The 72,089-nt window shown below is 50.7% G+C and overlaps 1 protein-coding gene across 1 annotated transcript; it reads left to right on the top strand.

Moving 5' to 3' along the window:
* The first annotated feature begins 37,929 nt into the window (after positions 1–37,929).
* LOC126087530 (mucin-12-like) lies at positions 37,930–47,490 on the top strand. The gene is made up of 13 exons (XM_049905057.1): positions 37,930–37,960; positions 38,363–38,503; positions 38,980–39,107; positions 39,891–39,949; positions 41,339–41,490; positions 41,799–41,870; positions 41,985–42,147; positions 43,109–43,270; positions 44,243–44,358; positions 45,308–45,424; positions 45,663–45,786; positions 46,060–46,238; positions 47,168–47,490. The coding sequence occupies exons 1-13, from the start codon at positions 37,930–37,932 to the stop codon at positions 47,488–47,490; spliced, it is 1,767 nt and encodes a 588-aa protein (XP_049761014.1).
* Positions 47,491–72,089: the final 24,599 nt, after the last annotated feature.

A 72,089-nucleotide genomic window follows, 5' to 3' on the forward strand; every position in this document is an offset into this window, starting at 1 on the left:
GACGTTTCCACACCAACACTTGCTACTGACTCTTCTTATAGCACAAAAAGGGCGAGGCCTGCTTCCCCATCCGGCCCCACTAAAGTCTCTCCTACCTCGGCGCTTTCCGAGCTGACAGCCACGACTCTCACACAGCAGCCCACTCATTATACAGCCATTTCTGACACTTCTGAATCAACAGCTGCTTCTGACACCTCCCATACAACGGACACAGGGACTTTTTCAGCTACTTCGAGTCCTGGACAGGCATCTAGCAGCCCTTCTGTCTCAGGTCCCGGTGAGACCTTGACTGCTTCCAGTGATTATGGAAAAGGAAACACATCCTCCCCAGAAGAATCCACTCCCTACATAACCACAGCAGACGGTTCGTCACCAACACTCTCTCCTGAGTCTACCCACAGCACACAAAATGCAAGTTCTTCATCCCCATCCAGTCCCAAAGGATTCTCTCCCAGCGCCTGGGAATCTGAAAGAACAACCACAACTCTCACAGAGGCTCCAACTGTCTACACCTCCATTTCTGATCTGTATGAATCAACGGTTTCTTTTGTCGTTTCCCAAACCACAGGCAGTGAGGGTCCAGCATCCCCTGCAAGGCCTGGAGTGTCATTTACCAGCTCAGCTGTCTCAGGACAGATAGCCAGTACATTCGCCGAGACGTCCACACATCACAGCCCCGTTTTCCTTTCTTCTCAACCCGTAGATTCATCTAGGACCTCGTCTACCGTAGATGATGGAAGGTCTGCAAGCACTTCAAGTCCCGGTGAATCTCTTCCCTCCTCTGGTCCCTCTGGACAAATCACTACTTCTCTTTCTCAAGGATCCACTTCTTCCACAACCACCAAAGACTTTTCCACACCGACACTTGCTACTGACTCTTCTTATAGCGCAGAAACTGCAAGGCCTGCTTCCCCATCCGGCCCCAGTGAAGTCTCTCCAACCTCCGAGTTTTCAGAGTCAACAGCTACGGCTCTCACACAGCAGTCAACTCGGTATACAGCCATTTATGACACTTCCGCATCAACGGCTCCTTCTGAGACCTCCCAAACAAGGGACAATGAGACTTTTGGAGCCTCTTCAAGTCCTGGAGAGGCATCTACCAATGCTGCTGTCTCAGGTCCCAGTGAGACCTTGAGTCCTTCCAGTGATTATGAAAACGGAAACACATCTTTCCCAGAAGAATCCACTTCCCACACAGCCACAGCAGACGGTTCATCACCAACATTCTCTCCTGACTCTAAGCACGCCACGGAAAATGCAAGTTCTTCTTCCCCATCGACACCCAAAGGACTCTCTCCCAGAACCTCGGAATCTGAGACAACAACCACAACTCTCACAGAGGCTCCAGCTGTCTACGCTACCATTGCCGATCTGTACGAATCGACGGTTTCTTCTGTTGTTTCCCAAACCACAGCCAGTCAGAGTTCAGCATCCCCTGCAAGCCCTGAAGAGTCATTTACCAGCTCAGCTGTCGCAGGACAGACAGCCATCACATTCGCCGAGACGTCCACACTTAACAGCCCCGTTCTCCTTTCTTCCCAACCCACAGATTCATCTAGCACCTCCTCTACCGGAGACGAAGGAAGGCCTGCAAGCACACCAAGTCCCGGGGAATCTCTTCCCTTCCCTAGTCCTTCTGGAGAAATCACTACTTCTCTTTCTCAAGGATCCCCTTTTTCCACAACCACCAAAGACTTTTCCCCACCGACACTTGCTACTGACTCTTCTTATAGCGCAGAAACTGGAAGCCCTGCTTCCCCATCCGGCCCCACTGAAGTCTCTCCCACATCGGCACTTTCAGAGCTGACAGCCACGGCTCCCGCACAGCAGTCAACTCGGTATACAGCTATTTCTGAAACTTCTCAATCGACAGCTCCTTCGGACACCTCCCCTGCAACGGATACTGCAACTTTTTCAGCTTCTTCAAGTCCTGGAGAGGCATCTACCAGCCCTGCTGTCTCAGGTCCCAGTGAGACCTTGACTACTTCCAGTGGTTATGGAAAAGGAAACACATCTTTCCCAGAAGAATCCACTTCAAACATAACCACAGCAGATGGGTCGTCACCAACATTGTCTCCTGAGTCTACCCACAGCACACAAAATGCACGTTCGTTTTCCCCATCGACTTCCAAAGGACTCTCTCCCAGCGCCTCAGAATCTGAAAGAACAACCACGATTCTCACAGAGGCCCCAACTCTCTACACCACCGTTCCCGATCTGTACATATCAACGGTTTCTTCTGTTGTTTCCCAAACCACTGGAGGTGAGAGTTCAGCAGCCCCTGTAAGCTCCGGAGAGTCATTTACCAGCTCAGCCGTCTCAGGACGGACAGCCACTACATTCGCCGAGACGGCCACACATCACAGCCCGGTTTTCCTTTCTTCTCAACCCACAGGCTCGTCTAGCACCTCGTCTACCAAAGACGATGGAAGGCCTGAAAGCACACCAAGTCCCGGTGAATCTCTTCCCTCTTCTGGTCCTTCTGGAGAAATCACTACTTCTGTTTCTCAAGGATCCCCTTTTTCCACAAGCACCAAAGACTCTTCCACACTGACACTTGCTGCTGACTCTCCTTATAGTGCAGAAACTGAAAGGCCTGCTTCCGCATTCGGCCCCAGTAAAGTCTCTCCCACCTCAACGCTTTCAGAGCCCATAGCCACGACTCTCACACAGCATTCAACTAGGTATACACCCATTTCCGACACTTCGGAATCAACAGGTGCTTCTGACACCCCCCATACAACCGACACTGGGACTCTTTCAGCTACTTCAAGTCACGGAGAGGCGTTTACCAACCCTGCTGTCTCAGGTCCCAGGGAGACCTCGACTACTTCCAGTGATTCCGGAAAAGGAAACACCTCTTTCCCAGAAGAATCCACTTCCTACGTAACCACAGCAGACGGTTCACCACCGACATTGTCTCCTGAGTCTACCCACAGCACACAAAATGCAAGTTCTTTTTCCCCATCGACTCCCAAAGGACTCTCTCCCAGCGCCTCGGATTCTGAAAGAAAAACCACAACTCTCATAGAGGCTCCAACTGTCTATACCACCATTTCAGATCTGTACCGGGCAACGCTTTCTTCTATTCTTTCCCAAACCACAGGCAGTGAGAGTTCACCATCCCCTGCAAGCCCTGGAGAATCATCTACCAGCTCAGCTGTCTCAAGACAGACGGCCACTACATTCGCCGAGACATCTACACATCACGGCCCCGTTTTCCTTTCTTCTCAACCCGTAGATTCATCTAGCACCTCGTCTACCGTAGATGATGGAAGGCCTGCAAGCACGTCAAGTCCCAGTGAATCTCTTCCCTCTTCTGGTCCTTCTGGACAAATCACTACTTCTCTTTCTCAAGGATCCACGTCTTCCACAAGCACCAAAGACGTTTCCACACCAACACTTGCTACTGACTCTTCTTATAGCACAAAAAGGGCGAGGCCTGCTTCCCCATCCGGCCCCACTAAAGTCTCTCCTACCTCGGCGCTTTCCGAGCTGACAGCCACGACTCTCACACAGCAGCCCACTCATTATACAGCCATTTCTGACACTTCTGAATCAACAGCTGCTTCTGACACCTCCCATACAACGGACACAGGGACTTTTTCAGCTACTTCGAGTCCTGGACAGGCATCTAGCAGCCCTTCTGTCTCAGGTCCCGGTGAGACCTTGACTGCTTCCAGTGATTATGGAAAAGGAAACACATCCTCCCCAGAAGAATCCACTCCCTACATAACCACAGCAGACGGTTCGTCACCAACACTCTCTCCTGAGTCTACCCACAGCACACAAAATGCAAGTTCTTCATCCCCATCCAGTCCCAAAGGATTCTCTCCCAGCGCCTGGGAATCTGAAAGAACAACCACAACTCTCACAGAGGCTCCAACTGTCTACACCTCCATTTCTGATCTGTATGAATCAACGGTTTCTTTTGTCGTTTCCCAAACCACAGGCAGTGAGGGTCCAGCATCCCCTGCAAGGCCTGGAGTGTCATTTACCAGCTCAGCTGTCTCAGGACAGATAGCCAGTACATTCGCCGAGACGTCCACACATCACAGCCCCGTTTTCCTTTCTTCTCAACCCGTAGATTCATCTAGGACCTCGTCTACCGTAGATGATGGAAGGTCTGCAAGCACTTCAAGTCCCGGTGAATCTCTTCCCTCCTCTGGTCCCTCTGGACAAATCACTACTTCTCTTTCTCAAGGATCCACTTCTTCCACAACCACCAAAGACTTTTCCACACCGACACTTGCTACTGACTCTTCTTATAGCGCAGAAACTGCAAGGCCTGCTTCCCCATCCGGCCCCAGTGAAGTCTCTCCAACCTCCGAGTTTTCAGAGTCAACAGCTACGGCTCTCACACAGCAGTCAACTCGGTATACAGCCATTTATGACACTTCCGCATCAACGGCTCCTTCTGAGACCTCCCAAACAAGGGACAATGAGACTTTTGGAGCCTCTTCAAGTCCTGGAGAGGCATCTACCAATGCTGCTGTCTCAGGTCCCAGTGAGACCTTGAGTCCTTCCAGTGATTATGAAAACGGAAACACATCTTTCCCAGAAGAATCCACTTCCCACACAGCCACAGCAGACGGTTCATCACCAACATTCTCTCCTGACTCTAAGCACGCCACGGAAAATGCAAGTTCTTCTTCCCCATCGACACCCAAAGGACTCTCTCCCAGAACCTCGGAATCTGAGACAACAACCACAACTCTCACAGAGGCTCCAGCTGTCTACGCTACCATTGCCGATCTGTACGAATCGACGGTTTCTTCTGTTGTTTCCCAAACCACAGCCAGTCAGAGTTCAGCATCCCCTGCAAGCCCTGAAGAGTCATTTACCAGCTCAGCTGTCGCAGGACAGACAGCCATCACATTCGCCGAGACGTCCACACTTAACAGCCCCGTTCTCCTTTCTTCCCAACCCGCAGATTCATCTAGCACCTCCTCTACCGGAGACGAAGGAAGGCCTGCAAGCACACCAAGTCCCGGGGAATCTCTTCCCTTCCCTAGTCCTTCTGGAGAAATCACTACTTCTCTTTCTCAAGGATCCCCTTTTTCCACAACCACCAAAGACTTTTCCCCACCGACACTTGCTACTGACTCTTCTTATAGCGCAGAAACTGGAAGCCCTGCTTCCCCATCCGGCCCCACTGAAGTCTCTCCCACATCGGCACTTTCAGAGCTGACAGCCACGGCTCCCGCACAGCAGTCAACTCGGTATACAGCTATTTCTGAAACTTCTCAATCGACAGCTCCTTCGGACACCTCCCCTGCAACGGATACTGCAACTTTTTCAGCTTCTTCAAGTCCTGGAGAGGCATCTACCAGCCCTGCTGTCTCAGGTCCCAGTGAGACCTTGACTACTTCCAGTGGTTATGGAAAAGGAAACACATCTTTCCCAGAAGAATCCACTTCAAACATAACCACAGCAGATGGGTCGTCACCAACATTGTCTCCTGAGTCTACCCACAGCACACAAAATGCACGTTCGTTTTCCCCATCGACTTCCAAAGGACTCTCTCCCAGCGCCTCAGAATCTGAAAGAACAACCACGATTCTCACAGAGGCCCCAACTCTCTACACCACCGTTCCCGATCTGTACATATCAACGGTTTCTTCTGTTGTTTCCCAAACCACTGGAGGTGAGAGTTCAGCAGCCCCTGTAAGCTCCGGAGAGTCATTTACCAGCTCAGCCGTCTCAGGACGGACAGCCACTACATTCGCCGAGACGGCCACACATCACAGCCCCGTTTTCCTTTCTTCTCAACCCACAGGCTCGTCTAGCACCTCGTCTACCAAAGACGATGGAAGGCCTGAAAGCACACCAAGTCCCGGTGAATCTCTTCCCTCTTCTGGTCCTTCTGGAGAAATCACTACTTCTGTTTCTCAAGGATCCCCTTTTTCCACAAGCACCAAAGACTCTTCCACACTGACACTTGCTGCTGACTCTCCTTATAGTGCAGAAACTGAAAGGCCTGCTTCCGCATTCGGCCCCAGTAAAGTCTCTCCCACCTCAACGCTTTCAGAGCCCATAGCCACGACTCTCACACAGCATTCAACTAGGTATACACCCATTTCCGACACTTCGGAATCAACAGGTGCTTCTGACACCCCCCATACAACCGACACTGGGACTCTTTCAGCTACTTCAAGTCACGGAGAGGCGTTTACCAACCCTGCTGTCTCAGGTCCCAGGGAGACCTCGACTACTTCCAGTGATTCCGGAAAAGGAAACACCTCTTTCCCAGAAGAATCCACTTCCTACGTAACCACAGCAGACGGTTCACCACCGACATTGTCTCCTGAGTCTACCCACAGCACACAAAACGCAAGTTCTTTTTCCCCATCGACTCCCAAAGGACTCTCTCCCAGCGCCTCGGATTCTGAAAGAAAAACCACAACTCTCATAGAGGCTCCAACTGTCTATACCACCATTTCAGATCTGTACCGGGCAACGCTTTCTTCTATTCTTTCCCAAACCACAGGCAGTGAGAGTTCACCATCCCCTGCAAGCCCTGGAGAATCATCTACCAGCTCAGCTGTCTCAAGACAGACGGCCACTACATTCGCCGAGACATCTACACATCACGGCCCCGTTTTCCTTTCTTCTCAACCCGTAGATTCATCTAGCACCTCGTCTACCGTAGATGATGGAAGGCCTGCAAGCACGTCAAGTCCCAGTGAATCTCTTCCCTCTTCTGGTCCTTCTGGACAAATCACTACTTCTCTTTCTCAAGGATCCACGTCTTCCACAAGCACCAAAGACGTTTCCACACCAACACTTGCTACTGACTCTTCTTATAGCACAAAAAGGGCGAGGCCTGCTTCCCCATCCGGCCCCACTAAAGTCTCTCCTACCTCGGCGCTTTCCGAGCTGACAGCCACGACTCTCACACAGCAGCCCACTCATTATACAGCCATTTCTGACACTTCTGAATCAACAGCTGCTTCTGACACCTCCCATACAACGGACACAGGGACTTTTTCAGCTACTTCGAGTCCTGGACAGGCATCTAGCAGCCCTTCTGTCTCAGGTCCCGGTGAGACCTTGACTGCTTCCAGTGATTATGGAAAAGGAAACACATCCTCCCCAGAAGAATCCACTCCCTACATAACCACAGCAGACGGTTCGTCACCAACACTCTCTCCTGAGTCTACCCACAGCACACAAAATGCAAGTTCTTCATCCCCATCCAGTCCCAAAGGATTCTCTCCCAGCGCCTGGGAATCTGAAAGAACAACCACAACTCTCACAGAGGCTCCAACTGTCTACACCTCCATTTCTGATCTGTATGAATCAACGGTTTCTTTTGTCGTTTCCCAAACCACAGGCAGTGAGGGTCCAGCATCCCCTGCAAGGCCTGGAGTGTCATTTACCAGCTCAGCTGTCTCAGGACAGATAGCCAGTACATTCGCCGAGACGTCCACACATCACAGCCCCGTTTTCCTTTCTTCTCAACCCGTAGATTCATCTAGGACCTCGTCTACCGTAGATGATGGAAGGTCTGCAAGCACTTCAAGTCCCGGTGAATCTCTTCCCTCCTCTGGTCCCTCTGGACAAATCACTACTTCTCTTTCTCAAGGATCCACTTCTTCCACAACCACCAAAGACTTTTCCACACCGACACTTGCTACTGACTCTTCTTATAGCGCAGAAACTGCAAGGCCTGCTTCCCCATCCGGCCCCAGTGAAGTCTCTCCAACCTCCGAGTTTTCAGAGTCAACAGCTACGGCTCTCACACAGCAGTCAACTCGGTATACAGCCATTTATGACACTTCCGCATCAACGGCTCCTTCTGAGACCTCCCAAACAAGGGACAATGAGACTTTTGGAGCCTCTTCAAGTCCTGGAGAGGCATCTACCAATGCTGCTGTCTCAGGTCCCAGTGAGACCTTGAGTCCTTCCAGTGATTATGAAAACGGAAACACATCTTTCCCAGAAGAATCCACTTCCCACACAGCCACAGCAGACGGTTCATCACCAACATTCTCTCCTGACTCTAAGCACGCCACGGAAAATGCAAGTTCTTCTTCCCCATCGACACCCAAAGGACTCTCTCCCAGAACCTCGGAATCTGAGACAACAACCACAACTCTCACAGAGGCTCCAGCTGTCTACGCTACCATTGCCGATCTGTACGAATCGACGGTTTCTTCTGTTGTTTCCCAAACCACAGCCAGTCAGAGTTCAGCATCCCCTGCAAGCCCTGAAGAGTCATTTACCAGCTCAGCTGTCGCAGGACAGACAGCCATCACATTCGCCGAGACGTCCACACTTAACAGCCCCGTTCTCCTTTCTTCCCAACCCGCAGATTCATCTAGCACCTCCTCTACCGGAGACGAAGGAAGGCCTGCAAGCACACCAAGTCCCGGGGAATCTCTTCCCTTCCCTAGTCCTTCTGGAGAAATCACTACTTCTCTTTCTCAAGGATCCCCTTTTTCCACAACCACCAAAGACTTTTCCCCACCGACACTTGCTACTGACTCTTCTTATAGCGCAGAAACTGGAAGCCCTGCTTCCCCATCCGGCCCCACTGAAGTCTCTCCCACATCGGCACTTTCAGAGCTGACAGCCACGGCTCCCGCACAGCAGTCAACTCGGTATACAGCTATTTCTGAAACTTCTCAATCGACAGCTCCTTCGGACACCTCCCCTGCAACGGATACTGCAACTTTTTCAGCTTCTTCAAGTCCTGGAGAGGCATCTACCAGCCCTGCTGTCTCAGGTCCCAGTGAGACCTTGACTACTTCCAGTGGTTATGGAAAAGGAAACACATCTTTCCCAGAAGAATCCACTTCAAACATAACCACAGCAGATGGGTCGTCACCAACATTGTCTCCTGAGTCTACCCACAGCACACAAAATGCACGTTCGTTTTCCCCATCGACTTCCAAAGGACTCTCTCCCAGCGCCTCAGAATCTGAAAGAACAACCACGATTCTCACAGAGGCCCCAACTCTCTACACCACCGTTCCCGATCTGTACATATCAACGGTTTCTTCTGTTGTTTCCCAAACCACTGGAGGTGAGAGTTCAGCAGCCCCTGTAAGCTCCGGAGAGTCATTTACCAGCTCAGCCGTCTCAGGACGGACAGCCACTACATTCGCCGAGACGGCCACACATCACAGCCCGGTTTTCCTTTCTTCTCAACCCACAGGCTCGTCTAGCACCTCGTCTACCAAAGACGATGGAAGGCCTGAAAGCACACCAAGTCCCGGTGAATCTCTTCCCTCTTCTGGTCCTTCTGGAGAAATCACTACTTCTGTTTCTCAAGGATCCCCTTTTTCCACAAGCACCAAAGACTCTTCCACACTGACACTTGCTGCTGACTCTCCTTATAGTGCAGAAACTGAAAGGCCTGCTTCCGCATTCGGCCCCAGTAAAGTCTCTCCCACCTCAACGCTTTCAGAGCCCATAGCCACGACTCTCACACAGCATTCAACTAGGTATACACCCATTTCCGACACTTCGGAATCAACAGGTGCTTCTGACACCCCCCATACAACCGACACTGGGACTCTTTCAGCTACTTCAAGTCACGGAGAGGCGTTTACCAACCCTGCTGTCTCAGGTCCCAGGGAGACCTCGACTACTTCCAGTGATTCCGGAAAAGGAAACACCTCTTTCCCAGAAGAATCCACTTCCTACGTAACCACAGCAGACGGTTCACCACCGACATTGTCTCCTGAGTCTACCCACAGCACACAAAATGCAAGTTCTTTTTCCCCATCGACTCCCAAAGGACTCTCTCCCAGCGCCTCGGATTCTGAAAGAAAAACCACAACTCTCATAGAGGCTCCAACTGTCTATACCACCATTTCAGATCTGTACCGGGCAACGCTTTCTTCTATTCTTTCCCAAACCACAGGCAGTGAGAGTTCACCATCCCCTGCAAGCCCTGGAGAATCATCTACCAGCTCAGCTGTCTCAAGACAGACGGCCACTACATTCGCCGAGACATCTACACATCACGGCCCCGTTTTCCTTTCTTCTCAACCCGTAGATTCATCTAGCACCTCGTCTACCGTAGATGATGGAAGGCCTGCAAGCACGTCAAGTCCCAGTGAATCTCTTCCCTCTTCTGGTCCTTCTGGACAAATCACTACTTCTCTTTCTCAAGGATCCACGTCTTCCACAAGCACCAAAGACGTTTCCACACCAACACTTGCTACTGACTCTTCTTATAGCACAAAAAGGGCGAGGCCTGCTTCCCCATCCGGCCCCACTAAAGTCTCTCCTACCTCGGCGCTTTCCGAGCTGACAGCCACGACTCTCACACAGCAGCCCACTCATTATACAGCCATTTCTGACACTTCTGAATCAACAGCTGCTTCTGACACCTCCCATACAACGGACACAGGGACTTTTTCAGCTACTTCGAGTCCTGGACAGGCATCTAGCAGCCCTTCTGTCTCAGGTCCCGGTGAGACCTTGACTGCTTCCAGTGATTATGGAAAAGGAAACACATCCTCCCCAGAAGAATCCACTCCCTACATAACCACAGCAGACGGTTCGTCACCAACACTCTCTCCTGAGTCTACCCACAGCACACAAAATGCAAGTTCTTCATCCCCATCCAGTCCCAAAGGATTCTCTCCCAGCGCCTGGGAATCTGAAAGAACAACCACAACTCTCACAGAGGCTCCAACTGTCTACACCTCCATTTCTGATCTGTATGAATCAACGGTTTCTTTTGTCGTTTCCCAAACCACAGGCAGTGAGGGTCCAGCATCCCCTGCAAGGCCTGGAGTGTCATTTACCAGCTCAGCTGTCTCAGGACAGATAGCCAGTACATTCGCCGAGACGTCCACACATCACAGCCCCGTTTTCCTTTCTTCTCAACCCGTAGATTCATCTAGGACCTCGTCTACCGTAGATGATGGAAGGTCTGCAAGCACTTCAAGTCCCGGTGAATCTCTTCCCTCCTCTGGTCCCTCTGGACAAATCACTACTTCTCTTTCTCAAGGATCCACTTCTTCCACAACCACCAAAGACTTTTCCACACCGACACTTGCTACTGACTCTTCTTATAGCGCAGAAACTGCAAGGCCTGCTTCCCCATCCGGCCCCAGTGAAGTCTCTCCAACCTCCGAGTTTTCAGAGTCAACAGCTACGGCTCTCACACAGCAGTCAACTCGGTATACAGCCATTTATGACACTTCCGCATCAACGGCTCCTTCTGAGACCTCCCAAACAAGGGACAATGAGACTTTTGGAGCCTCTTCAAGTCCTGGAGAGGCATCTACCAATGCTGCTGTCTCAGGTCCCAGTGAGACCTTGAGTCCTTCCAGTGATTATGAAAACGGAAACACATCTTTCCCAGAAGAATCCACTTCCCACACAGCCACAGCAGACGGTTCATCACCAACATTCTCTCCTGACTCTAAGCACGCCACGGAAAATGCAAGTTCTTCTTCCCCATCGACACCCAAAGGACTCTCTCCCAGAACCTCGGAATCTGAGACAACAACCACAACTCTCACAGAGGCTCCAGCTGTCTACGCTACCATTGCCGATCTGTACGAATCGACGGTTTCTTCTGTTGTTTCCCAAACCACAGCCAGTCAGAGTTCAGCATCCCCTGCAAGCCCTGAAGAGTCATTTACCAGCTCAGCTGTCGCAGGACAGACAGCCATCACATTCGCCGAGACGTCCACACTTAACAGCCCCGTTCTCCTTTCTTCCCAACCCGCAGATTCATCTAGCACCTCCTCTACCGGAGACGAAGGAAGGCCTGCAAGCACACCAAGTCCCGGGGAATCTCTTCCCTTCCCTAGTCCTTCTGGAGAAATCACTACTTCTCTTTCTCAAGGATCCCCTTTTTCCACAACCACCAAAGACTTTTCCCCACCGACACTTGCTACTGACTCTTCTTATAGTGCAGAAACTGGAAGCCCTGCTTCCCCATCCGGCCCCACTGAAGTCTCTCCCACATCGGCACTTTCAGAGCTGACAGCCACGGCTCCCGCACAGCAGTCAACTCGGTATACAGCTATTTCTGAAACTTCTCAATCGACAGCTCCTTCGGACACCTCCCCTGCAACGGATACTGCAACTTTTTCAGCTTCTTCAAGTCCTGGAGAGGCATCTACCAGCCCTGCTGTCTCAGGTCCCAGTGAGACCTTGACTACTTCCAGTGGTTATGGAAAAGGAAACACATCTTTCCCAGAAGAATCCACTTCAAACATAACCACAGCAGATGGGTCGTCACCAACATTGTCTCCTGAGTCTACCCACAGCACACAAAATGCACGTTCGTTTTCCCCATCGACTTCCAAAGGACTCTCTCCCAGTGCCTCAGAATCTGAAAGAACAACCACGATTCTCACAGAGGCCCCAACTCTCTACACCACCGTTCCCGATCTGTACATATCAACGGTTTCTTCTGTTGTTTCCCAAACCACTGGAGGTGAGAGTTCAGCAGCCCCTGTAAGCTCCGGAGAGTCATTTACCAGCTCAGCCGTCTCAGGACGGACAGCCACTACATTCGCCGAGACGGCCACACATCACAGCCCGGTTTTCCTTTCTTCTCAACCCACAGGCTCGTCTAGCACCTCGTCTACCAAAGACGATGGAAGGCCTGAAAGCACACCAAGTCCCGGTGAATCTCTTCCCTCTTCTGGTCCTTCTGGAGAAATCACTACTTCTGTTTCTCAAGGATCCCCTTTTTCCACAAGCACCAAAGACTCTTCCACACTGACACTTGCTGCTGACTCTCCTTATAGTGCAGAAACTGAAAGGCCTGCTTCCGCATTCGGCCCCAGTAAAGTCTCTCCCACCTCAACGCTTTCAGAGCCCATAGCCACGACTCTCACACAGCATTCAACTAGGTATACACCCATTTCCGACACTTCGGAATCAACAGGTGCTTCTGACACCCCCCATACAACCGACACTGGGACTCTTTCAGCTACTTCAAGTCACGGAGAGGCGTTTACCAACCCTGCTGTCTCAGGTCCCAGGGAGACCTCGACTACTTCCAGTGATTCCGGAAAAGGAAACACCTCTTTCCCAGAAGAATCCACTTCCTACGTAACCACAGCAGACGGTTCACCACCGACATTGTCTCCTGAGTCTACCCACAGCACACAAAATGCAAGTTCTTTTTCCCCATCGACTCCCAAAGGACTCTCTCCCAGCGCCTCGGATTCTGAAAGAAAAACCACAACTCTCATAGAGGCTCCAACTGTCTATACCACCATTTCAGATCTGTACCGGGCAACGCTTTCTTCTATTCTTTCCCAAACCACAGGCAGTGAGAGTTCACCATCCCCTGCAAGCCCTGGAGAATCATCTACCAGCTCAGCTGTCTCAAGACAGACGGCCACTACATTCGCCGAGACATCTACACATCACGGCCCCGTTTTCCTTTCTTCTCAACCCGTAGATTCATCTAGCACCTCGTCTACCGTAGATGATGGAAGGCCTGCAAGCACGTCAAGTCCCAGTGAATCTCTTCCCTCTTCTGGTCCTTCTGGACAAATCACTACTTCTCTTTCTCAAGGATCCACGTCTTCCACAAGCACCAAAGACGTTTCCACACCAACACTTGCTACTGACTCTTCTTATAGCACAAAAAGGGCGAGGCCTGCTTCCCCATCCGGCCCCACTAAAGTCTCTCCTACCTCGGCGCTTTCCGAGCTGACAGCCACGACTCTCACACAGCAGCCCACTCATTATACAGCCATTTCTGACACTTCTGAATCAACAGCTGCTTCTGACACCTCCCATACAACGGACACAGGGACTTTTTCAGCTACTTCGAGTCCTGGACAGGCATCTAGCAGCCCTTCTGTCTCAGGTCCCGGTGAGACCTTGACTGCTTCCAGTGATTATGGAAAAGGAAACACATCCTCCCCAGAAGAATCCACTCCCTACATAACCACAGCAGACGGTTCGTCACCAACACTCTCTCCTGAGTCTACCCACAGCACACAAAATGCAAGTTCTTCATCCCCATCCAGTCCCAAAGGATTCTCTCCCAGCGCCTGGGAATCTGAAAGAACAACCACAACTCTCACAGAGGCTCCAACTGTCTACACCTCCATTTCTGATCTGTATGAATCAACGGTTTCTTTTGTCGTTTCCCAAACCACAGGCAGTGAGGGTCCAGCATCCCCTGCAAGGCCTGGAGTGTCATTTACCAGCTCAGCTGTCTCAGGACAGATAGCCAGTACATTCGCCGAGACGTCCACACATCACAGCCCCGTTTTCCTTTCTTCTCAACCCGTAGATTCATCTAGGACCTCGTCTACCGTAGATGATGGAAGGTCTGCAAGCACTTCAAGTCCCGGTGAATCTCTTCCCTCCTCTGGTCCCTCTGGACAAATCACTACTTCTCTTTCTCAAGGATCCACTTCTTCCACAACCACCAAAGACTTTTCCACACCGACACTTGCTACTGACTCTTCTTATAGCGCAGAAACTGCAAGGCCTGCTTCCCCATCCGGCCCCAGTGAAGTCTCTCCAACCTCCGAGTTTTCAGAGTCAACAGCTACGGCTCTCACACAGCAGTCAACTCGGTATACAGCCATTTATGACACTTCCGCATCAACGGCTCCTTCTGAGACCTCCCAAACAAGGGACAATGAGACTTTTGGAGCCTCTTCAAGTCCTGGAGAGGCATCTACCAATGCTGCTGTCTCAGGTCCCAGTGAGACCTTGAGTCCTTCCAGTGATTATGAAAACGGAAACACATCTTTCCCAGAAGAATCCACTTCCCACACAGCCACAGCAGACGGTTCATCACCAACATTCTCTCCTGACTCTAAGCACGCCACGGAAAATGCAAGTTCTTCTTCCCCATCGACACCCAAAGGACTCTCTCCCAGAACCTCGGAATCTGAGACAACAACCACAACTCTCACAGAGGCTCCAGCTGTCTACGCTACCATTGCCGATCTGTACGAATCGACGGTTTCTTCTGTTGTTTCCCAAACCACAGCCAGTCAGAGTTCAGCATCCCCTGCAAGCCCTGAAGAGTCATTTACCAGCTCAGCTGTCGCAGGACAGACAGCCATCACATTCGCCGAGACGTCCACACTTAACAGCCCCGTTCTCCTTTCTTCCCAACCCGCAGATTCATCTAGCACCTCCTCTACCGGAGACGAAGGAAGGCCTGCAAGCACACCAAGTCCCGGGGAATCTCTTCCCTTCCCTAGTCCTTCTGGAGAAATCACTACTTCTCTTTCTCAAGGATCCCCTTTTTCCACAACCACCAAAGACTTTTCCCCACCGACACTTGCTACTGACTCTTCTTATAGTGCAGAAACTGGAAGCCCTGCTTCCCCATCCGGCCCCACTGAAGTCTCTCCCACATCGGCACTTTCAGAGCTGACAGCCACGGCTCCCGCACAGCAGTCAACTCGGTATACAGCTATTTCTGAAACTTCTCAATCGACAGCTCCTTCGGACACCTCCCCTGCAACGGATACTGCAACTTTTTCAGCTTCTTCAAGTCCTGGAGAGGCATCTACCAGCCCTGCTGTCTCAGGTCCCAGTGAGACCTTGACTACTTCCAGTGGTTATGGAAAAGGAAACACATCTTTCCCAGAAGAATCCACTTCAAACATAACCACAGCAGATGGGTCGTCACCAACATTGTCTCCTGAGTCTACCCACAGCACACAAAATGCACGTTCGTTTTCCCCATCGACTTCCAAAGGACTCTCTCCCAGTGCCTCAGAATCTGAAAGAACAACCACGATTCTCACAGAGGCCCCAACTCTCTACACCACCGTTCCCGATCTGTACATATCAACGGTTTCTTCTGTTGTTTCCCAAACCACTGGAGGTGAGAGTTCAGCAGCCCCTGTAAGCTCCGGAGAGTCATTTACCAGCTCAGCCGTCTCAGGACGGACAGCCACTACATTCGCCGAGACGGCCACACATCACAGCCCCGTTTTCCTTTCTTCTCAACCCACAGGCTGGTCTAGCACCTCGTCTACCAAAGACGATGGAAGGCCTGAAAGCACACCAAGTCCCGGTGAATCTCTTCCCTCTTCTGGTCCTTCTGGAGAAATCACTACTTCTGTTTCTCAAGGATCCCCTTTTTCCACAAGCACCAAAGACTCTTCCACACTGACACTTGCTGCTGACTCTCCTTATAGTGCAGAAACTGAAAGGCCTGCTTCCGCATTCGGCCCCAGTAAAGTCTCTCCCACCTCAACGCTTTCAGAGCCCATAGCCACGACTCTCACACAGCATTCAACTAGGTATACACCCATTTCCGACACTTCGGAATCAACAGGTGCTTCTGACACCCCCCATACAACCGACACTGGGACTCTTTCAGCTACTTCAAGTCACGGAGAGGCATTTACCAACCCTGCTGTCTCAGGTCCCAGGGAGACCTCGACTACTTCCAGTGATTCCGGAAAAGGAAACACCTCTTTCCCAGAAGAATCCACTTCCTACGTAACCACAGCAGACGGTTCACCACCGACATTGTCTCCTGAGTCTACCCACAGCACACAAAATGCAAGTTCTTTTTCCCCATCGACTCCCAAAGGACTCTCTCCCAGCGCCTCGGATTCTGAAAGAAAAACCACAACTCTCATAGAGGCTCCAACTGTCTATACCACCATTTCAGATCTGTACCGGGCAACGCTTTCTTCTATTCTTTCCCAAACCACAGGCAGTGAGAGTTCACCATCCCCTGCAAGCCCTGGAGAATCATTTACCAGCTCAGCTGTCTCAAGACAGACGGCCACTACATTCGCCGAGACATCTACACATCACGGCCCCGTTTTCCTTTCTTCTCAACCCGTAGATTCATCTAGCACCTCGTCTACCGTAGACGATGGAAGGTCTGCAAGCACATCAAGTCCCGGTGAATCTCTTCCCTCTTCTGGTCCCTCTGGACAAATCACTACTTCTCTTTCTCAAGGATCCACTTCTTCCACAACCACCAAAGACTTTTCCACACCGACACTTGCTACTGACTCTTCTTATAGCGCAGAAACTGCAAGGCCTGCTTCCCCATCCGGCCCCAGTGAAGTCTCTCCAACCTCCGAGTTTTCAGAGTCAACAGCTACGGCTCTCACACAGCAGTCAACTCGGTATACAGCCATTTATGACACTTCGGCATCAACGGCTCCTTCTGAGACCTCCCAAACAAGGGACAATGAGACTTTTGGAGCCTCTCCAAGTCCTGGAGAGGCATCTACCAATGCTGCTGTCTCAGGTCCCAGTGAGACCTTGAGTCCTTCCAGTGATTATGAAAACGGAAACACATCTTTCCCAGAAGAATCCACTTCCCACACAGCCACAGCAGACGGTTCATCACCAGCATTCTCTCCTGACTCTAAGCACGCCACGGAAAATGCAAGTTCTTCTTCCCCATCGACACCCAAAGGACTCTCTCCCAGAACCTCAGAATCTGAGACAACAACCACAACTCTCACAGAGGCTCCAGCTGTCTACGCGACCATTGCCGATCTGTACGAATCGACGGTTTCTTCTGTTGTTTCCCAAACCACAGCCAGTCAGAGTTCAGCATCCCCTGCAAGCCCTGAAGAGTCATTTACCAGCTCAGCTGTCGCAGGACAGACAGCCATCACATTCGCCGAGACGTCCACACTTAACAGCCCCGTTCTCCTTTCTTCCCAACCCACAGATTCATCTAGCACCTCCTCTACCAGAGACGAAGGAAGGCCTGCAAGCACACCAAGTCCCGGTGAATCTCTTCCCTCTTCTGGTCCTTCTGGAGAAATCACTACTTCTGTTTCTCAAGGATCCACGTCTTCCACAAGCACCAAAGACGTTTCCACACCAACACTTGCTACTGACTCTTCTTATAGCACAAAAAGGGCGAGGCCTGCTTCCCCATCCGGCCCCACTAAAGTCTCTCATACCTCGGCGCTTTCCGAGCTGACAGCCACGACTCTCACACAGCAGCCCACTCATTATACAGCCATTTCTGACACTTCTGAATCAACAGCTGCTTCTGACACCTCCCATACAACGGACACAGGGACTTTTTCAGCTACTTCGAGTCCTGGACAGGCATCTAGCAGCCCTTCTGTCTCAGGTCCCGGTGAGACCCTGACTGCTTCCAGTGATTATGGAAAAGGAAACACATCCTTCCCAGAAGAATCCACTCCCTACATAACCACAGCAGACGGTTCGTCACCAACACTCTCTCCTGAGTCTACCCACAGCACACAAAATGCAAGTTCTTCATCCCCATCCAGTCCCAAAGGATTCTCTCCCAGCGCCTGGGAATCTGAAAGAAGAACCACAACTCTCACAGAGGCTCCAACTGTCTACACCTCCATTTCTGATCTGTATGAATCAACGGTTTCTTCTGTCGTTTCCCAAACCACAGGCAGTGAGGGTCCAGCATCCCCTGCAAGGCCTGGAGTGTCATTTACCAGCTCAGCCATCTCAGGACAGACAGCCAGTACATTCACCGAGACGTCCACACATCACAGCCCCATTTTCCTTTCTTCTCAACCCATAGATTCATCTAGCACCTCGTCTACCGTAGATGATGGAAGGTCTGCAAGCACTTCAAGTCCCGGTGAATCTCTTCCCTCCTCTGGTCCCTCTGGACAAATCACTACTTCTCTTTCTCAAGGATCCACTTCTTCCACAACCACCAAAGACTTTTCCACACCGACACTTGCTACTGACTCTTCTTATAGCGCAGAAACTGCAAGGCCTGCTTCCCCATCCGGCCCCAGTGAAGTCTCTCCAACCTCCGAGTTTTCAGAGTCAACAGCTACGGCTCTCACACAGCAGTCAACTCGGTATACAGCCATTTATGACACTTCGGCATCAACGGCTCCTTCTGAGACCTCCCAAACAAGGGACAATGAGACTTTTGGAGCCTCTTCAAGTCCTGGAGAGGCATCTACCAATGCTGCTGTCTCAGGTCCCAGGGAGACCTTGAGTCCTTCCAGTGATTATGAAAACGGAAACACATCTTTCCCAGAAGAATCCACTTCCCACACAGCCACAGCAGACGGTTCATCACCAGCATTCTCTCCTGACTCTAAGCACGCCACGGAAAATGCAAGTTCTTCTTCCCCATCGACACCCAAAGGACTCTCTCCCAGAACCTCAGAATCTGAGACAACAACCACAACTCTCACAGAGGCTCCAGCTGTCTACGCTACCACTGCCGATCTGTACGAATCGACGGTTTCTTCTGTTGTTTCCCAAACCACAGCCAGTCAGAGTTCAGCATCCCCTGCAAGCCCTGAAGAGTCATTTACCAGCTCAGCTGTCGCAGGACAGACAGCCATCACATTCGCCGAGACGTCCACACTTAACAGCCCCGTTCTCCTTTCTTCCCAACCCGCAGATTCATCTAGCACCTCCTCTACCGGAGACGAAGGAAGGCCTGCAAGCACACCAAGTCCCGGGGAATCTCTTCCCTTCCCTAGTCCTTCTGGAGAAATCACTACTTCTCTTTCTCAAGGATCCCCTTTTTCCACAACCACCAAAGACTTTTCCCCACCGACACTTGCTACTGACTCTTCTTATAGCGCAGAAACTGGAAGCCCTGCTTCCCCATCCGGCCCCACTGAAGTCTCTCCCACATCGGCACTTTCAGAGCTGACAGCCACGGCTCCCGCACAGCAGTCAACTCGGTATACAGCTATTTCTGAAACTTCTCAATCGACAGCTCCTTCGGACACCTCCCCTGCAACGGATACTGCAACTTTTTCAGCTTCCTCAAGTCCTGGAGAGGCATCTACCAGCCCTGCTGTCTCAGGTCCCAGTGAGACCTTGACTACTTCCAGTGGTTATGGAAAAGGAAACACATCTTTCCCAGAAGAATCCACTTCAAACATAACCACAGCAGATGGGTCGTCACCAACATTGTCTCCTGAGTCTACCCACAGCACACAAAATGCACGTTCGTTTTCCCCATCGACTTCCAAAGGACTCTCTCCCAGCGCCTCAGAATCTGAAAGAACAACCACGATTCTCACAGAGGCCCCAACTCTCTACACCACCGTTCCCGATCTGTACATATCAACGGTTTCTTCTGTTGTTTCCCAAACCACTGGAGGTGAGAGTTCAGCAGCCCCTGTAAGCTCCGGAGAGTCATTTACCAGCTCAGCCGTCTCAGGACGGACAGCCACTACATTCGCCGAGACGGCCACACATCACAGCCCCGTTTTCCTTTCTTCTCAACCCACAGGCTCGTCTAGCACCTCGTCTACCAAAGACGATGGAAGGCCTGAAAGCACACCAAGTCCCGGTGAATCTCTTCCCTCTTCTGGTCCTTCTGGAGAAATCACTACTTCTGTTTCTCAAGGATCCACTTTTTCCACAAGCACCAAAGACTTTTCCACACTGACACTTGCTGCTGACTCTCCTTATAGTGCAGAAACTGAAAGGCCTGCTTCCGCATTCGGCCCCAGTAAAGTCTCTCCCACCTCAACGCTTTCAGAGCCCATAGCCACGACTCTCACACAGCATTCAACTAGGTATACACCCATTTCCGACGCTTCGGAATCAACAGGTGCTTCTGACACCCCCCATACAACCGACACTGGGACTCTTTCAGCTACTTCAAGTCACGGAGAGGCGTTTACCAACCCTGCTGTCTCAGGTCCCAGGGAGACCTCGACTACTTCCAGTGATTCCGGAAAAGGAAACACCTCTTTCCCAGAAGAATCCACTTCCTACTTAACCACAGCAGACGGTTCACCACCGACATTGTCTCCTGAGTCTACCCACAGCACACAAAATGCAAGTTCTTTTTCCCCATCGACTCCCAAAGGACTCTCTCCCAGCGCCTCGGATTCTGAAAGAAAAACCACAACTCTCATAGAGGCTCCAACTGTCTATACCACCATTTCAGATCTGTACCGGGCAACGCTTTCTTCTATTCTTTCCCAAACCACAGGCAGTGAGAGTTCACCATCCCCTGCAAGCCCTGGAGAATCATTTACCAGCTCAGCTGTCTCAAGACAGACGGCCACTACATTCGCCGAGACATCTACACATCACGGCCCCGTTTTCCTTTCTTCTCAACCCGTAGATTCATCTAGCACCTCGTCTACCGTAGATGATGGAAGGTCTGCAAGCACATCAAGTCCCGGTGAATCTCTTCCCTCTTCTGGTCCCTCTGGACAAATCACTACTTCTCTTTCTCAAGGATCCACTTCTTCCACAACCACCAAAGACTTTTCCACACCGACACTTGCTACTGACTCTTCTTATAGCGCAGAAACTGCAAGGCCTGCTTCCCCATCCGGCCCCAGTGAAGTCTCTCCAACCTCCGAGTTTTCAGAGTCAACAGCTACGGCTCTCACACAGCAGTCAACTCGGTATACAGCCATTTATGACACTTCCGCATCAACGGCTCCTTCTGAGACCTCCCAAACAAGGGACAATGAGACTTTTGGAGCCTCTTCAAGTCCTGGAGAGGCATCTACCAATGCTGCTGTCTCAGGTCCCAGGGAGACCTTGAGTCCTTCCAGTGATTATGAAAACGGAAACACATCTTTCCCAGAAGAATCCACTTCCCACACAGCCACAGCAGACGGTTCATCACCAGCATTCTCTCCTGACTCTAAGCACGCCACGGAAAATGCAAGTTCTTCTTCCCCATCGACACCCAAAGGACTCTCTCCCAGAACCTCAGAATCTGAGACAACAACCACAACTCTCACAGAGGCTCCAGCTGTCTACGCTACCACTGCCGATCTGTACGAATCGACGGTTTCTTCTGTTGTTTCCCAAACCACAGCCAGTCAGAGTTCAGCATCCCCTGCAAGCCCTGAAGAGTCATTTACCAGCTCAGCTGTCGCAGGACAGACAGCCATCACATTCGCCGAGACGTCCACACTTAACAGCCCCGTTCTCCTTTCTTCCCAACCCACAGATTCATCTAGCACCTCCTCTACCGGAGACGAAGGAAGGCCTGCAAGCACACCAAGTCCCGGGGAATCTCTTCCCTTCCCTAGTCCTTCTGGAGAAATCACTACTTCTCTTTCTCAAGGATCCCCTTTTTCCACAACCACCAAAGACTTTTCCCCACCGACACTTGCTACTGACTCTTCTTATAGCGCAGAAACTGGAAGCCCTGCTTCCCCATCCGGCCCCACTGAAGTCTCTCCCACATCGGCACTTTCAGAGCTGACAGCCACGGCTCCCGCACAGCAGTCAACTCGGTATACAGCTATTTCTGAAACTTCTCAATCGACAGCTCCTTCGGACACCTCCCCTGCAACGGATACTGCAACTTTTTCAGCTTCTTCAAGTCCTGGAGAGGCATCTACCAGCCCTGCTGTCTCAGGTCCCAGTGAGACCTTGACTACTTCCAGTGGTTATGGAAAAGGAAACACATCTTTCCCAGAAGAATCCACTTCAAACATAACCACAGCAGATGGGTCGTCACCAACATTGTCTCCTGAGTCTACCCACAGCACACAAAATGCACGTTCGTTTTCCCCATCGACTTCCAAAGGACTCTCTCCCAGCGCCTCAGAATCTGAAAGAACAACCACGATTCTCACAGAGGCCCCAACTCTCTACACCACCGTTCCCGATCTGTACATATCAACGGTTTCTTCTGTTGTTTCCCAAACCACTGGAGGTGAGAGTTCAGCAGCCCCTGTAAGCTCCGGAGAGTCATTTACCAGCTCAGCCGTCTCAGGACGGACAGCCACTACATTCGCCGAGACGTCCACACATCACAGCCCCGTTTTCCTTTCTTCTCAACCCACAGGCTCGTCTAGCACCTCGTCTACCAAAGACGATGGAAGGCCTGAAAGCACACCAAGTCCCGGTGAATCTCTTCCCTCTTCTGGTCCTTCTGGAGAAATCACTACTTCTGTTTCTCAAGGATCCACTTTTTCCACAAGCACCAAAGACTTTTCCACACTGACACTTGCTGCTGACTCTCCTTATAGTGCAGAAACTGAAAGGCCTGCTTCCGCATTCGGCCCCAGTAAAGTCTCTCCCACCTCAACGCTTTCAGAGCCCATAGCCACGACTCTCACACAGCATTCAACTAGGTATACACCCATTTCCGACGCTTCGGAATCAACAGGTGCTTCTGACACCCCCCATACAACCGACACTGGGACTCTTTCAGCTACTTCAAGTCACGGAGAGGCGTTTACCAACCCTGCTGTCTCAGGTCCCAGGGAGACCTCGACTACTTCCAGTGATTCCGGAAAAGGAAACACCTCTTTCCCAGAAGAATCCACTTCCTACTTAACCACAGCAGACGGTTCACCACCGACATTGTCTCCTGAGTCTACCCACAGCACACAAAATGCAAGTTCTTTTTCCCCATCGACTCCCAAAGGACTCTCTCCCAGCGCCTCGGATTCTGAAAGAAAAACCACAACTCTCATAGAGGCTCCAACTGTCTATACCACCATTTCAGATCTGTACCGGGCAACGCTTTCTTCTATTCTTTCCCAAACCACAGGCAGTGAGAGTTCACCATCCCCTGCAAGCCCTGGAGAATCATTTACCAGCTCAGCTGTCTCAAGACAGACGGCCACTACATTCGCCGAGACATCTACACATCACGGCCCCGTTTTCCTTTCTTCTCAACCCGTAGATTCATCTAGCACCTCGTCTACCGTAGATGATGGAAGGTCTGCAAGCACATCAAGTCCCGGTGAATCTCTTCCCTCTTCTGGTCCCTCTGGACAAATCACTACTTCTCTTTCTCAAGGATCCACTTCTTCCACAACCACCAAAGACTTTTCCACACCGACACTTGCTACTGACTCTTCTTATAGCGCAGAAACTGCAAGGCCTGCTTCCCCATCCGGCCCCAGTGAAGTCTCTCCAACCTCCGAGTTTTCAGAGTCAACAGCTACGGCTCTCACACAGCAGTCAACTCGGTATACAGCCATTTATGACACTTCCGCATCAACGGCTCCTTCTGAGACCTCCCAAACAAGGGACAATGAGACTTTTGGAGCCTCTTCAAGTCCTGGAGAGGCATCTACCAATGCTGCTGTCTCAGGTCCCAGGGAGACCTTGAGTCCTTCCAGTGATTATGAAAACGGAAACACATCTTTCCCAGAAGAATCCACTTCCCACACAGCCACAGCAGACGGTTCATCACCAACATTCTCTCCTGACTCTAAGCACGCCACGGAAAATGCAAGTTCTTCTTCCCCATCGACACCCAAAGGACTCTCTCCCAGAACCTCAGAATCTGAGACAACAACCACAACTCTCACAGAGGCTCCAGCTGTCTACGCGACCATTGCCGATCTGTACGAATCGACGGTTTCTTCTGTTGTTTCCCAAACCACAGCCAGTCAGAGTTCAGCATCCCCTGCAAGCCCTGAAGAGTCATTTACCAGCTCAGCTGTCGCAGGACAGACAGCCATCACATTCGCCGAGACGTCCACACTTAACAGCCCCGTTCTCCTTTCTTCCCAACCCGCAGATTCATCTAGCACCTCCTCTACCGGAGACGAAGGAAGGCCTGCAAGCACACCAAGTCCCGGTGAATCTCTTCCCTTCCCTAGTCCTTCTGGAGAAATCACTACTTCTCTTTCTCAAGGATCCCCTTTTTCCACAACCACCAAAGACTTTTCCCCACCGACACTTGCTACTGACTCTTCTTATAGCGCAGAAACTGGAAGCCCTGCTTCCCCATCCGGCCCCACTGAAGTCTCTCCCACATCGGCACTTTCAGAGCCGACAGCCACGGCTCCCGCACAGCAGTCAACTCGGTATACAGCTATTTCTGAAACTTCTCAATCGACAGCTCCTTCGGACACCTCCCCTGCAACGGATACTGCAACTTTTTCAGCTTCCTCAAGTCCTGGAGAGGCATCTACCAGCCCTGCTGTCTCAGGTCCCAGTGAGACCTTGACTACTTCCAGTGGTTATGGAAAAGGAAACACATCTTTCCCAGAAGAATCCACTTCAAACATAACCACAGCAGATGGGTCGTCACCAACATTGTCTCCTGAGTCTACCCACAGCACACAAAATGCACGTTCGTTTTCCCCATCGACTTCCAAAGGACTCTCTCCCAGCGCCTCAGAATCTGAAAGAACAACCACGATTCTCACAGAGGCCCCAACTCTCTACACCACCGTTCCCGATCTGTACATATCAACGGTTTCTTCTGTTGTTTCCCAAACCACTGGAGGTGAGAGTTCAGCAGCCCCTGTAAGCTCTGGAGAGTCATTTACCAGCTCAGCCGTCTCAGGACGGACAGCCACTACATTCGCCGAGACGTCCACACATCACAGCCCCGTTTTCCTTTCTTCTCAACCCACAGGCTCGTCTAGCACCTCGTCTACCAAAGTCGATGGAAGGCCTGAAAGCACACCAAGTCCCGGTGAATCTCGTCCCTCTTCTGGTCCTTCTGGAGAAATCACTACTTCTGTTTCTCAAGGATCCACTTTTTCCACAAGCACCAAAGACTCTTCCACACTGACACTTGCTGCTGACTCTCCTTATAGTGCAGAAACTGAAAGGCCTGCTTCCGCATTCGGCCCCAGTAAAGTCTCTCCCACCTCAACGCTTTCAGAGCCCATAGCCACGACTCTCACACAGCATTCAACTAGGTATACACCCATTTCCGACGCTTCGGAATCAACAGGTGCTTCTGACACCCCGCATACAACCGACACTGGGACTCTTTCAGCTACTTCAAGTCACGGAGAGGCGTTTACCAACCCTGCTGTCTCAGGTCCCAGGGAGACCTCGACTACTTCCAGTGATTCCGGAAGAGGAAACACCTCTTTCCCAGAAGAATCCACTTCCTACGTAACCACAGCAGACGGTTCACCACCGACATTGTCTCCTGAGTCTACCCACAGCACACAAAATGCAAGTTCTTTTTCCCCATCGACTCCCAAAGGACTCTCTCCCAGCGCCTCGGATTCTGAAAGAAAAAACACAACTCTCATAGAGGCTCCAACTGTCTATACCACCATTTCAGATCTGTACCGGGCAACGCTTTCTTCTATTCTTTCCCAAACCACAGGCAGTGAGAGTTCACCATCCCCTGCAAGCCCTGGAGAAGCATTTACCAGCTTAGCTGTCTCAAGACAGACAGCCACTACATTCGCCGAGACATCTACACATCACGGTCCCGTTTTCCTTTCTTCTCAACCCGTAGATTCATCTAGCCCCTCGCCTACCGTAGATGATGGAAGGCCTGAAAGCACGTCAAGTCCCGGTGAATCTCTTCCCTCTTCTGGTCCCTCTGGAGAAATCACTACTTCTCTTTCTCAAGGATCCACGTCTTCCACAAGCACCAAAGACTTTTCCACACCAACACTTGCTACTGACTCTTCTTATAGCACAAAAAAGGCGAGGCCTGCTTCCCCATCTGGCCCCACTAAAGTCTCTCCTACCTCGGCGCTTTCAGAGCTGACAGCCACGACTCTCACACAGCAGCCCACTCATTATACAGCCATTTCTGACACTTCTGAATCAACAGCTGCTTCTGACACCTCCCATACAATGGACACAGGGACTTTTTCAGCTACTTCGAGTCCTGGACAGGCATCTAGCAGCCCTTCTGTCTCAGGTCCCGGTGAGACCCTGACTGCTTCCAGTGATTATGGAAAAGGAAACACATCCTTCCCAGAAGAATCCACTCCCTACATAACCACAGCAGACGGTTCGTCACCAACACTCTCTCCTGAGTCTACCCACAGCACACAAAATGCAAGTTCTTCATCCCCATCCAGTCCCAAAGGATTCTCTCCCAGCGCCTGGGAATCTGAAAGAAGAACCACAACTCTCACAGAGGCTCCAACTGTCTACACCTCCATTTCTGATCTGTATGAATCAACGGTTTCTTCTGTCGTTTCCCAAACCACAGGCAGTGAGGGTCCAGCATCCCCTGCAAGGCCTGGAGTGTCATTTACCAGCTCAGCTGTCTCAGGACAGACAGCCAGTACATTCACCGAGACGTCCACACATCACAGCCCCGTTTTCCTTTCTTCTCAACCCATAGATGCATCTAGCACCTCGTCTACCGTAGATGATGGAAGGTCTGCAAGCACATCAAGTCCCGGTGAATCTCTTCTCTCTTCTGGTCCCTCTGGACAAATCACTACTTCTCTTTCTCAAGGATCCACTTCTTCCACAACCACCAAAGACTTTTCCCCACCGACACTTGCTACTGACTCTTCTTATAGCGCAGAAACTGGAAGCCCTGCTTCCCCATCCGGCCCCACTAAAGTCTCTCCCACATCGGCACTTTCAGAGCTGACAGCCACGGCTCCCGCACAGCAGTCAACTCGGTACACAGCTATTTCTGAAACTTCTCAATCGACAGCTCCTTCGGACAGCTCCCATGCAACGGATACTGCAACTTTTTCAGCTTCCTCAAGTCCTGGAGAGGCATCTACCAGCCCTGCTGTCTCAGGTCCCAGTGAGACCTTGACTACTTCCAGTGGTTATGGAAAAGGAAACACATCTTTCCCAGAAGAATCCACTTCAAACATAACCACAGCAGATGGGTCGTCACCAACATTGTCTCCTGAGTCTACCCACAGCACACAAAATGCACGTTCGTTTTCCCCATCGACTTCCAAAGGACTCTCGCCCAGCGCCTCAGAATCTGAAAGAACAACCACGATTCTCACAGAGGCCCCAACTCTCTACACCACCATTCCTGATCTGTACATATCAACGGTTTCTTCTGTTGTTTCCCAAACCACTGGAGGTGAGAGTTCAGCATCTCCTGTAAGCTCTGGAGAGTCATTTACCAGCTCAGCCGTCTCAGGACAGACAGCCTCTACATTCGCCGAGACGTCCACACATCACAGCCCCGTTTTCCTTTCTTCTCAACCCACAGGCTCGTCTAGCACCTCGTCTACCAAAGACGATGGAAGGCCTGAAAGCACACCAAGTCCCGGTGAATCTCTTCCCTCTTCTGGTCCTTCTGGAGAAATCACTACTTCTGTTTCTCAAGGATCCACTTTTTCCACAAGCACCAAAGACTTTTCCACACCGACACTTGCTGCTGATTCTCCTTATAGTGCAGAAACCGAAAGGCCTGCTTCCGCGTTCGGCCCCAGTAAAGTCTCTCCCATCTCAACGCTTTCAGAGCCCATAGCCACGACTCTCACACAGCATTCAACTAGGTATACACCCATTTCCGACGCTTCGGAATCAACAGGTGCTTCTGACACCCCGCATACAACCGACACTGGGACTCTTTCAGCTACTTCAAGTCACGGAGAGGCGTTTACCAACCCTGCTGTCTCAGGTCCCAGGGAGACCTCGACTACTTCCAGTGATTCCGGAAGAGGAAACACCTCTTTCCCAGAAGAATCCACTTCCTATGTAACCACAGCAGACGGTTCACCACCGACATTGTCTCCTGAGTCTACCCACAGCACACAAAATGCAAGTTCTTTTTCCCCATCGACTCCCAAAGGACTCTCTCCCAGCGCCTCGGATTCTGAAAGAAAAACCACAACTCTCATAGAGGCTCCAACTGTCTATACCACCATTTCAGATCTGTACCGGGCAACGCTGTCTTCTATTCTTTCCCAAACCACAGGCAGTGAGAGTTCACCATCCCCTGCAAGCCCTGGAGAATCATTTACCAGCTCAGCTGTCTCAAGACAGACGGCCACTACATTCGCCGAGACATCTACACATCAGGGCCCCGTTTTCCTTTCTTCTCAACCCGTAGATTCATCTAGGACCTCGTCTACCGTAGATGATGGAAGGTCTGCAAGCACTTCAAGTCCCGGTGAATCTCTTCCCTCTTCTGGTCCCTCTGGACAAATCACTACTTCTCTTTCTCAAGGATCCACTTCTTCCACAACCACCAAAGACTTTTCCACACCGACACTTGCTACTGACTCTTCTTATAGCGCAGAAACTGCAAGGCCTGCTTCCCCATCCGGCCCCAGTGAAGTCTCTCCAACCTCCGAGTTTTCAGAGTCAACAGCTACGGCTCTCACACAGCAGTCAACTCGGTATACAGCCATTTATGACACTTCCGCATCAACGGCTCCTTCTGAGACCTCCCAAACAAGGGACAATGAGACTTTTGGAGCCTCTTCAAGTCCTGGAGAGGCATCTACCAATGCTGCTGTCTCAGGTCCCAGGGAGACCTTGAGTCCTTCCAGTGATTATGAAAACGGAAACACATCTTTCCCAGAAGAATCCACTTCCCACACAGCCACAGCAGACGGTTCATCACCGGCATTCTCTCCTGACTCTAAGCACGCCACGGAAAATGCAAGTTCTTCTTCCCCATCGACACCCAAAGGACTCTCTCCCAGAACCTCAGAATCTGAGACAACAACCACAACTCTCACAGAGGCTCCAACTGTCTACGCTACCACTGCCGATCTGTATGAATCGACGGTTTCTTCTGTTGTTTCCCAAACCACAGCCAGTCAGAGTTCAGCATCCCCTGCAAGCCCTGAAGAGTCATTTACCAGCTCAGCTGTCGCAGGACAGACAGCCATCACATTCGCCGAGACGTCCACACTTAACAGCCCCGTTCTCCTTTCTTCCCAACCCACAGATTCATCTAGCACCTCCTCTACCGGAGACGAAGGAAGGCCTGCAAGCACACCAAGTCCCGGGGAATCTCTTCCCTTCCCTAGTCCTTCTGGAGAAATCACTACTTCTCTTTCTCAAGGATCCCCTTTTTCCACAACCACCAAAGACTTTTCCCCACCGACACTTGCTACTGACTCTTCTTATAGCGCAGAAACTGGAAGCCCTGCTTCCCCATCCGGCCCCACTGAAGTCTCTCCCACATCGGCACTTTCAGAGCTGACAGCCACGGCTCCCGCACAGCAGTCAACTCGGTATACAGCTATTTCTGAAACTTCTCAATCGACAGCTCCTTCGGACACCTCCCATGCAACGGATACTGCAACTTTTTCAGCTTCCTCAAGTCCTGGAGAGGCATCTACCAGCCCTGCTGTCTCAGGTCCCAGTGAGACCTTGACTACTTCCAGTGGTTATGGAAAAGGAAACACATCTTTCCCAGAAGAATCCACTTCAAACATAACCACAGCAGATGGGTCGTCACCAACATTGTCTCCTGAGTCTACCCACAGCACACAAAATGCACGTTCGTTTTCCCCATCGACTTCCAAAGGACTCTCTCCCAGCGCCTCAGAATCTGAAAGAACAACCACGATTCTCACAGAGGCCCCAACTCTCTACACCACCGTTCCCGATCTGTACATATCAACGGTTTCTTCTGTTGTTTCCCAAACCACTGGAGGTGAGAGTTCAGCAGCCCCTGTAAGCTCCGGAGAGTCATTTACCAGCTCAGCCGTCTCAGGACGGACAGCCACTACATTCGCCGAGACGGCCACACATCACAGCCCCGTTTTCCTTTCTTCTCAACCCACAGACTCGTCTAGCACCTCGTCTACCAAAGACGATGGAAGGCCTGAAAGCACACCAAGTCCCGGTGAATCTCTTCCCTCTTCTGGTCCTTCTGGAGAAATCACTACTTCTGTTTCTCAAGGATCCACTTTTTCCACAAGCACCAAAGACTTTTCCACACCGACACTTGCTGCTGATTCTCCTTATAGTGCAGAAACCGAAAGGCCTGCTTCCGCATTCGGCCCCAGTAAAGTCTCTCCCATCTCAACGCTTTCAGAGCCCATAGCCACGACTCTCACACAGCATTCAACTAGGTATACACCCATTTCCGACGCTTCGGAATCAACAGGTGCTTCTGACACCCCCCATACAACCGACACTGGGACTCTTTCAGCTACTTCAAGTCACGGAGAGGCGTTTACCAACCCTGCTGTCTCAGGTCCCAGGGAGACCTCGACTACTTCCAGTGATTCCGGAAAAGGAAACACCTCTTTCCCAGAAGTATCCACTTCCTACTTAACCACAGCAGATGGTTCACCACCGACATTGTCTCCTGAGTCTACCCACAGCACACAAAATGCAAGTTCTTTTTCCCCATCGACTCCCAAAGGACTCTCTCCCAGCGCCTCGGATTCTGAAAGAAAAAACACAACTCTCATAGAGGCTCCAACTGTCTATACCACCATTTCAGATCTGTACCGGGCAACGCTTTCTTCTATTCTTTCCCAAACCACAGGCAGTGAGAGTTCACCATCCCCTGCAAGCCCTGGAGAAGCATTTACCAGCTTAGCTGTCTCAAGACAGACAGCCACTACATTCGCCGAGACATCTACACATCACGGTCCCGTTTTCCTTTCTTCTCAACCCGTAGATTCATCTAGCCCCTCGCCTACCGTAGATGATGGAAGGCCTGAAAGCACGTCAAGTCCCGGTGAATCTCTTCCCTCTTCTGGTCCCTCTGGAGAAATCACTACTTCTCTTTCTCAAGGATCCACGTCTTCCACAAGCACCAAAGACTTTTCCACACCAACACTTGCTACTGACTCTTCTTATAGCACAAAAAAGGCGAGGCCTGCTTCCCCATCTGGCCCCACTAAAGTCTCTCCTACCTCGGCGCTTTCAGAGCTGACAGCCACGACTCTCACACAGCAGCCCACTCATTATACAGCCATTTCTGACACTTCTGAATCAACAGCTGCTTCTGACACCTCCCATACAATGGACACAGGGACTTTTTCAGCTACTTCGAGTCCTGGACAGGCATCTAGCAGCCCTTCTGTCTCAGGTCCCGGTGAGACCCTGACTGCTTCCAGTGATTATGGAAAAGGAAACACATCCTTCCCAGAAGAATCCACTCCCTACATAACCACAGCAGACGGTTCGTCACCAACACTCTCTCCTGAGTCTACCCACAGCACACAAAATGCAAGTTCTTCATCCCCATCCAGTCCCAAAGGATTCTCTCCCAGCGCCTGGGAATCTGAAAGAAGAACCACAACTCTCACAGAGGCTCCAACTGTCTACACCTCCATTTCTGATCTGTATGAATCAACGGTTTCTTCTGTCGTTTCCCAAACCACAGGCAGTGAGGGTCCAGCATCCCCTGCAAGGCCTGGAGTGTCATTTACCAGCTCAGCTGTCTCAGGACAGACAGCCAGTACATTCACCGAGACGTCCACACATCACAGCCCCGTTTTCCTTTCTTCTCAACCCATAGATGCATCTAGCACCTCGTCTACCGTAGATGATGGAAGGTCTGCAAGCACATCAAGTCCCGGTGAATCTCTTCTCTCTTCTGGTCCCTCTGGACAAATCACTACTTCTCTTTCTCAAGGATCCACTTCTTCCACAACCACCAAAGACTTTTCCCCACCGACACTTGCTACTGACTCTTCTTATAGCGCAGAAACTGGAAGCCCTGCTTCCCCATCCGGCCCCACTAAAGTCTCTCCCACATCGGCACTTTCAGAGCTGACAGCCACGGCTCCCGCACAGCAGTCAACTCGGTACACAGCTATTTCTGAAACTTCTCAATCGACAGCTCCTTCGGACACCTCCCATGCAACGGATACTGCAACTTTTTCAGCTTCCTCAAGTCCTGGAGAGGCATCTACCAGCCCTGCTGTCTCAGGTCCCAGTGAGACCTTGACTACTTCCAGTGGTTATGGAAAAGGAAACACATCTTTCCCAGAAGAATCCACTTCAAACATAACCACAGCAGATGGGTCGTCACCAACATTGTCTCCTGAGTCTACCCACAGCACACAAAATGCACGTTCGTTTTCCCCATCGACTTCCAAAGGACTCTCGCCCAGCGCCTCAGAATCTGAAAGAACAACCACGATTCTCACAGAGGCCCCAACTCTCTACACCACCATTCCTGATCTGTACATATCAACGGTTTCTTCTGTTGTTTCCCAAACCACTGGAGGTGAGAGTTCAGCATCTCCTGTAAGCTCTGGAGAGTCATTTACCAGCTCAGCCGTCTCAGGACAGACAGCCTCTACATTCGCCGAGACGTCCACACATCACAGCCCCGTTTTCCTTTCTTCTCAACCCACAGGCTCGTCTAGCACCTCGTCTACCAAAGACGATGGAAGGCCTGAAAGCACACCAAGTCCCGGTGAATCTCTTCCCTCTTCTGGTCCTTCTGGAGAAATCACTACTTCTGTTTCTCAAGGATCCACTTTTTCCACAAGCACCAAAGACTTTTCCACACCGACACTTGCTGCTGATTCTCCTTATAGTGCAGAAACCGAAAGGCCTGCTTCCGCGTTCGGCCCCAGTAAAGTCTCTCCCATCTCAACGCTTTCAGAGCCCATAGCCACGACTCTCACACAGCATTCAACTAGGTATACACCCATTTCCGACGCTTCGGAATCAACAGGTGCTTCTGACACCCCCCATACAACCGACACTGGGACTCTTTCAGCTACTTCAAGTCACGGAGAGGCGTTTACCAACCCTGCTGTCTCAGGTCCCAGGGAGACCTCGACTACTTCCAGTGATTTCCGAAAAGGAAACACCTCTTTCCCAGAAGAATCCACTTCCTACTTAACCACAGCAGATGGTTCACCACCGACATTGTCTCCTGAGTCTACCCACAGCACACAAAATGCAAGTTCTTTTTCCCCATCGACTCCCAAAGGACTCTCTCCCAGCGCCTCGGATTCTGAAAGAAAAACCACAACTCTCATAGAGGCTCCAACTGTCTATACCACCATTTCAGATCTGTACCGGGCAACGCTTTCTTCTATTCTTTCCCAAACCACAGGCAGTGAGAGTTCACCATCCCCTGCAAGCCCTGGAGAAGCATTTACCAGCTCAGCTGTCTCAAGACAGACGGCCACTACATTCGCCGAGACATCTACACATCACGGCCCCGTTTTCCTTTCTTCTCAACCCGTAGATTCATCTAGCCCCTCGTCTACCGTAGATGATGGAAGGCCGGCAGGCACGTCAAGGCCCGGTGAATCTCTTCCCTCTTCTGGTCTTTCTGGAGAAATCACTACTTCTCTTTCTCAAGGATCCACGTCTTCCACAAGCACCAAAGACTTTTCCACACCAACACTTGCTACTGACTCTTCTTATAGCACAAAAAAGGCGAGGCCTGCTTCCCCATCCGGCCCCACTAAAGTCTCTCCTACCTCGGCGCTTTCAGAGCTGACAGCCACGACTCTCACACAGCAGCCCACTCATTATACAGCCATTTCTGACACTTCTGAATCAACAGCTGCTTTTGACACCTCCCATACAACGGACACAGGGACTTTTTCAGCTACTTCGAGTCCTGGACAGGCATCTAGCAGCCCTTCTGTCTCAGGTCCCGGTGAGACCTTGACTGCTTCCAGTGATTATGGAAAAGGAAACACATCCTTCCCAGAAGAATCCACTCCCTACATAACCACAGCAGACGGTTCGTCACCAACACTCTCTCCTGAGTCTACCCACAGCACACAAAATGCAAGTTCTTCATCCCCATCCAGTCCCAAAGGATTCTCTCCCAGCGCCTGGGCATCTGAAAGAACAACCACAACTCTCACAGAGGCTCCAACTGTCTACACCTCCATTTCTGATCTGTATGAATCAACGGTTTCTTCTGTCATTTCCCAAACCACAGGCAGTGAGGGTCCAGCATCCCCTGCAAGGCCTGGAGTGTCATTTACCAGCTCAGCTGTCTCAGGACAGACAGCCAGTACATTCACCGAGACGTCCACACATCACAGCCCCATTTTCCTTTCTTCTCAACCCATAGATGCATCTAGCACCTCGTCTACCGTAGATGATGGAAGGTCTGCAAGCACTTCAAGTCCTGGTGAATCTCTTCCCTCTTCTGGTCCCTCTGGACAAATCACTACTTCTCTTTCTCAAGGATCCACTTCTTCCACAACCACCAAAGACTTTTCCACACCGACACTTGCTACTGACTCTTCTTATAGCGCAGAAACTGCAAGGCCTGCTTCCCCATCCGGCCCCAGTGAAGTCTCTCCAACCTCCGAGTTTTCAGAGTCAACAGCTACGGCTCTCACACAGCAGTCAACTCGGTATACAGCCATTTATGACACTTCCGCATCAACGGCTCCTTCTGAGACCTCCCAAACAAGGGACAACGAGACTTTTGGAGCCTCTTCAAGTCCTGGAGAGGCATCTACCAATGCTGCTGTCTCAGGTCCCAGTGAGACCTTGAGTCCTTCCAGTGATTATGAAAACGGAAACACATCTTTCCCAGAAGAATCCACTTCCCACAGAGCCACAGCAGACGGCTCATCACCAACATTCTCTCCTGACTCTAAGCACGCCACGGAAAATGCAAGTTCTTCTTCCCCATCGACACCCAAAGGACTCTCTCCCAGAACCTCAGAATCTGAGACAACAACCACAACTCTCACAGAGGCTCCAGCTGTCTACGCGACCATTGCCGATCTGTACGAATCGACGGTTTCTTCTGTTGTTTCCCAAACCACAGCCAGTCAGAGTTCAGCATCCCCTGCAAGCCCTGAAGAGTCATTTACCAGCTCAGCTGTCGCAGGACAGACAGCCATCACATTCGCCGAGACGTCCACACTTAACAGCCCCGTTCTCCTTTCTTCCCAACCCGCAGATTCATCTAGCACCTCCTCTACCGGAGACGAAGGAAGGCCTGCAAGCACACCAAGTCCCGGTGAATCTCTTCCCTTCCCTAGTCCTTCTGGAGAAATCACTACTTCTCTTTCTCAAGGATCCCCTTTTTCTACAACCACCAAAGACTTTTCCCCACCGACACTTGCTACTGACTCTTCTTATAGCGCAGAAACTGGAAGCCCTGCTTCCCCATCCGGCCCCACTGAAGTCTCTCCCACATCGGCACTTTCAGAGCTGACAGCCATGGCTCCCGCACAGCAGTCAACTCGGTATACAGCTATTTCTGAAACTTCTCAATCGACAGCTCCTTCGGACACCTCCCATGCAACGGATACTGCAACTTTTTCAGCTTCTTCAAGTCCTGGAGAGGCATCTACCAGCCCTGCTGTCTCAGGTCCCAGTGAGACCTTGACTACTTCCAGTGGTTATGGAAAAGGAAACACATCTTTCCCAGAAGAATCCACTTCCTATGTAACCCTAACGGACTTTCCATCACCAGTATTCTCTCCTGAGTCTACCCACAGCACACAAAATGCAAGTTCTTTATCCCCATCCAGTCCCCTAGGACTCTCTCCCAGCGCCTCTCATTCTGAAACAACAACCACAACTCTCACAGATGCTCCAACTGTCTACACCACCATTTCTGAATTTTACGAATCAACGGTTTCATCTATTGTTTCACAAACCACAGGCAGTGAGAGTTCAGCATCCCCTTTAAGCCCTGGAGAGTCATTTAGCAGCTCAGCCGTCTCAGGACGGACAGCCACTATATTCGCCGAGACGTCCACACATCACAGCCCCGTTTTCCTTTCTTCTCAACCCACAGATTCATCTAGCACCTTCTCTACCAAGGACCTTGGAGTGCCTGCAAGCAAATCAAGTCCCGTTGAATCTCTTCCCTCTTCTGGTCCTTCTGGAGAAATTACTACTTCTCTTTCTCAAGGATCCACATTTTCCAAAAGCACCAAAAACTTTTCCACACCAACACTTGCTACTGACCTTTCTTATAGCGCAGAAACTGCAAGTTCTTCATCCCCATCCGGCCCCACAGTAGTCTCTTCTACCTTGGCTGTTTCAGAGCCGACAGCCTCGGTTCTTACACAGCAGTCAGTTCGGTATACAGCAATTTCTGACACTTCCGAATCATCAGCTCCTACTGAGCCCTCCCATACAATGGACTCTGGGACTTTTTCAGTTACTACAAGTCCTGGAGAGGAATCTACCAGCCCTGCTGTGTCAGGTCCCAGGGAGACCTTGACTACTTCCAGTGATTCTGGAAAAGGAAACACATCTTTCCCAGAAGATTCCACTTCCTACATAACCACAGGAGACGGTTCGTCACCAACCTTCTCTCCTGATTCCTTCTATGGCATAGAAAACGCAAGTTCTTCTTTTCAATCAAGCCCCAGTGAAGTCTCTATTACCTCTGCAGTCTCTGAACAAACAGCCACATCTCTCACAAAGCAACCGTTTGCCTCTCCTGGCATTTCTGATGCGTATGAATCAACAGTTTCTTCTGACATCTTTTTTACCTCAGAAAACGGAATGTCTACATCTCCACGAATATCAGACATATTATCTTCCACTACTGGTACCTTTCGAAAGACTTCTTTTCCTGATGCATCCACTACCCACACGACCACATCGGATTTGTCACATCCCACAGGTTCAGCTGTCACCTCCTCTGCTGTCTTTGCAAGTTCTGTTTCTACATCAAGCCCTTTTCAGTCATCTTCCACCATCTCAGTCTCTGGACAAACAGCTGCCATTTTTACAGAAAAATCAGCTCTCCACACCACCATTTCTGATTTGCCGAAAACAGCAGTTTCTGTTGATACCTTCTATACCACTCCTAGTGGCAGTCCTATATTTCCATCAAGTTCTGGCCTATTGCCTTCCTCTACTGCCACGACCTTCACTGAGGAATCCAATGTCTTCACAACTACTACTGATTTCTCCAGCTCAGTGGATTTATCTGATGTCCCCAACACCACAGAAAATCTTCGTCCGTTATCTTCACCAAGCCCCCTTCATCCCTCTTCATTCACAGCCATCTCTGGACAAGTGTCTGCCACCTTGCGTGAGGATTCCTCTCTCCTCATCACCACCAGTGATCCTGCCAAACCTACCATTTCTTCTTCCCTCACCTCTGCCACAGGCAGTCATAGTTCTGCATCTTCATCAGCTCCCACTTCATTTTCTACTAGGAGAACTATGTCTGAACAAACAGCCACCACCCTCCATGAAGGATCTACAATCTTCCAAACCAGGCCAGCTTCATCAAACACAACAGTGTCATCTGACACCTCCCACACCACAGTCCCTGGTGCTTCTTCTTCAGCTTCGGCTATCCCTGAGTTCCCTTCCAGGCCAGTCTCTGATTCTTCTTCAGCCATTCCAACTTCTGGTTTTGCTCTTTCTCTGTCCTCCGCTTCATCTGACTCTAGCCATTCTCTAGTCCCTGGGCTCAGTACCACTTCAACTGTCCGTCCCTTATTCACTAGCACCTACACCACTGTGATGACGACACACTCTCCAACTACAACACCAGGTAAGTCTCATATGTCGCTCTATGGGCCTTTTCCCTCCTCTTCCCTCAGCAGCTGAAACCACTTTGACCTATTTGTGGTCTTCTTGTTCCACCTGTCCAGCTCTCTAGCCAGCCAATGTATGTCATGCATGTTGGTGGTGTATGTTGTCCTCTTTTGATATGTAAGGCTCTCTTTTTTCTTAACTTGTCCTCTTATATCTTTTGTATCCTTACTCTCTGTTGTCCCTCTCCACATTTCCCTTCTCTGAGCTTACCTCCTCCTTTCCCAACTATCTCCTGGGAATTGGGGCAGGGGCAGAGGGGGCTCAGCTAGATGTATGATCATCTGGTCCCATCTCCTTCCTTCAGTGCAATGCCTGGATGATGGGACCTGGAATGGGAATCAGTGCTTTTGTCTCTCAGGCTTCCTTGGTGACCACTGTGAATTCTACCCTTCCACAGGGCTTTGTGAGAATGGCGGCACCTGGGATGGATTGAAGTGTATCTGTCAACCAGGCTTCTTTGGTTACCAGTGCCAGTCCCTCTTACACTCCATCAGCATAGGTAATGACCTTTTTTTGAGACTTGCAAATTTTCCCCAGACTCCTTAACCACCTAAAATAGGATGGCAGTAGAAGGGATTGCCCACTACCACACCCCCGCTACCACACCCTCATTTCACTAGGAGAGGAGATAATGTGACTTTTCCCCTGGGCCACATGGCTGTTAGAACATGGCCCTTCTGGTTCCTCCTTTAGGGCCCTTTGCACTAGTTCATCGGCCGCTCTTATCAGGGCATTTCTATCCCAACGCTTTATGGAGCCCTCAAACTCTCTCTTTGTCTTGATCCCGGCCACTAGCTCCTCAAGTTACTCAGAGACAAGGGGCAGAAGTCTCAGCGATCTCACCTGCCTCTTGTATTTCCAACCTCTCTCCTGCCCACTTCCTCTGCCTCCATGAGACCAACAGAGAAGTACCCAATTCCTGAAGACATGACTGGGAGGTTGCTGTCTCATGTAAAATGTGGCCTGTTTCCACAGACATCCCGGAAATAATCAATGCCACTGTAGGTGTGTTACTTAAAGTGACTTACAGGAATTTCACAAAAGACCTGGAAAACGCATCCTCCGAGGCATACCAGAATTTCACGAAACTCTTCAAGGAACGGGTAAAGCAGGGGAAGCCCAGGTTCCCCAGTACAGTGGCGTCACTAGGGTTGGTGTCTCCCAATACTATGAGTCATGGTGTCACTCCCCACCCACCCCGCCCCACCCCCGAGACCTCTTCCCATACCAGACGATACAGAACCCAGCCAAGCCCCCGGGTGTCCTCCGGCCCGCCACCTCTAGGCTCTGCCGCGCTTGCGCGCCGCCACCTTGGCCTAGTGGGGGCGCAGCCTGCTGGCTGCCCCGCCCCCGGCTCCAGATGGCCACCTCTTCCCGCGCAAGCGCTGCTGCAACTGCACCGCCCCGCCCGAGCCCACGCCCAACCCAAGGCTGGCCAGCATCTCTAGCACCAGCTCCCACAGCTCACACCGCACAAAAATTTTATATATAGTCATTTTGGTGTCACCCCCTCTGACAGCGTCAACCTGGTGCAGTCCCACCCCCTATACCCCTCTTGACGCGACTGCCCAGGAAGGAAGTCTGATGTGAGAGGGAGAGCAGGGTCTCGTCCTGACTGGCTGATTGGAGCTTCTTGGCTCAGAGGTCTCCTCTGTCTTCCCAAGTCCAGAGAGGTGATCCTCTGAGAGATAGATGATCATCCTTGAGCCCATCCCGCCCAAATCCTGAGCAGAGAGGGCGACCCCGTGCCTTCCCGTCCTTCTTCCTATGGGCTGATACCTGGGTTCCATGGAAGGGACCCTGGAGCTACCCCCAAGACAGGGAACAGGGCCACTGCAGCTCCAGCCCTGAGTGAGGAAATGGCTCAGTTGCCTTGTTTCTTTCAGATGGATGAAGTTTACAAGGACCTTCTGGGATACGGAGGGGTGATCATTAGGAAACTGCTGTGCGTATGTGGGAGGGCATATTTATAGATTGTGGGAAGCCCCTCTCTGTCTTTGCTTTTCTGTCACCTCCCAGGACCAATGGTTAGAATATCTGCCTGGGTGAGCCATAGGGCTCCTGAGCTCTGAGGCTACACATGAAGTCCCTGAGACAATTTATTCATCATCCATTCATTCAACAAACATTTATTGACTTCCTACCCTACGCCGACCCTGTGCTAGGTGCTGGGAACACAGTAATCCCTGCCTTCATGGAGCTTAGTGTGGCAGGGCACAGATAGCAAATCGGCTGTAGAGTGGTTCAAGTTAGGGTACAGAAGGCACAGGGTGCAATGGGAGGAGTCCTTAACATAGGTGCTGGTGGGGTGGAGGAAATTCTTCCTGGAAGAGGTGACAGCTGAGCTGAGGCTTGAAGAATGAGGAGGAATGAGCCAGGGAAAGGAAAGGGAGAGGGAGAGTGTTACGGCAGAGGGAATAGAGCCCAGCAGGGAGAGAGAGATGGCCGAGTCTAGGAACTCAAAGATGCTCAGAAGGGCTGGCTGCAGGAGGGAAAGGGGGTCATGATGGGAGAGAAGGCTGGAAAACGACCCATGTCGATCTGTTTAGAATTTGGTGCACTAACAGTTTAAGCCCACAAGTGCTATTATGTGGACGGATCAGCCTGGCTGCAGTACAGAAGAGAAGTCCTGGGAAAGAATCATGGGCTGCACCAGCATTTCAGGGACAGCCAGGGAAGGCAGAGCCCCAAAAGGAGAAGCAGGCAGATGAGTGGGGAGGGAACTAGGGGATGTGTGTCCCAGCGGCTCGGGAAGAGAGAGCTTCAGGAAGAAGGGAGGCAACACCATTAAGAGCCCTTGGCATGTTCGGGTTCATGTGGAAGTTTCTGTAGCTCAGCATCCTCCAACTCACCCTGCCCCTGTCCAGTGTCCCATTTCCATTTTGGCTCAGGGTTTTCTTGGTTCCAGTTCTCCTGAGCCTTGTTCCTGATTTCTTTCATGATGACTGTGACCAGCGACTTGCCTTCAGGTCTCTTTTCTCAGCAGCATCACCAGGAATCTAATAAGAAGCTTCTGGGTCAGAAGCTGTGTTTCTAGTGACCTCATTCTTCTTCACTTTAAAGAGCTCACTTACTTGATTTTTAAAACATAACCTGAGAAGCTTACTTATTTTAAACCAATAAATTTCACCCACTGGCATGTATTGTGATCACTGATATTCTAAGATCTTGAATCGTTTTGCTCAACTGGTGCCCTTGAGTTGCTTGAGGGAAGGGTTTCTGTTCTTTCCTGCCTCTTGGTCATATGGCTCATCACCCTTCTTCCTCCTCTGGTCGCACTTGCTGGGAGGCTGGTGACAGGGGATAACTAATGAACTGACCATCCCTATTTCAGCAATGGCAGCATCGTGGTGGAACATGATGTCATCCTTCAGGCCAACTACACTTTGGATTTTCAGGATGTGTTTAAAAACCTCACTAAGATTGTAAAGGCAAAGATTACTGATGAAACCAAAAATCCGCTTGAGGATATTGACAAGTGCCAAGGTAGGCTGCCAGAGAGCCCTGGACGGTGGTGGGAAAAGTTTGGGGGGGAAACTTAGGGAGGTTTCAGCTTCCCCCTCCTCTACTCACCTCTCTTCTGGAACCCCGGAGACCTCTCTGTAGGAGCCCAGAAGCCAGCCCCGCACCTCCCAGACCCAGGCTGGTGTTGTCACCAGCACTAATCTCTCGCTGCGTGTCTGGGATGGGCTCTCGGTGGAGGGTGTGGTATAAAAGAAAGAGGAGACCTGGCTACACCCAGGGAGACAGAGCGGAACATCCCTGTTTTTTCCTTCCCCACCCACTCTTGGCAGACACAGCCCTGTGCTATAATGAGGAGGACACGGTCGTGGCAGAGGTTGCAAAGCTAAACTTTGACCCCCAGGGTAAGCAGCGCATGGGCAGTGGCAGGGGGCGGGGGGCAGAGTGTAGGTGGTAAAGTGTGGGAACCAAGGGTGCTTTAGCAAAGCTGATGCCTGCTCCCTGCTCCGCACCCCCAGAACAGTGCGTGAAGAATGCTGCAAAGGACTTTGCCCAGTTCTACTACGTGGATGAGCTCAAAGAGAAGCTGGTCTGTGTGACCAAATGTACTGCAGGGACAAAGACACAACTGAACTGTAACAAGGGCACCTGCCAACTGGACAAAAGTGGGCCCCATTGCCTGTGAGTGCCTGCCCTTCTGAGCCCAGTGCCCACCCTGTCCCCGAGGAAGGGCAGGGTGGGGTGGGGAGAGCTCAGAAAATGCCCCCTCCTCCGCTCCCCTCCTCCACCTGTCTGGGTGTCCTCGTCTCCTCTACATCCCTCTTTCCTCTCCCCTACCTCCTACACCCTGCCCCCCACCTCAGTGAGGGGTAGGCACAGATTCCTAGCCATGAACACCCTAGAACTGATTAACCCCTTCCTGAGAAATTTTGAGTTATTAATTTTCAAATCTATACCTGTATCTATATCTGTTTTTGTTGCTATTTCTTTACCTATATCTATATCATCAAGGAGCCCTGGTGCTGCAAATGGTTAAGCACTCAGCTGCTAACTGAAAAGTTGGCAGTTCAAAGCCACTCAGTGGCTCCGAGGGAGAAAGACCTGGCAGTCTGCTCCAGAAAAGATTATAGCCTAGAAAACCCTATGAGGCAGTTCTCTGTCACATGGGGTCACCATGAGTCAGAATCAACTCAATGACACCTAGCAACAACAACGTTTAAATCATCAATTTCCTTTACGTCATCTCAGCCGTGTTGCCATTATCACCTCTAGCTATACAGAGCTCGAAGTTCAGGAGACCATAAATCAAAGAACAAGATATGAAACATAATAACAGGCCCATCTAGGTGCCAACTTCTTAGAGATTAAAAGGGCAAAACATCATGTGTCTCAGACAAGGCACCCAACACTCTCAGATCCCTCTGAGCCCCAGTCATTCTGAGTGCTGCTCTGCAGCCCACCTACCCATCACCCCCTCCTTCTCCACCACCTATTAGCCTAAGGGAGTCAGAGACCCTGGCTCCCTGTGCGTCCAGTGCCTCTCTTGAAGTCAGAGCTGGTTTACTGTGCCATGTACATTTTTTTTTTCTTTTGGGAGACGGGGTGTGAGGAGTGGCCAGCCCTAAGCATACATGTACCCCAGGTGCCCGACCACGAACACGCATTGGTACTGGGGACAGACCTGTCAGTGGAGTACTAGCAAGAGCCTGGTGTACGGGAGCGTAGGGGCCGTGGCAGTGATACTGGTGGTCACGGTGGTTGCCCTGTCCATCTTCCTGGGCCAGTTCTGGAGAAAACTGCACAGGTGAGCATCTGCACAGGTGAGCATCTGGTAGCCTGGGCAAGGCAGCCAACACTGCAGGCCCAGAGAGCAGGGGTGTGGACAGGGACCCCGGGAAGGCTAGCTTCAGTCTGAATGTCCCAAGCCTTGTGAAAGGAGCCCCCATTTCGGGGAGCACCCAGTCCCCCCACCAGAACATGCCCTGAGAACCACACAGCATACAGGGAGGAACCAGGAGAAAGACGAGCCACCGGAGGCCGCCCCTCCTTGCCCATCCAGCCTTCCCATTCATCGCCCTCTTTACCCTCACAATAGGCTTGCTATCCCCAAGGTGCAGCACAGGGCAAGTAACTACAGGGTCCCACAGCTGGCTCTGCTCCTTCTGTGCCAACAGGCAAAGAACACAGCTGCGGCCACATAGCAGTGCCCAGCCCTCTCAGATCTGGGACAAAGGTAGCCTTTCCATATGACGTGAGATATCCATTTGGCACAGAAATGGAAACAGAAACCTATACAATGAAATGACAGTCTCCATGCCCTGTCCCCACCTGGCATTTGTTATCTCTGTAGTTGTCACAGAGCAGTGCTTTCACACTAGGAACCTATGGATGAGCTGTCTGGGTCTCCCTTTCCCAGCTGTGAAATGGGGTACACACCACTGAGAAGTTTGTCGTGAAGTGCCCAGCACGGTACCAGACCTGGCAGGCAGGCGAAGGGAGCTGCCACGACTCTAGCCCTTCTCACAGATAGGAAACTGAGGCCCAATGCAGAGTGATCTGTCCAAGACCCCATGGGGTGTGAAGAGCAGTGCCTGGCATGGGGACAGGCGGTGGTGATGTGGCTCTTCATTCTCTATTGTTGCCACCATCAAGGACCATGACAGTCCCTTTAAGAAGCCCTGCCTACTGTTCCACAGTGTGGAGGGCCAAGAACCTCTGAACTTCCCTCCTCTGTCTCCTTGGCACCAGCTGGCAGGACTCATGACATTTCTATCAGCAGGCAGGAGTACAATCTGTCTCAAGAGTGGCAAGGAGAAGAAGTCCCTGGACATTTCCGGAAGTGGCAAGGGGAAGAAGTCCTTAAAGGTTTCCAGAACACTGGCATTTGGGAAGGTACTTTGTATCAGGGGCGAGGGTGGGGGCAGAGCTGGATGATGGAGAAAGGGTGGGAAGGTGTCCTGGCCCTGACTGTGGGTGACACAGGCATCCTGGCCCCCCCACACACTGTTTCCCTCAGTGTGTGACCCCTCCGACATGCTGTGGCCATGGGGGTGACATGGGAATCCTGCCAGCCCAACCCACACCTGCTGCTGCAGCTGGGTTCATATGCCTCTCTGCTTAGCTGCCTCCGGTGGCTCCCAGGACTGGCGGGGAATCCTCCAGGTTCTGCCTCCTCCTGGTCCGGACCCTCTGCAAGCCGGCCTTCCAGTCTTTTCTCCTGCTCCACCCCTTCAAGTGGGAAAAGAAGAGAGAGCCCAGGAGGCACTGTGAAGGGCAGACAGGAAGAGATGGTCAGGAGGCTCAGGGAGAGCCTGGAGCCAGGGACCTGGAGGCGGAGGAGGAAGATGCACAGTCATGGGGGCAACACTGAGGCCAGTTAGGACTGAGACAGGGCGAAGCTGGCTGCTGTGGTTACTGTTGCTATGAGGGAGATACAGGTGACTGAGCAGCCCTTCCTCCTGCCCCTGACCCCAGGCAGCCCCACCCTGGTCATACCAAGGCCCTTCCTCCTATCCCCTGACCCCAGGCAGCCCCGCTTCAGCTATACCAGGCCTGCTGGCAGCTGGCTTACATGGTCAGGACTTTTGACCTCAGTGCCTCTCTGATCCCTTCAGGCTGCTTGCTCTGTCCCTGGGCCACACTGGTCAGCTCCCCATGTTTGCTCAGAGCCGTCAAGGCCCCATAAATGAGCCTTAAGGGCGGAAGCACAGACAGGAGGAACATTGTTTAAGGAGATACTGGACTGGCTCATCAAACCTGTTCCTTTTACTGGAAAAACTCTCCTCCTGTGTCTCGCCAGCCTCCTCCAGGCCCCCTCTCACTGCAGTGCCTCTCCCTACAGATAAAAGTCTGAAGGACAAATTCAGCCTTGAATCTACCTACAGCTGCTTCCAGCCCTCCCCGGAGAACGTGGACCCCACCACAGAGGTGACTCAGGGCCTGCCCCTAGATGGGAGCTGTCCTTTCCCCATAACTCCCACCCTCCTCCCCTCCTGGGCCGGGGTGGGGGGTGGGGGCGGAGTGCTGCCTGGGGAGGGCAGGACACGCTTAGCCACTTGGCTGATTACTTCCTGCTTGGCTGGCCACTTCTCATCCTTACCCCAGAGAAGGGATCCCTCAACAACAGAGGCAGCATTAGAACCGGCAGGACCCACTGTCTCAGAGTCCCCTTGACCTCACCTATGTCTCTCCCCCAGCTCCACATTCAGAGGCCGAAGGTGATGACAACGGCTCAGTGAACAGGACAGTTCACCTAGACGTGGAAGATGAGACAGCAGCAAGCAAAGAGCCCCCTAGACCTTCCTCCCCTGACTCGGGTTGGTCAAGAGGAAACTGGAGTCAGGAGCCAAGGCTGGGATTGGAGCCCCCTCAGAGCTGGCCTCTGTGTCTGTCCCTACCAGGCAACTGCTGGGGAGGTGGGTGGAGGCTGTGGCCCTGCCCTGGCCCTGTCTACCAAGGAGCCACAAGGCTTTCAGTCACCTGGGCATCCTTGTTTGTCCCAGGTGTTGCCACACTCTGGGATTTTACGTTAAAATAAAGCAACCTTAAAGCATAGAGTCTGCTGTGAGTGTTTTCCTTCCCCTCCCCCTGCAGGGACCTGGCTCAGCACCTGGGCCTCTGGGAGATACCTTCCCAGAAGGAACACTCTTCCCAAGGTTGGGTGTTGAATCTGAGCTTGGGGCGCCTGGCCCCTTCCTGTGCCCATAATCAGAGCTCCTGGCCTGCTGTGGGCTGGGCAGCCCAGCCCCACCTCTGCCCAATCTCTGCGGCAGGTGAGCCTCAGTCCAGGGCCCGGGTGGGGAGAGACCTCAGATTACAAGGTGGTAGAGCTCCTAGGGGGGAAAGGATTGAGCACTTGGCTCTGCTGACCTTGAGATGGGGCCAAGGCCACTCCAGATGGCTACAAGGGTCCAGTATTCACCTCTGGGTCCACAGATCCAAGAACTCCCAGCCATCCCAGGGCTGCTCCCCACGTTCTGGTGGGGTACTCATGCGGCAGTAAAGAGGGCTTGGGGAGAGGGATGAAGGGAAGTATCTGCTCTCCAGGGGTTGGGGTGGACCCCAGGGAGGCCCGCAGCTCTCTTCACTCAGGCCTGACCTCTTCCATCAGTCCACCTCCCTCCAGGGGTCTTCTCCTTGATCCCTCAGGCTGCCTCAGGAGCCTACCCCCTGCCCCTTGGCTGGATGATAAATCTTCATCTTGCATGCCTTTGGCCTGCTCTACCGGGAGGGGCTCCTCCTCCCTCTGCCCTTTGGCCTGGAATGGGCCCGCACCCCCAGTCATGAGAGCAAGCTCCCAGACTGACTCAGATTTGGACCAGCCCTCAGGTCCCCATTGTCTCAGGGGTCAAAGGGCTACTGGGGCCCATTTATTTCTGCGATTCCTTGGCTGAAGATCATTTCGCCAGCTCCTGAGAGGGTAAAGGGCAGGCACACAACCCTCCAACTTCTGATGCCAAGGCTGGTGACAATGGCTCTCTGTCTGCTGCCCCTTGTCCTCCAGCTCCTGCCCCCTCATGCTGTTGCTACCACGAGTGGTGAGTGACCCCTTCCCCATCCACCTTGGGCCACTTCCAGGGAGGGCTGCTTTGGCACAGGTGATTCAGGGAAACAGCCAGGGCTTTGGGGCCAACTGACCAGCTCCTATCTTGGCTCCAACACTCTGCCTCACACCTGCTCCCTTCGTCTCTCCACTCCTCAGCTTCCTCTCCAGAAACTGAGAACCACGATGTCTACCTGTCAGGGTTGCTGACGGGATTGAACGGCATCCCCTGGGCACCACCTAGTGTGGGTCTGTCCCTGCCTGGTGGATGTTCCTGTCCAACCGCTCTCACCTCCTACCCCTTCACCAACATCCTGCTCTCAAGCCGGGGGCTTCCTCACAGCACACAAGACCAATGGCTTAACGCTTCGCTTACTCTCAGTCTTCTCCTGGCCGTTTCTGAGTCCTATCCCACCTCGTGCCCTGAGGTTGTCACAGGGCTGCCAGGCATCCCAGAGCCAGCAGCCGTGCCGTTGCTATAGCCAAGCAAACACAGGACAGGGTTCCCAGAGCCCCGGATTCTAATTCTGCTCCAACCAGCTTTGTGCCTTTGGGCAATTCAGCTCCTCTGGAACCTGTTTCTCCCCGAGTTAAAGCCAGGGAAGCTACTTCCAAATCGCTGCTTGGAGTCCATGGCTGTGGGAGATCAGCTTAGGTCAGCAGGTGATGGCGGTGGGTCCCTGGTTGGACCCTCCAGGTACCCCGTCTGCCCCTCATCTGCTCCTGGCCTCCGAGAAAAAGGGAGGGGAATCTGCCCCTTGAGATGTCACCCCTGGGGCCACCTGGGTGGGGGAAGAAAGAGGAATAGGAGGCAGAGCCAGGGGTCTCTTGCCCTACCCTGTAGATGTTATCCAAGCCTGCATGCCGTGGACTTTGTCCTGCCCTGAGTTCATGGCACCAGGAAGAGAGGGGTCTCCTGGCTCCCTGGCCTCAGACCCTGACTGGCTCTTCCCCAAGGCGGGGGAGTGGGAGGCAAGAATGGAGAAACTACACCTGAGCATAACGTTGGACTTGGGGTCTCCTTGCCTCAAACTCATCAGCTGTTGGAGGCCAACCAGAGGGAGGATTGGATATGGGAAGGGAGGCTGGCCCAGGGAGGCAGCTGTGGCTTAGACTTGCTCTAGAGTTCTGCCTCCAGGACCTGAGCCCTGCCGTTACCCAGCACTGACTCGAGGTGATGTTAAACGTTTGCGTTATTAGTAATAAAAATAACATCCCCTTGCCAGGCACTTTCTATGTCTTCCAGACCCTTAGTAACATAGGACAAATGGACGTTTAGGCACTGTAATAGGGGAGGATCTTACCGGGCCCTCTCACCCCTCCACCCTACTCCATCCTCTCCTTTCTCTATCCTTTTACCCCTTTCCCTCTCTCCCCCTTCTTATTCTTCTCACCTCTCCCTTTTCCCCCTCTTGCCTTCTCCTCACATTCTGATTGGTGTGGCTTATTTCATCTCTAGCCTCAGTCTCTCCCTCTGTAAAATGGAAGGTTTCCAACTCTCCACTCCCACGCTAGGATTCTGTGGTTGCTTCCTCCCCTCTGGGTCTGTCCTTGGCTGGTCTGTAGGGCCATGGCCAACCTTGAGGGGTATCTGACCCTCCCATGTCCTCTCTGTGTGGACCGGGAGCCCCAACTTTCCTTGTAGTTATGGGGCTGTAGATGCCAGAATGGGCATGGGCCTGGAGGAAGATCCTGGTGGCCTTGGCGCTGACCCTTCCTGACAGACACACCCTCTCCTTGCTGCTGCCCCTTCTTCCAACAACTCCCAGTTATATTACACAGCAGCGACACAATGTCCTCTGGGTTCAGCCCTGCTCTGCTCTTGCAAAGGCGCTCTCACCCCCACACCCAGCATGTTGTGACCAAGGCCTAGAGCTTAGTCACCTGTCTGGAACATGTGTCCCTTTGCCCTTTTCACCCTTGTGCCACCATGTCCTAGGCCCTTTGGCCTACTCTGTGTCTCCCCCACCATGCTTCTCTCACCCCTTCTGCCAAGCCTAAGAGACAACACTGTACTATGACAAAAAAGCCCAACCCAGTAGATTTTGTGGGAATGAGTCTTCCTGCATGGCGACACAACCCCTGCTTTCCAAAGACTGATCCCTGCTCCACTTCAACTGCCCACAAATCCCTGAGGCCTTTTCTAGCCCTCAGGCACCCTTTCCCCATCCTCAGGAGGTCAGAGGGACAGAGACTATTGGGAGGGTATGCCAAGGGCTCTGGGTGCTGAGTGAGACTTTCAGCCCCCTCCTCCAGGGGAGAGGGTCCCTCCTCCACAGAAGGCAACAGGGGAGAAGCAGACAGAAGTCAGGAAGAAACACAGTGCCTGCTGACTGGATTGGGCTGTGCCCAGGCAGCTTCCCAGCCCTCTCCCCTGGGTACAAAGAGACAATGATGATGTCACACTTATTTGCACATACACCTGGTTGCCAGGGCCAAGGGTCACTGGCCCAGACCTCTGGCGGCCCTGCCCTGCCTTGGCCGGCTGCAGAAGACTAAAGAGCTGCCTCTGCACAGCCTTTGGGCAGGGCTAGGATCTCATGTGATAGTCATTAGCCTTAAAGCCAGAGCAGGGTCTAGGGTCCTTGCTGGGTTGGGCATTGACTTTTTATTGTTGCTGCCACTTTTGGTGACACCACTATGTCTGCATCGTCTTCTACTGAAGGCGCATTTTCAACAATGCTTTCTGGAAGGGCCATACTTCAGACTGCATCTACTAATGCAAACTCAACATTTAACACTACTGGTGACTTTAACACATCTCTGTCAACTTCTACTCCAGCACACACCTCAGTTCCTGAATCCACGGCACCTCAAACCACTTCTACCTACACGGGCCCGTCTTCTACTACTATTGGTATCACCGACACATCTGTGTCAGCTTCTACAGCAGGAGACACATCTGGAACAGCTGATACCGACAGCACCACACCAACAAGCACTCCTACTGAGACCACCACACCTGGTACCACTTCTGGTGGCACCACTATACCTGAATCATCATCTACAGGAGCCACTTTTTCAACAGCTCTTCCTGACACAAGCAGACCTCAGACTTCATTTACTGATGCAAGCTCAACTTTTACACCTACTAGTGACTTTACCACAACTGTGTCAACTCCTACTCCAGCAGACACGCTTGCAACAACCGATACTGACACCACCACATCAGGAAGAACTCCTGAGACCACCACACCGGCTACCAGTAATGGTGACACCAGTACATCTCTGTCAACTTCTGTAGGAGGCACATCTGCAACAACTGTTCCTGACACTACCACACCTGAGACCACCCCTACTGACACAAGCTCGCCTTTTACCACTATTGTGGACACCACCACTTCTGTGCCAATTTCTTCAGTAGGGGACACATCTACACCAACTCTTCCTGACACCACCACACCTCAGACCACCCCTACTGACACAAGCTCATCTGTTACAACTATCCTGGACACCGCCACATCTGTGTCAACTCCTACAGAAGGAGACACATCTGCCACTGCTGATACTGACACCACACCAGTAACCAGTCCTACTACCTCTCTTGGTGGCAGCAGTATATCTGCATCAACTTCTACAGAAGGCACTTATGCAACAACTCTTCCAGACATCACCACACCCCAGACCTCCCCTACAGACACAGGATCACCTTTGACAACTATTGGTGACACCACATCATCTGAGACACCTCCTACAGCAGGAGACATATCTGCAACAACTGATACTGACACCACCACATCAGCAACCACCCCTTCTGAGACCACCACACCTCCTACAACTACTCCCACAATAACTCTTCCTGACACCACCACACCTCAGACTACCTCTACTGACTCACACTCACCGTTTACAACTATTGGTGATACCTCAAACTCTGCGTCAACTAGTACAGCTGGAGACTCATCTACAACTGATACTGACCCCAGTACATCAGCATCTACTCCTACTGAGACCACCCCACCATTTACCACTCGTGGTGACACCACTGTACCTGAACCAACTTCTACAGGAGGCACTTCTGCCACAACTGTTCCACACATCACTACAGTTCAGACCACCGCTACCGACACACACTCACCTTTCACAACTACTGGTGACACCACCACATCTGCATCAACTCCTACTTCAGCAGACTCATCTGCAACAACTGATGCTGACACCACAACACCAGCAACCACTCCTACTGGGACTGCCCCACTTACTACCACTATTGGTGGCACCACTACTTCTGAATCAACTTCTACAGGGGGCACTTCTGCAACAACTCTTCCTGAATCCACCTCACCTCAGGCCACCTCTACCAATGCATTCTCATCTTCTACAACTATTGCTGACACCACCGTATCTCTGTCAACTCCTACAGCAGGGGACACTTCTGCAACAACTGATATGGACTCCACCACACCAACAATCATTCCTACTGAAAGCACCACACCTGCTACTACAATTGTTCACACCGGTACATCTGAATCAACTTCTGCAGGAGGCACTTCTGCAACAACTCTTTCTCAATCCACCACACCTCAGGCTACCTCTACCTATGCAAGCTCGCCTTTTACCACCATTGTTGACACCACCACACCTGAGTCAACTTCTACAGCAGGACACACATCTACAATAACTGATACTGACACCACCACACCAGCAACCACGCCTATTGAGACCACCCCACCTGTTACCACTCCAGGTGGCACCACTATATCTGAATCAACTTCTGCAGGAGGCACTTCTGTGACAACTGTTCCAGACATCACCACACCTGAGACACCCTCTACGGAGACAGGCTCTCCTGTTACAGTTGCTGATGACACCGCTTCATCTGCGTCAGCTCCTACAGCAGGAGACACCTCTGCAACAATTCATGCTGACACCTCCACATCAGCAACCACTCCTGAGACTGCCACACTGGCTACAAGTGTTGCTGACACCAGTACCTCTCTCTCCATTTCTGCAGGAGACACTTCTGCAACGCCCGTTCCTGACACTACCACACTTGAGACCACCCCTACTGCCACAAGCTCACCTTTTACCACTATTGTTGACACTACCACTTCTGTGCTAATTCCTTCACCAGGAGACACATCTGCACCAACCGTCCCTGACACCACCACACCTGAGACTACCCCTACTGACATAAGCTCACCTTTTACAACTATTGTTCACACCACCACATCTGCATCAACTCCTATAGAAGGAGGCACATCCGCAACAACTCTTACTGAGCCCACCACATCAGCAACCACCCCTGAGATCACCACACCTGCTACTACTATCAGTGGCACTCGGTCATCTGAATCAACTGCTGCAGGAGGCAGTTCTATGACAACTGTTTCTGACACCAGCACACCTGAGACCACCCGTACGGATACAAGCTCAGCTCTTACCACTACTGTTGACACCACCACTTCTGTGCCAACTCCTTCAACAGGAGACACATCTGCACCAACTGATTCTGACTCCACTACACCGGCAATCACTCCTACTGAGACCACCACACCCTTTACCACTCCAGGTGGCACCACTATATCTGAATCAACTTCTACAGGAGGTACTTCTGTGACAACTGTTCCAGACATCACTACACCTGAGACACCCTCTATGGAGACAGGCTCTCCTTTTACAGTTGCTGATGACACCGCTTCATCTGCGTCAGCTCCTACAGCAGGAGACACCTCTGCAACAATTCATGCTGACACCTCCACATCAGCAACCACTCCTGAGACCGCCACACTGGCTACAAGTGTTGCTGACACCAGTACATCGCTGTCAACTTCTACTGGAGGCACTTCTGCAGCAACCATTCCTGACACTACCACACCTGAGACCACAACTACTACCACGAGCTCACCTTTTACCACTATTGTTGACACTAGCACTTCTGTGCCAACTCCATCAACAGGAGACACATCTGCACCAACCGTCCCTGACACCACCACACCTGAGACCACCCCTACTGACATAAGCTCACCTTTTACAACTATTGTTCACACCACCACATCTGTGTCAACTCCCACAGAAGACACATCGGCAACAACTCACACTGAGCCCACCACATCAGCAACCACTCCTGAGATCACCACGCCCGCTACTACCGGTGACACTGATACACCTGAATCAATTGCTGCAGGAGGCACTTCTACAACAACTGTTCCTGACTCCACCACACCTGAGACCTCCCGTACTGACACAGGTTCAGCTCTTACCACTGCTGTTGACACCACCACTTCTGTGCCAACTCGTTCAACAGGAGACACATCTGCACCAACTGATTCTGACTCCACCACACCAGCAATCACTCCTACTGAGACCACCACACATGTTACCACTCCAGGTGGCACCACTATATCTGAATCAACTTCTGCAGGAGGCACTTCTGTGACAACTGTTCCAGACATCACTACACCTGAGACACCCTCTACGGAGACAGGCTCTCCTTTTACAGTTGCTGATGACACCGTTTCATCTGCGTCAGCTCCTACAGCAGGAGACACCTCTGCAACAATTCATGCTGACACCTCCACATCAGCAACCACTCCTGAGACCGCCACACTGGCTACAAGTGTTGCTGACACCAGTACATCTCTCTCCATTTCTGCAGGAGACACTTCTGCAACGCCCGTTCCTGACACTACCACACTTGAGACCACCCCTACTGCCACAAGCTCACCTTTTACCACTCTTGTTGACACTACCACTTCTGTGCTAATTCCTTCACCAGGAGACACATCTGCACCAACTGTTCCTCACACCACCACACTTCAGACCACCCCTACTGACATAAGCTCACCTTTTACAACTATTGTTCACACCACCACATCTGCATCAACTCCCACAGGAGACACATCGGCAACAACTCATACTGAGCCCACCACATCAGTAACCACCCCTGAGATCACCACACCTGCTACTACTATCGGTGGCACTAGGTCATCTGAATCAACTGCTGCAGGAGGCAGTTCTACGACACCTGTTCCTGACACCAGCACACCTGAGACCACCCGTACGGATACAAGCTCAGCTCTTACCACTACTGTTGACACCACCACTTCTGTGCCAACTCCTTCAACAGGAGACACATCTGCACCAACTGATTCTGACTCCACTACACCAGCAATCACTGCTACTGAGACCACCACACCTCCTACCACTATTAGTGATAAAAGTACTTCTGAATCAACTTCTGATGTAAGCACTTCCAAAACAGTTGTTCCTGACCTCACGGTACCTCAGACCACCTCTACCTACACAGGCTCAACTTTTACTACTATTGGTGACACCACCACATCTGTGTCAGCTTCTACAGCAGGAGACACATCTGGAACAACTGCTACTGACAGCACCACACCAACAATCACTCTTACTGAGACCACCACACCTGGTACCACTCTTGGTGGCACCACTATACCTGAATCATCCTCTACAGGAGCCACTTTTTCAACAGCTCTTCCTGACACAAGCAGACCTCGGACTGCATCTACTGACACAAGCTCAGCTTTTACAACTCCTGGTGACTTTACCACAACTGTGTCAACTCCTACTCCAGCAGACACTTTTGCAACAACTGATATTGACACCATCACATCAGGAACAACGCCTGAGACCATCACACTGGGTACCAGTAATGGTGACACCAGTACATCTCTGTCAACTTCTGTAGGAGGCACATCTGCAATAACTGTTCCTGACACTACCAAACTTCAGACCACCCCTACTGACACAAGGTTACCTTTTACCACTACTGTTGATGCCACCATATCTGCATCAACTCCTACAGAAGGAGACACATCTGCAACTCCTGATACTGACACCACACCAGTAACCACTCCTACTGAGCCCACCCCAGCTACTACTACTCTTGGTGGCACCAGTATATCTGAATCAACTTCTACAGAAGACATTTATGCAACAACTCTTCTAGACATCACTACACCTCAGAACTCCCCTACAGACACAGGATCACCTTTGACAACTGTTGGTGATACCACATCATCTGAGTCACCTCCTACAGCAGGAGACATATCTGCAACAACTGTTACTGACACCACCACATCAGCAACCACCCCTTCTGAGACCTCCACACCTCCTACAACTACTGGTGATACAAGCACATCTGTGTCAACTTCTGCAGGAGGTACTTCCACAACTCTTCCTGACACCACCACACCTCAGACTACCTCTACCGACTCACGCTCACCTTTTACAACTATTAGTGATACCTCCACCTCTGCGCCAACACCTACCGCAGGAGACTCATATGCAACAACTGATACTGACCCCGCCACACCAGCATCCACTCCTAATGAGACCACTCCGGCTGCTACCACCTTTGGCGGCCCCATCATACCTGAACCAACTTCTACAGAAGGCACTTCTGCAGCAACTGTTCCAGACATCACTACAGCTCAGACCACCCCTACCAGCAGAGATTCACCTTTGACATCTACTGGTGACACCACCACATCTGCATCAACTCCTACTTCAGCAGACTCATCTGCAACAACTGATGCTGACACCACACCACCACCAACCACTCTTCCTGAGACTGCCCTGTTTACTACCACTATTGGTGGCAGCACTACTTCTGAATCAACTTCTGATGTAAGCACTTCCAAAACAATTGTTCCTGACCACACGACACCTCAGACCACTTCTACCTACGCGGGCCAATCTTTTACTACTATTGGTGACACCACGATATCTGTGTCAGCTTCTACAGCAGGAGACACATCTGGAACAGCTGATACTGACAGCACCACACCAACAAGCACTCCTACTGAGACCACCACACCTGGTACCACTTCTGGTGGCACCACTATACCTGAATCATCATCTACAGGAGCCACTTTTTCAACAGCTCTTCCTGACACAAGCAGACCTCAGACTGCATCTACCGACGCAAGCTTAACTTTTACAACTGCTGGTGACTTTACCACAACTGTGTCAACTCCTACTCCAGCAGACACGTTTGTAACAACCGATACTGACACCACCACATCAGGAACAACTGCTGAGACCACCGCACCGGCTACCAGTAATGGTGACACCAGTACCTCTCTGTCAACTTCTGTAGGAGGCACATCTGCAACAACTGTTCCTGACACTACCACACCTGAGACCACCCCTACTGACACAAGCTCGCCTTTTACCACTTTTGTTGACACCACCACTTCTGTGCCAATTTCTTCAGTAGGGGACACATCTACACCAACTCTTCCTGACACCACCACACCTCAGATCACCTCTACTGACACAAGCTCACCTGTTACAACTATCCTGGACACCGCCACATCTGTGTCAACTCCTACAGAAGGAGACACATCTGCCACTGCTGATACTGACACCACACCAGTAACCAGTCCTACTACCTCTCTTGGTGGCAGCAGTATATCTGCATCAACTTCTACAGAAGGCACTTATGCAACAACTCTTCCAGACATCACCACACCCCAGACCTCCCCTACAGACACAGGATCACCTTTGACAACTATTGGTGACACCACATCATCTGAGACACCTCCTACAGCAGGAGACATATCTGCAACAACTGATACTGACACCACCACATCAGCAACCACCCCTTCTGAGACCACCACACCTCCTACAACTACTCCCACAATAACTCTTCCTGACACCACCACACCTCAGACTACCTCTACCGACTCACGCTCACCGTTTACAACTATTGGTGATACCTCAAACTCTGCGTCAACTGCTACAGCAGGAGACTCATCTACAACTGATACTGACCCCAGTACATCAGCATCCACTCCTACTGAGACCACCCCACCAGTTACCACTCGTGTTGGCACCACTGTACCTGAACCAACTTCTACAGGAGGCACTTCCGCCACAACAGTTCCACACATCACTACAGTTCAGACCACCGCTACCGACACACACTCACCTTCGACAACTACTGGTGACACCACCACATCTGTATTAACATCTACTTCAGCAGACTCATCTGCAACAACTGATGCTGACACCACAACACCAGCAACCACTCCTACTGGGACTGCCCCACTTACTACCACTATTGGTGGCACCACTACTTCTGAATCAACTTCTGCAACAACTCTTCCTGAATCCACCTCACCTCAGGCCACCTCTACCAATGCATTCTCATCTTCTACAACTATTGCTGACACCACCGTATCTCTGTCAACTCCTACAGCAGGGGACACTTCTGCAACAACTGATATGGACTCCACCACACCAACAATCATTCCTACTGAAAGCACCACACCTGCTACTACAATTGTTCACACCGGTACATCTGAATCAACTTCTGCAGGAGGCACTTCTGCAACAACTCTTTCTCAATCCACCACACCTCAGGCTACCTCTACCTATGCAAGCTCGCCTTTTACCACCATTGTTGACACCACCACACCTGAGTCAACTTCTACAGCAGGACACACATCTACAATAACTGATACTGACACCACCACACCAGCAACCACGCCTATTGAGACCACCCCACCTGTTACCACTCCAGGTGGCACCACTATATCTGAATCAACTTCTGCAGGAGGCACTTCTGTGACAACTGTTCCAGACATCACCACACCTGAGACACCCTCTACGGAGACAGGCTCTCCTGTTACAGTTGCTGATGACACCGCTTCATCTGCGTCAGCTCCTACAGCAGGAGACACCTCTGCAACAATTCATGCTGACACCTCCACATCAGCAACCACTCCTGAGACCGCCACACTGGCTACAAGTGTTGCTGACACCAGTACCTCTCTCTCCATTTCTGCAGGAGACACTTCTGCAACACCCGTTCCTGACACTACCACACCTGAGACCACAACTACTGCCACGAGCTCACCTTTTACCACTATTGTTGACACTAGCACTTCTGTGCCAACTCCATCAACAGGAGACACATCTGCACCAACCGTCCCTGACACCACCACACCTGAGACCACCCCTACTGACATAAGCTCACCTTTTACAACTATTGTTCACACCACCACATCTGTGTCAACTCCCACAGGAGACACATCTGCAACAACTCATACTGAAAGCACCACAGCAGCAACCACCCCTGAGATCACCACACCTGCTACTACCGGTGACACTGGTACATCTGAATCAATTGCTGCAGGAGGCACTTCTACAACAACTGTTCCTGACACCACCACACCTGAGACCGCCCGTAGTGACACAAGCTCAGCTCTTACCACTATTGTTGACACCACCACTTCTGTGCCTACTCCTTCAACAGGAAACACATCTGCACCAACTAATTCTGACTCCACCACACCAGCAATCACTCCTACTGAGACCACCACACCTGTTACCACTATTGGTGATACTAGTACTTCTGAATCAACTTCTGATGTAAGCACTTCCAAAACAATTGTTTCTGACTTCACGGCACCTCAGACCACCTCTACCTACACAGGCTCAACTTTTACTACTATTGGTGACACCACCACATCTGTGTCAGCTTCTACAGCAGGAGACACATCTGGAACAACTGCTACTGACAGCACCACACCAACAAGCACTCCTACTGAGACCACCACACCTGGTACCACTCTTGGTGGCACCACTATACCTGAATCATCCTCTACAGGAGCCACTTTTTCAACAGCTCTTCCTGACACAAGCAGACCTCAGACTGCATCTACTGACACAAGCTCAACTTTTACAACTACTAGTGACCTTACCACAACTGTGTCAACTCCTACTCCAGCAGACACGCTTGCAACAACCGATACTGACACCACCACATCAGGAACAACTCTTGAGACCACCACACCGGCTACCAGTAATGGTGACACCAGTACCTCTCTGTCAACTTCTGTAGGAGGCACATCTGCAACAACTGTTCCTGATACTACCACACCTGAGACCACCTCTACTGACACAAGCTCGCCTTTTACCACTATTGTTGACACCACCACTTCTGTGCCAATTTCTTCAGTAGGGGACACATCTACACCAACTCTTCCTGACACCACCACACCTCAGATCACCTCTACTGACACAAGCTCACCTGTTACAACTATCCTGGACACCGCCACATCTGTGTCAACTCCTACAGAAGGAGACACATCTGCCACTGCTGATACTGACACCACACCAGTAACCAGTCCTACTACCTCTCTTGGTGGCAGCAGTATATCTGCATCAACTTCTACAGAAGGCACTTATGCAACAACTCTTCCAGACATCACCACACCCCAGACCTCCCCTACAGACACAGGATCACCTTTGACAACTATTGGTGACACCACATCATCTGAGACACCTCCTACAGCAGGAGACATATCTGCAACAACTGATACTGACACCACCACATCAGCAACCACCCCTTCTGAGACCACCACACCTCCTACAACTACTCCCACAATAACTCTTCCTGACACCACCACACCTCAGACTACCTCTACCGACTCACGCTCACCGTTTACAACTATTGGTGATACCTCAAACTCTGCGTCAACTGCTACAGCAGGAGACTCATCTACAACTGATACTGACCCCAGTACATCAGCATCCACTCCTACTGAGACCACCCCACCAGTTACCACTCGTGTTGGCACCACTGTACCTGAACCAACTTCTACAGGAGGCACTTCCGCCACAACAGTTCCACACATCACTACAGTTCAGACCACCGCTACCGACACACACTCACCTTCGACAACTACTGGTGACACCACCACATCTGTATTAACATCTACTTCAGCAGACTCATCTGCAACAACTGATGCTGACACCACAACACCAGCAACCACTCCTACTGGGACTGCCCCACTTACTACCACTATTGGTGGCACCACTACTTCTGAATCAACTTCTGCAACAACTCTTCCTGAATCCACCTCACCTCAGGCCACCTCTACCAATGCATTCTCATCTTCTACAACTATTGCTGACACCACCGTATCTCTGTCAACTCCTACAGCAGGGGACACTTCTGCAACAACTGATATGGACTCCACCACACCAACAATCATTCCTACTGAAAGCACCACACCTGCTACTACAATTGTTCACACCGGTACATCTGAATCAACTTCTGCAGGAGGCACTTCTGCAACAACTCTTTCTCAATCCACCACACCTCAGGCTACCTCTACCTATGCAAGCTCGCCTTTTACCACCATTGTTGACACCACCACACCTGAGTCAACTTCTACAGCAGGACACACATCTACAATAACTGATACTGACACCACCACACCAGCAACCACGCCTATTGAGACCACCCCACCTGTTACCACTCCAGGTGGCACCACTATATCTGAATCAACTTCTGCAGGAGGCACTTCTGTGACAACTGTTCCAGACATCACCACACCTGAGACACCCTCTACGGAGACAGGCTCTCCTGTTACAGTTGCTGATGACACCGCTTCATCTGCGTCAGCTCCTACAGCAGGAGACACCTCTGCAACAATTCATGCTGACACCTCCACATCAGCAACCACTCCTGAGACCGCCACACTGGCTACAAGTGTTGCTGACACCAGTACCTCTCTCTCCATTTCTGCAGGAGACACTTCTGCAACACCCGTTCCTGACACTACCACACCTGAGACCACAACTACTGCCACGAGCTCACCTTTTACCACTATTGTTGACACTAGCACTTCTGTGCCAACTCCATCAACAGGAGACACATCTGCACCAACCGTCCCTGACACCACCACACCTGAGACCACCCCTACTGACATAAGCTCACCTTTTACAACTATTGTTCACACCACCACATCTGTGTCAACTCCCACAGGAGACACATCTGCAACAACTCATACTGAAAGCACCACAGCAGCAACCACCCCTGAGATCACCACACCTGCTACTACCGGTGACACTGGTACATCTGAATCAATTGCTGCAGGAGGCACTTCTACAACAACTGTTCCTGACACCACCACACCTGAGACCGCCCGTAGTGACACAAGCTCAGCTCTTACCACTATTGTTGACACCACCACTTCTGTGCCTACTCCTTCAACAGGAAACACATCTGCACCAACTAATTCTGACTCCACCACACCAGCAATCACTCCTACTGAGACCACCACACCTGTTACCACTATTGGTGATACTAGTACTTCTGAATCAACTTCTGATGTAAGCACTTCCAAAACAATTGTTTCTGACTTCACGGCACCTCAGACCACCTCTACCTACACAGGCTCAACTTTTACTACTATTGGTGACACCACCACATCTGTGTCAGCTTCTACAGCAGGAGACACATCTGGAACAACTGCTACTGACAGCACCACACCAACAAGCACTCCTACTGAGACCACCACACCTGGTACCACTCTTGGTGGCACCACTATACCTGAATCATCCTCTACAGGAGCCACTTTTTCAACAGCTCTTCCTGACACAAGCAGACCTCAGACTGCATCTACTGACACAAGCTCAACTTTTACAACTACTAGTGACCTTACCACAACTGTGTCAACTCCTACTCCAGCAGACACGCTTGCAACAACCGATACTGACACCACCACATCAGGAACAACTCTTGAGACCACCACACCGGCTACCAGTAATGGTGACACCAGTACCTCTCTGTCAACTTCTGTAGGAGGCACATCTGCAACAACTGTTCCTGATACTACCACACCTGAGACCACCTCTACTGACACAAGCTCGCCTTTTACCACTATTGTTGACACCACCACTTCTGTGCCAATTTCTTCAGTAGGGGACACATCTACACCAACTCTTCCTGACACCACCACACCTCAGATCACCTCTACTGACACAAGCTCACCTGTTACAACTATCCTGGACACCGCCACATCTGTGTCAACTCCTACAGAAGGAGACACATCTGCCACTGCTGATACTGACACCACACCAGTAACCAGTCCTACTACCTCTCTTGGTGGCAGCAGTATATCTGCATCAACTTCTACAGAAGGCACTTATGCAACAACTCTTCCAGACATCACCACACCCCAGACCTCCCCTACAGACACAGGATCACCTTTGACAACTATTGGTGACACCACATCATCTGAGACACCTCCTACAGCAGGAGACATATCTGCAACAACTGATACTGACACCACCACATCAGCAACCACCCCTTCTGAGACCACCACACCTCCTACAACTACTCCCACAATAACTCTTCCTGACACCACCACACCTCAGACTACCTCTACCGACTCACGCTCACCGTTTACAACTATTGGTGATACCTCAAACTCTGCGTCAACTGCTACAGCAGGAGACTCATCTACAACTGATACTGACCCCAGTACATCAGCATCCACTCCTACTGAGACCACCCCACCAGTTACCACTCGTGTTGGCACCACTGTACCTGAACCAACTTCTACAGGAGGCACTTCCGCCACAACAGTTCCACACATCACTACAGTTCAGACCACCGCTACCGACACACACTCACCTTCGACAACTACTGGTGACACCACCACATCTGTATTAACATCTACTTCAGCAGACTCATCTGCAACAACTGATGCTGACACCACAACACCAGCAACCACTCCTACTGGGACTGCCCCACTTACTACCACTATTGGTGGCACCACTACTTCTGAATCAACTTCTGCAACAACTCTTCCTGAATCCACCTCACCTCAGGCCACCTCTACCAATGCATTCTCATCTTCTACAACTATTGCTGACACCACCGTATCTCTGTCAACTCCTACAGCAGGGGACACTTCTGCAACAACTGATATGGACTCCACCACACCAACAATCATTCCTACTGAAAGCACCACACCTGCTACTACAATTGTTCACACCGGTACATCTGAATCAACTTCTGCAGGAGGCACTTCTGCAACAACTCTTTCTCAATCCACCACACCTCAGGCTACCTCTACCTATGCAAGCTCGCCTTTTACCACCATTGTTGACACCACCACACCTGAGTCAACTTCTACAGCAGGACACACATCTACAATAACTGATACTGACACCACCACACCAGCAACCACGCCTATTGAGACCACCCCACCTGTTACCACTCCAGGTGGCACCACTATATCTGAATCAACTTCTGCAGGAGGCACTTCTGTGACAACTGTTCCAGACATCACCACACCTGAGACACCCTCTACGGAGACAGGCTCTCCTGTTACAGTTGCTGATGACACCGCTTCATCTGCGTCAGCTCCTACAGCAGGAGACACCTCTGCAACAATTCATGCTGACACCTCCACATCAGCAACCACTCCTGAGACCGCCACACTGGCTACAAGTGTTGCTGACACCAGTACCTCTCTCTCCATTTCTGCAGGAGACACTTCTGCAACACCCGTTCCTGACACTACCACACCTGAGACCACAACTACTGCCACGAGCTCACCTTTTACCACTATTGTTGACACTAGCACTTCTGTGCCAACTCCATCAACAGGAGACACATCTGCACCAACCGTCCCTGACACCACCACACCTGAGACCACCCCTACTGACATAAGCTCACCTTTTACAACTATTGTTCACACCACCACATCTGTGTCAACTCCCACAGGAGACACATCTGCAACAACTCATACTGAAAGCACCACAGCAGCAACCACCCCTGAGATCACCACACCTGCTACTACCGGTGACACTGGTACATCTGAATCAATTGCTGCAGGAGGCACTTCTACAACAACTGTTCCTGACACCACCACACCTGAGACCGCCCGTAGTGACACAAGCTCAGCTCTTACCACTATTGTTGACACCACCACTTCTGTGCCTACTCCTTCAACAGGAAACACATCTGCACCAACTAATTCTGACTCCACCACACCAGCAATCACTCCTACTGAGACCACCACACCTGTTACCACTATTGGTGATACTAGTACTTCTGAATCAACTTCTGATGTAAGCACTTCCAAAACAATTGTTTCTGACTTCACGGCACCTCAGACCACCTCTACCTACACAGGCTCAACTTTTACTACTATTGGTGACACCACCACATCTGTGTCAGCTTCTACAGCAGGAGACACATCTGGAACAACTGCTACTGACAGCACCACACCAACAAGCACTCCTACTGAGACCACCACACCTGGTACCACTCTTGGTGGCACCACTATACCTGAATCATCCTCTACAGGAGCCACTTTTTCAACAGCTCTTCCTGACACAAGCAGACCTCAGACTGCATCTACTGACACAAGCTCAACTTTTACAACTACTAGTGACCTTACCACAACTGTGTCAACTCCTACTCCAGCAGACACGCTTGCAACAACCGATACTGACACCACCACATCAGGAACAACTCTTGAGACCACCACACCGGCTACCAGTAATGGTGACACCAGTACCTCTCTGTCAACTTCTGTAGGAGGCACATCTGCAACAACTGTTCCTGATACTACCACACCTGAGACCACCTCTACTGACACAAGCTCGCCTTTTACCACTATTGTTGACACCACCACTTCTGTGCCAATTTCTTCAGTAGGGGACACATCTACACCAACTCTTCCTGACACCACCACACCTCAGATCACCTCTACTGACACAAGCTCACCTGTTACAACTATCCTGGACACCGCCACATCTGTGTCAACTCCTACAGAAGGAGACACATCTGCCACTGCTGATACTGACACCACACCAGTAACCAGTCCTACTACCTCTCTTGGTGGCAGCAGTATATCTGCATCAACTTCTACAGAAGGCACTTATGCAACAACTCTTCCAGACATCACCACACCCCAGACCTCCCCTACAGACACAGGATCACCTTTGACAACTATTGGTGACACCACATCATCTGAGACACCTCCTACAGCAGGAGACATATCTGCAACAACTGATACTGACACCACCACCTCAGCAACCACTCCTACTGAGACCACTCCATCTGCTACTATTGGTGGCACTAGTATATCAGAATCAACTTCTCCAGGAGGTACTTCTGTAACAACTGTTCCTGAGATCACTACACCTCAGATCACCTCTACAAGCTCGTCTTTTACAACTATTAGTGATACCACCATATCTTTGTCAACTCCTACAGGTGGACACACTCCTGATATAACTATTTCTGCAACGACTACACCTATAACCATCACTACTGCAACTAGCACCCCTTCCACAACTGTCAGTGACACCACATCTCCTCCAACCCCCCATGAAACCAGTACACCTTCCAAACCTACTGCTGCTGCCACTACTTCTGTGGCCACCCTGTCAGAATCCAGCACATTTTCAACAACTGATTCTCATACCACCTCATCTGCGTCTTCTCCTGTTCACTCCAGCCCACCTGCAACAAGTGCTGTCACCTCTGTGTCAGTGACCCCTGAGCTTTTCACCACCACAGCTCCAACAAGCACGATAAAACCTGGCGTACCAAGTACTATTTCCACCACATTATCCATCACTACTTCCCTCACTACCTCTTCCACAACTACACCGAAGACCAACCCCACCACAACCTCTAGTTCTCCAACAAGCATACCAAGTAAGAAATTTTTCCAATTCTCTCTCTGCCGTTTTTTTTTTTTTTTTTTTTTGGAAACTTACTTTTCCTTTTAAGTCTGCGTCCTACTTTGTGGTTTTCTTTTTAAACCTTTAGTCATCATAAGCTCCTTTTGCTTGTATATGTTTTCCATTAGATATAACATCTTCATGTCCTATAACTCTTTATACTTACTTCTCTGCCCCTTTCCTTGTTGTTCCTTACACTAGTTCCACTTTTTCATGTGAAATAGTTTACCTCTCTTTGCCTTGTTATCTTCAATTCCAGTAAACTTTGAACACATCCTATTTCCCTTCTATATCCTGCAAGTCTCTGCCCATTTTTTTGTTTATTTTGTTTTGTTTGTACGACACAACTTTGTTATCTTAGTACCTTTCTTTTGCATTTTCACAACTTTTTTTTATTGCTTTTCTCGCTAATTTTGCTGGTGATTAAGTGTAAAGATCTTTAATAAGAGGATGTTGACAATGGTGTTCATGTGCCCTGGTGGCAACTATCTCTCTATCACCATTCATTTTTATTTTGTTTCTTCTTATTCCCTGAGCCTCACTACAGAAGTAAAAGAAGGTTTTCTTCTCTTTTATCAGCTCTGAACACTACCCGCATGCCTCATAGTGTTTCTCTGTTCCTATGGCTCCCTCTTTTTTCTTGGACTCTAGAGCTTTCACTCAGCTCTCTCACTGTGGTTAGAATGATGGCCAGAAACCTGTCCCCCGACCCACCCACATCTACTGTTATACTGCTATACCTGTAAGTATTATTCTCAGATGAAGAAGAGAGAGAGAAGACAGAACAGAGTGAGAGGAGAGAGAACAGAGACAAACAGGCAGAGAGGAGAGAGAGGGAGAGAAGAGAAAGAGATGAGAGAAGATTGAGGAGAGAGAGGGAGAAAGGAGAGAGAAGAGTGAGGGAGAAGGATAAGAAGGAGGAGGAAAACAAAAAGAGGAAGAGAAGGAGAAGGAGAGAAAAGGGAAGGTTAGGGGAGGAGAGGAGAGAGAGGGAGAGACTGGCTTAGAACTTACGGGTCTCCAGTGTGCCCAGTGTGCCCAGCAGCTGATAACCAAAAGTTTGGCAGTTCGAATCCAGCAGCCACTCCTTGGAAACCCTATGAGGCAGTTCTCTTCTGTCCTATAGGGTCGCTGTGGGTTGGAATCAACTTGACAGCAACGGGTTTGGGTTTTTTTTTTTTTTAGTGCATCCAGAACTCTTGACTCATCTATTCCATTGTTTCTGGCTGTCTTGGACCCAAGACCTGTCAACAGAGACTGCATGATGTGACTGTCATTGGCAAGGGCCTGGTTCTCTGAGTCTGGCAAGGGGTAGACTGAGGAGGCAGAGGCAAGGCAGGTTTGTGCACGATATGTACATGCCTATGTGCCTTCCCAGACTAATCACACTCCCAATACTGCTCTACATGGGCACAACTATTTTCAAGAAAAGCCAAAGAGAACAACTTTGGGTTTTCCGGGTTAATTGGCATGGATGTTTGGGAGTTGTCCATAACCACCTCTTATCTATTTAAACTAAGACCTACACCCCTCAAATTCTACCTCTTAGCAAATAAAAAAGGAATCATAAACAGTCACAATGGTAACAACTTTCAACATGGGCTTTTCTGAAGCAAATGTTGAAGGAACACTAACAATGCTTGTTACCAAGCTTGTTGGAACTAGGTAGGCCAAGTTAACCTGGGTCCTCTCAGTATCTGGAGCTCTGGTGGCACAGTGGTTAAGAACTAGGTTGCTAACCAAAAGTTCAGCAGTTCATATCCACGAGCTTCTCCTTGGAAACCCTATGGGGCAGTTCTACTCTGCCCTATAGGGTCACTATGAGTCATAGTCGACTTGACGCCAATTAGTTTGTCTTGGTCTCAGTGTCTGTTCCTGCTTTTCTTTTCCTAAACCCTGACTGTGATGTTCACCACCTCTCACAACACCAGGCTTCTCTTTCCTCACCTGTTTTGGAGCTAATGCGAAGAATGCTAGACTAGACTCCAAGACCAGGTCAAGTCTGGCTGCATGAGGAAACTCGGGCAAGTCTTTTGGCCCCTCTCAGCCTCACTTCTTCTTAACTGTATAGTGGGAATGATACTGACTGTCCTGCCTGCTCATGGGTTTTATAAGAGTGTCAAGTTAGACAGTGTCTTAGTTTCCTAGGGCTGCCATAATGAATACCACAAAGCAGATGGCTTTAAAGTACAGAAACTTATTGTCTCCCAGTTCTGGAGGCAAGGCTAGAAGTCCTAATTCAGGGCATTGGCAGGGCCATACTTTCTGTTCCCATTCTAGGGGAAGATCCTTCCTCGTCTCTTCCAGCTTCTGGTAGCTCCACGCATTCCTTGGTTTGTAGATGCATCTTCACATGGCTGTCCTTCCCCTGTTTGTCACTCTGTCTCTTCTCTTCTCTTCTCGAAGGACAACACTCAGATTGGATTATGACCTACCCTACTTCAGTGTGACCTCACGGTAACTTAACTAATATCTTCAAAATTCCTGTTTCCAAATAAATTGCTAGGTATTAAGGTCAGCAGTTCAAATCCAACAGGAGCTCCTTTGAAACCCTATGGGGCAGTTCTACTCTGTCCTATAGGGTCACTGTGAGTCGGAACAGATAGTGTGTGTGAAAGCATGTTGCAAGCTATAAAGTGTGGTGTTGATACATGTGGTTAAACAAGGCCTTGTCCCTTTCAGTGATCTGCTTCAACGGAGGGCAATGGAATGGAAAGGTCTGTGAATGCTCCACTGGCTTCACGGGAGATCAATGCCAGTATGCCCACAGGTTCTGCAAGAATGGAGGCTTCTGGGATGGGATCAAGTGCCAGTGCACCACCCTCTACTATGGGACCGAGTGTGAGCTGCTGGTTGAGAGCATCGAGATTGGTGAGTTGAGCCTGCAGGGCCTCCACTCCACTCCTCTGGGCCCAGCCTCCACGCCAGGCACCAGTTCCTGCCTCAATTCAGAGTGGGGGGATGAATAGGGCCTTTTCCAGGGGCAATTTTGCCTAGTACCAAGAAATTTAAAACTTAAAAAAAAAAAAAAAAAAACTCTTGGTGTGTTGAAATAAAACACACATTTGGCACAGATCTAAATGAAATACACTTAAATAAATGGGTATGTTATGGAGCAGAGTGTAAGACTTATGTTGCATTCTATAATCAAATATAAGACCCGAAGATCTCTTGGGCTTCATTACAAAGCCGCTGGGAGTAGTGCACTCTCCTCTCCATTCAGGCACACTTGGATGAGAAAGTTAGAAGCCCTGGGACAGAGGGTGGGGTTGGCGGCTGTGGGTTACTCCTGCCATCCACCACCTGGGGTGGAGTTGCTGGGGCTGCGGGTCTCCTTGTTTGGAGACTCAGAGAGGATGCTGTACTCAGTGTTGCTGTCCAATTCCCTCTCAGAACCTCCACCGGCGATAGTCACTGCCCAAGTGGAAATAACTGTGACAGTAACCAGTAAGAATTTCAGTGAAGATCTAAATAACAGATCTTCCCAAGCTTTCCAGAAATTCAAAGAGATATTTACTAAACAGGTAAGGCTGTGAAGACAAGGCCCCATGGCCACTTGGGTCCCCCAGTGAGGAGTCTCTTGGGGTTAAGAAAGCAGTTGAGGGCTCTCCTCTTACTAGATGTGTGTGAGTTTCTCAGCTCACCCATGTCCTCAACACTTGCCAGGGAGGGAGGAGAAGTCCAAAATAAGGTTCCACGGGGAGCTGCAGGGGACTCATGGGTGGGGCTGGTATCTGGGTAGAGATCACTTCATCCAGACAGCATTCCACTGCCAGCTTGGGGTGCACCAGGGGAGCTGTAGGACAGTGTGGTCCATCCTCTGCCCTCCTGAGAATCTGTAGAAAGGCCCAGCAGGTCCCAGATGGGAGCTGTGGGATAATAGAATGGTTCCCTTGCCTTTCAGATGGAAATTCTTTATTCTGGAATCTCTGAGTATGAAGGTGTCAACATCATAAGGATAACGTGAGTATCTGGAGCTCCTAGGAAGAGGGTCTTTGAAGTGGAAGCAATAGTCATAAAGATAATTATATAGATAACTGTAAAGATAATTATAACTATGCCCTCCAACAATGATAGTTTTACATACCTTTTCCCATTGAAGGCTCATAATTAGCCTGTAAGATAGGCCAGTAGGAAGGACTATTCCCACTGTGCAGATGAAGAAAAGGAAACTCAGAGGGATGAAATGAATTGTCTGAGGAGTCAGTTATAGAGTGGTAGTATACTGGTTTCCTAGGGCTGCCATAATAAAATATCACAAAGTGGATGGCTTTAGAGAACAGAAATTCATTGTCTCACAGTTCTGGAGGCTGGCAGTCTGAAATCAGGATGCTGGCAGTGTTGATTTCTTCTGAGGCTCTGAGGGAGAATCTGTTCTGTGCCTCTCTCCTGGCTTCTGGTGGCTTCGGGCAATTCTTGGCTTGCAGCTGCAGCATGACGTGGTATCCTTCCTCCATTTCTTTGCCTCTTCTTCCCTTTTATAAGGACAATACTCAAACCGAATAGGACCCACCCTACTCCAGTATGGTAACTGATAACATCTTCAAAGACCCTATTTCCAAACAAGGTCATGTCCACAGATACCAGGTACCAGGGATTAGGACCTCAGCATATCTTTTTAGGGACATAATTCAATCCATAACAGGTAATGCCAAGACTCAAACAAAAGTTCTGTTATGCTAAAGTCAGACCAACAAGCCAGAAAATCTGGGAGCTACTGCTTGTATGATGGATGCCCCATTTGTCCTCAGAGACAAATAATTTAGCACTTGTGAAGGAAAGCCCCAGGGAAAAAGCTGTCCAAGTTCACAGTTGTTCTGTATCCAATTCCACTCACCTAGGATCGGATTCTGCTGCCATCAAATCTTCTCCTATTACTGACCCCAACTTTAAGAAGCTCTTTGAATGGTGCTGGCCAACAGGCTTGCATGGGTTACCCCAGCAGTCCCTGAATTGTGAGGAAAATATTTTTTCTGATGGTTTATGAGAGTCCTGATTGATCATTTCCAAAAGAAACTTATAACCAAGAGGAAATAAATAGTGCCAAAAGCACAGGAAAAAATGAGTTTACCAACCTCTGTTTCTCCTCCTCCCTCAGTTCTGTCTAACACTAAACCTTCTCTTGCCAAGAGATACCACCCCAGGTAGGATTTGGGGGGAATCTTAGGCCCTTCCAATGTTGGCTCATAGCATGGTGCCCCGGCCAGGCTTCTGCTCCTTAGCAGCTCTGCTCCCCTGGGTGAGAGAAGCATTTTTCTTTCTAGCCCTAAAACTTCCTCTCCCTGTGCTGACCACTCAGGGCCCTTTTGCCCCTCTCAGGGGTCTCCTGGCTCTTACCCCTGTAAAGCTAGTCCTTGTCCTTTTTCTCTGCCCTGCCCTCCCTTGCCTCTTGAGGGAGACAGCAAGGGCAGGGCTCTTTGGAGCCTGGAGACTTTATGTTCCTGGCCTCAGCAGTCAGCCTGAAGGCATTCCTGGCTGTTCTCCCTTGATGACTCTGTCTTTGGCCATTGCACTGCCCTCTCACTGACCCCCCACCTGTCCTCTCAGATTGTCCCGAGAGCCCTGGAGCTATCAGGATGTTGCTAGATCTTCCGCCTACTCTACTTCCTTTAGGCCAGGTACAAGGAAAGAGTTGGGCTCTCTGAGATCCTGCAAAACACACAGTGGAAAAGCAATTTTCCACCACAGAGTGGTCCTAGAGAGGTCTGGGAGTTGGCAGATAAGAAGTGAGAATCATCTACTTTGAGACATGGAAGGAGGGGTCTTAGGAACTTGTCTATTTGTCTTAATCTCCTAGTGCTGCCGTAGCAAAAAATTCCAGAAGGATGCCACGGAAACTCATTTTCTCATAGTTCTGGAGACTAGCAATCCGAATGCAGGGTGTCAGCTTTAGGGGAAGGTCCTTTTTCATCTCTTTCAGCTTCTGGTTGCTGCCAGCAATCCTCGGTGTTCCTGGGCTTATAGATTCATCAACCTCCATCTTCCTATGGTGTCTCTCCCCTGTATCTGTCTGTGTCCATTCTGCTGTTTTTATAAGACACCACTCAGAAGGTATTAGGTTTAGGGACCACCTGACTCCTATGACCTCATTAACATAATAAAAACCCCTATTTCCAAATAAGGATATATTTACAGATATAGGGGTTAGGACTTCAACATAAGTTTTGGGGGGCACAATTTAATCTAGAACACTAGTCCAGCCCCTCCTTTATAGATGAAACAATTGACGTACGATAAAGTTAACTGACTGGCCCAAGGTCCCACTACTATTTAGGGCAGGGCCAGTATTTCACCCTAATCTGCTAACTCTCACTATACCAACACTGCCTCAGTAAAGCCTTTTTTCTCCACTGGAGCTCTCAAAACAGGAGCCAAGGACAGTGATGGACAGATCTGTGCAATATTGGAGACCCACCACCAAGTAGATTTCTTTGGATCTCTGCTTCCTTATTTGTGAAAGATGGCCTTGAACTAGAAGATCCCCTGGTCCCTTCCAACTCTAACATTCTATGCATAGCCCTCAAATCTGCTTTTTATATTTAAGGCTCTGAATATAGCATTGAGGAGAAAGGAAAGGAAAGAGAGAGCTTTTGACCTCAGTATT

This window comes from Elephas maximus, chromosome 12, assembly GCF_024166365.1.
Source record: "Elephas maximus indicus isolate mEleMax1 chromosome 12, mEleMax1 primary haplotype, whole genome shotgun sequence".
In the NCBI taxonomy this organism is placed as follows: Eukaryota; Metazoa; Chordata; class Mammalia; order Proboscidea; family Elephantidae; genus Elephas; species Elephas maximus.

What these genes read in the sequence shown, in the direction of transcription:
- LOC126087530 (XM_049905057.1), top strand. Translation starts at nt 37,930, where the DNA reads ATGACGACACACTCTCCAACTACAACACCAG. An exon ending in CTTACACTCCATCAGCATAG is followed by an intron (nt 38,504 to 38,979) that starts GTAATGACCTTT and finishes CTGTTTCCACAG; the next exon opens with ACATCCCGGAAATAATCAAT. An exon ending in GAACACTGGCATTTGGGAAG is followed by an intron (nt 44,359 to 45,307) that starts GTACTTTGTATC and finishes CTCTCCCTACAG; the next exon opens with ATAAAAGTCTGAAGGACAAA.